Here is a 72,089-nt window from a genome sequence, read left to right on the forward strand (position 1 = left end):
AATGTCGATTCAAGTACAAGAAATTTGACTCTTCTTACTGTCTATGTTTTGAACCGTTCCTGTGACACTAGTTACAGATTCCGATGCTTCACTTCAGGTTTACTGTATCCCTCTGACCTTCTTATTGACGATGAAACACAGAAATTGCAACAGAATTAAATAGAAAAGGCACAATGCCGACTTAAGTACAAGAAAACTGACTCTTCTTACTGTCTACGTTTTGAACCATTTCTGTGACACTAGTTATAGATTCCGATGCTTCATTTCATGTTTACTGTATCCCTCTGACCTTCTTATTGACGATGAAACACAGAAATTGCATCGGAATTAAATAGAAAACGCACAATGCCGACTTAAGTACAAGAAAACTGACTCTTCTTACTGTCTATGTTTTGAACCATTTCTGTGACACTAGTTATAGATTCCGATGCTTCACTTCATGTTTACTGTATCCCTCTGACCTCCTTATTGACGATGAAACACAGAAATCGCATCGGAATTATATACAAAAGGCACAATGCCGACTCATGTACAAGAGGACTGGCTCTTCTTACTGTCTATGGTTTGAACCTCTCCTGTGACACCGGTTTCAGATTGCGATGTTTCACTTCAGGTTTACTGTATCCCTTGGACCTTCTTATTGACGACGTAACACAGAAATTGCATCGGAATTAAATACAAAAGGCACAATGCCGACTCAAGTACAAGTAGACTAGCTCTTCTTTCTGTCTATGATTTGAACCATTCCTGTGACACTAGTTATAGATTCCGATGCTTCACTTCAGGTTCACTGTATCCCTTTGATCTCCTTATTGACGATGAAACACAGAAATTGCATCGGTATTAATTACAAAAGGCACAATGCCGACTCGAGTAGAAGAGGACTGGCTCTTCTTACTGTCTATGTATTGAACCTTTTTCTGTGAGACCGGTTCTAGATTGCGATGCTTCGCTTCAGGTTTACTGTATCCCTTGTACCTTCTTATTGACGACGAAACACAGATATTGCATCGGAATTAAATACAAAGGGCACAATGCCGACTTAAAAACAAGAAGACTGACTCTTCTTACTGTCTATGCTTTGTACCATTCCTTTGACACTACTTACAGATTCCGATGCTTCACTTCGGGTTTACTGTATCCCTCTGACCTTCTTATTGACGAAGAAACACAGAAATTGCATCGGAATTAAATAGAAAAGGCACAATGCCGACTCAAGTACATGACAACTGACTCTTCTTACTATCTATGTTTTGAACCACTCCTGTGACACTAGTTGAAGATTCCGTTGCTTCACTTCAGGTTTACTGTATCCCTCTGACCTTCGTAGTGACGATGAAACACAGAAATTGCATCGGAATTAAATAGAAAAGGCACAATGCCGACTTAAGTACAAGACAACTGATTCTTCTTACTGTCTATGTTTTGAACCATTCCTGTGACACTAGTTATAGATTCCGATGCTTCACTTCATGTTTACTGTTACCCTCTGACCTTCTTATTGACGATGAAACACAGAAATTGCATGGGAATTATACACAAAAGGCACAATGCCGACTCCAGTTAAAGAGGACTGGCTCTTCTTACTGTCTGTGTTTTGAACCTTTCCTGTGAGACCGGTTTTAGATTCCGATGCTTCACTTCAGGTTTACTGTATCCCTTGGACCTTCTTATTGACGACGAAACACAGTAATTGCATCGGAATTAAATAGAAAAGGCACAATGCCGACTTAAGTACAAGACAACTGACTCTTCTTACTGTCTGTGTTTTGAACCATTCCTGTGACACTAGTTACAGATTCTGATGCTTCACTTCAGGTTTACTGTATCTCTCTGACCTTCTTATTGACGATGAAACACAGAAATTGCATCGGAATTAAATACAAAAGGCACAATGCCGACTTAAGTACTAGAAAACTGACTCTTCTTACTGTCTATGTTTTGAACCATTCCTGTGACACTAGTTATAAATTCCGATGCTTCACTTCAGGTTTGCTGTATCCCTCTGACCTTCTTATTGACGATGAAACACATAAATTGCATCGGAACGATATACAAAAGGCACAATGCCGACTCAAGTACAAGAGGACTGGCTCTTCTTACTGTCTATGTTTTCAACCTTTCCTGTGAGACCGGTTTTTGATTCCGACGCTTCACTTCAGGTTTACTGTATCCCTCTGACCTTCTTATTGACGATGAAACACAGAAATTGCATCAGAATTAAATAGAAAAGGCACAATGCCGACTGAAGTACAAGAAAACTGACTCTTCTTACTGTCTACGTTTTGAACCATTTCTGTGACACTACTTGTAGATTCCGATGCTTCACTTCAGGTTTACTGTATCCCTCTGACCTTCTTATCGACGATGAAACACAGAAATTGCATCGGAATTATTTAGAAAAGGCACAATGCCGATTTAAGTACAAGAAAACTGGCTCTTCTTACTGTCTATGTTTTGAACTATTAATGTGACACTAGTTATAGATTCCGATGCTTCACTTCAGGTTCACTGTATCCCTCTGATTTCCTTATTGACGATGAAACACAGAAATTGCATCGGAATTATATACAAAAGGCACAATGCCATCTCAAGTACAAGAGCACCGGCTCTTCTTACTGTCTATGTTTTGAACCCTTCCTGTGACACCGGTTTTAGATTCCGATGCTTCACTTCAGGTTTACTGTATCTCTTGCACCTTCTTATTGACGACGAAACACAGAAATTGCATTGGAATTAAATAGAAAAGGCACAATGCAGACTTAAGTACAAGAAGACTGACTCTTCTTACTGTCTACGTTTCGAACCATTCCTGTGACACTAGTTATAGATTCCGATGCATCACTTCAGGTTTACCGTATTCCCCTGACCTCCTTATTGACGATGAAACACAGAATTTGCATCGGAATTAAATAGAAAAGGCACAATGCCGACTGAAGTACAAGACAACTGACTCTTCTTACTATCTATGTTTTGAACCACTCCTGTGACACTAGTTATAGATACCGTTGCTTCACTTCAGGTTTACTGTATCCCTCTGACCTTCGTAGTGACGATGAAACACAGAAATTGCATCGGAATTAAATAGAAAAGGCACAATGCCGACTTACGTACAAGAAGACTGACTCTTCTTACTGTCTTCGTTTTGAACCATTCCTGTGACACTAATTATGGATTCCGATGCTTCACTTCAGGTTTACTGTATCCTTCTGACCTCCTTATTGAAGATGAAACACAGAAATAGCATCGGAATTAAATAGAAAAGGCACAATGCCGACTTAAGTACAAGACAACTGACCCTTCTTACTGTCTATGTTTTGAACCATTCCTGAGACACTAGTTACAGATTCCGATGCTTCACGTCAGGTTTACTGTATCCCTCTGACCTTCTTATTGACGATGAAACACAGAAATTGCATCGGAATGATATACAAAAAGCACAATGCCGACTCAAGTACAAGAGGACTGGCTCTTCTTACTGTCTATGTTTCGAACTTTTCCTGTGAGACCGGTTTTTGATTCCGACGCTTCACTTTAGGTTTACTGTATCCCTTGGACCTCATTATTGACGATGAAACACAGAAATTGCATTGGAATTAAATACAAAAGGCACAATGCTGACTTAAGTACAAGAGAACTGACCCTTCTTACTGTCTATGTTTTGAACCATTCCTGTGACACTAGTTATAGATTCCGATGGTTCACTTCAGGTGTTCTGTATCCCTCTGTCATTCTTATTGACGATGAAACACAGACATTGCATCGGAATTAAATAGAAAAGACACAATGCCGATTCAAGTACAAGAAAACTGACTCTTCTTACTGTCTATGTTTTGAACCATTCCTATGACACTAGTTACAGATTCCGATGCTTCACTTCAGGTTTACTGTATCCCTCTGACCTTCTTATTGACGAGGAAACACAGTAATTGCAACAGAATTAAATAGAAAAGGCACAATGCCGACTTAAGTACAAGAAAACTGACTCTTCTTACTGTCTACGTTTTGAACCATTTCTGTGACACTAGTTATAGATTCCGATGCTTCATTTCATGTTTACTGTATCCCTCTGACCTTCTTATTGACGATGAAACACAGAAATTGCATCGGAATTAAATAGAAAACGCACAATGCCGACTTAAGTACAAGAAAACTGACTCTTCTTACTGTCTATGTTTTGAACCATTTCTGTGACACTAGTTATAGATTCCGATGCTTCACTTCATGTTTACTGTATCCCTCTGACCTCCTTATTGACGATGAAACACAGAAATCGCATCGGAATTATATACAAAAGGCACAATGCCGACTCATGTACAAGAGGACTGGCTCTTCTTACTGTCTATGGTTTGAACCTCTCCTGTGACACCGGTTTCAGATTGCGATGATTCACTTCAGGTTTACTGTATCCCTTGGACCTTCTTATTGACGACGTAACACAGAAATTGCATCGGAATTAAATACAAAAGGCACAATGCCGACTCAAGTACAAGAAGACTAGCTCTTCTTTCTGTCTATGATTTGAACCATTCCTGTGACACTAGTTATAGATTCTGATGCTTCACTTCAGGTTCACTGTATCCCTTTGATCTCCTTATTGACGATGAAACACAGAAATTGCATCGGTATTAATTACAAAAGGCACAATGCCGACTCGAGTAAAAGAGGACTGGCTCTTCTTACTGTCTATGTATTGAACCTTTTTCTGTGAGACCGGTTCTAAATTGCGATGCTTCGCTTCAGGTTTACTGTATCCCTTGTACCTTCTTATTGACGACGAAACACAGATATTGCATCGGAATTAAATAGAAAAATCACAATGCCGACTCAAGTACATGACAACTGACTCTTCTTACTATCTATGTTTTGAACCACTCCTGTGACACTAGTTATAGATTCCGTTGCTTCACTTCAGGTTTACTGTATCCCTCTGACCTTCGTAGTGACAATGAAACACAGAAATTGCATCGGAATTAAATAGAAAAGGCACAATGCCGACTTAAGTACAAGACAACTGATTCTTCTTACTGTCTATGTTTTGAACCATTCCTGTGACACTAGTTATAGATTCCGATGCTTCACTTCATGTTTACTGTTACCCTCTGACCTTCTTATTGACGATGAAACACAGAAATTGCGTGGGAATTATATACAAAATGCACAATGCCGACTCAAGTTAAAGAGGACTGGCTCTTCTTACTGTCTGTGTTTTGAACCTTTCCTGTGAGACCGGTTTTAGATTCCGATGCTTCACTTCAGGTTTACTGTATCCCTTGGACCTTCTTATTGACGACGAAACACAGTAATTGCATCGGAATTAAATAGAAAAGGCACAATGCCGACTTAAGTACAAGACAACTGACTCTTCTTACTGTCTGTGCTTTGAACCATTCCTGTGACACTAGTTACAGATTCTGATGCTTCACTTCAGGTTTACTGTATCTCTCTGACCTTCTTATTGACGATGAAACACAGAAATTGCATCGGAATTAAATACAAAAGGCACAATGCCGACTTAAGTACAAGAAAACTGACTCTTCTTACTGTCTATGTTTTGAACCATTCCTGTGACACTAGTTATATATTCCGATGCTTCACTTCAGGTTTACTGTATCCCTCTGACCTTCTTATTGACGATGAAACACATAAATTGCATCGGAATGATATACAAAAGGCACAATGCCGACTCAAGTACAAGAGGACTGGCTCTTCTTACTGTCTATGTTTTGAACCTTTCCTGTGAGACCGGGTTTTTGATTCCGACGCTTCACTTCAGGTTTACTGTATCCCTTGAACCTCATTATTGACAATGAAACACAGAAATTGCATTGGAATTAAATAGAAAAGGCACAATGCTGACTTAAGTACAAGAAAACTGACTCTTCTTACTGTCTATGTTTTGAACCATTCATGTGACACTAGTTATAGATTCCGATGGTTCACTTCAGGTTTACTGTATCCCTCTGACATTCTTATTGACGATGAAACACAGACAATGCATCGGAATTAAATAGAAAAGGCACAATGCCGATTCAAGTACAAGAATACTGACTCTTCTTACTGTCTATGTTTTGAGCCATTCCTGTGACACTAGTTACAGATTCCGATGCTTCACTTCAGGTTTACTGTATCCCTCTGACCTTCTTATTGACGATGAAACACAGAAATTGCATCAGAATTAAATAGAAAAGGCACAATGCCGATTGAAGTACAAGAAAACTGACTCTTCTTACTGTCTACGTTTTGAACCATTTCTGTGACACTACTTGTAGATTCCGATGCTTCACTTCAGGTTTACTGTATCCCTCTGACCTTCTTATCGACGATGAAACACAGATATTGCATCGGAATTATTTAGAAAAGGCACAATGCCGATTTAAGTACAAGAAAACTGGCTCTTCTTACTGTCTATGTTTTGAACTATTCCTGTGACACTAGTTATAGATTCCGATGCTTCACTTCAGGTTTACTGTATCTCTTGCACCTTCTTATTGACGACGAAACACAGAAATTGCATTGGAATTAAATAGAAAAGGCACAATGCAGACTTAAGTACAAGAAGACTGACTCTTCTTACTGTCTACGTTTCGAACCATTCCTGTGACACTAGTTATAGATTCCGATGCCTCACTTCAGGTTTACCGTATTCCCCTGACCTCCTTATTGACGATGAAACACAGAATTTGCATCGGAATTAAATAGAAAAGGCACAATGCCGACTGAAGTACAAGACAACTGACTCTTCTTACTATCTATGTTTTGAACCACTCCTGTGACACTAGTTATAGATACCGTTGCTTCACTTCAGGTTTACTGTATCCCTCTGACCTTCGTAGTGACGATGAAACACAGAAATTGCATCGGAATTAAATAGAAAAGGCACAATGCCGACTTACGTACAAGAAGACTGACTCTTCTTACTGTCTTCGTTTTGAACCATTCCTGTGACACTAATTATGGATTCCGATGCTTCACTTCAGGTTTACTGCATCCTTCTGACCTCCTTATTGAAGATGAAACACAGAAATAGCATCGGAATTAAATAGAAAAGCCACAATGCCGACTTAAGTACAAGACAACTGACTCTTCTTACTGTCTATGTTTTGAACCATTCCTGTGACACTAGTTATAGATTCCGATGCATCACTTCAGGTTTACTGTATCCCTCTGACCTAATTATTGACGATGAAACACAGAAATTGCATCGGAATTAAATAGAAAAGGCACAATGCCGACTTAAGTACAAGACAACTGACTCTTCTTATTGTCTATGTTTTGAACCATTCCTGTGACACTAGTTATAAATTCCGATGCTTCACTTCAGGTTTACTGTATCCCTCTGACCTTCTTATTGACGATGAAACACAGAAATTGCATCGGAATGATATACAAAAGGCACAATGCCGACTCAAGTACAAGAGGACTATCTCTTCTTACTGTCTATGTTTTGAACCTTTCCTGTGAGACCGGTTTTTGATTCCGACGCTTCACTTCAGGTTTACTGTATCCCTTGGACCTCATTATTGACGATGAAACACAGAAATTGCATTGGAATTAAATAGAAAAGGCACAATGCTGACTTAAGTACAAGAAAACTGACTCTTCTTACTGTCTATGTTTTGAACCATTCCTGTGACACTAGTTATAGATTCCGATGGTTCACTTCAGGTTTACTGTATCCCTCTAACATTCCTATTGACGATGAAACACAGACATTGCATCGGAATTAATTAGAAAAGGCACAATGCCGATTCAAAAACAAGAATACTGACTCTTCTTACTGTCTATGTTTTGAACCATTCCTGTGACACTAGTTACAGAGTCCGATGCTTCACTTCAGGCTTACTGTATCCCTCTGACCTTCCTATTGACGATGAAACACAGAAATTGCATCAGAATTAAATAGAAGCGGCACAATGCCGACTTAATTACATGAAAACTGACTCTTCTTACTGTCTATGTTTTGAACCATTTCTGTGACACTAGTTGTAGATTCCGATGCTTCACTTCAGGTTTACTGTATCCCTCTGACCTTCTTATTGACGATGAAACACAGAAATTGCATCGGAATTAATTAGAAAAGGCACAATGCCGACTTAAGTACAACAAAACTGACTCTTCTTACTGTCTATGTCTTTAACCATTTCTGTGACACTAGTTTTAGATTCCGATGCTTCACTTCAGGTTTACTGTATCCCTCTGACCTCCTTATTGACGATGAAACACAGATATTGCATCGGAATTAAATACAAAAGGCACAATGCCGACTCAAGTACAAGAAGACTGGCTTTTCTTTCTGTCTATGATTTGAACCACTCCTGTGACACTGGTTATAGATTCCGATGCTTCACTTCAGGTTCACTGTATCCCTCTGATTTCCTTATTGACGATGAATCACAGAGATTGCTTTGGAGTTTAATACAAAAGGCACAATGCCGACTCAAGTACAAGAGGACTGGCCCTTCTTACCGTCTATGTTTTGAACCTTTCCTGTGAGACCGGTTTCAGATTGCGATGCTTCACTTCAGGTTTACTGTATCCCTTGGACCTTCTTATTGATGACGAAACACAGAAATTGCATCGCAATTAAATACAAAAGGCACAATGCCGACTCAAGTACAAGAGGACTGGCTCTTCTTGCTGACTATGCTTTGAACCTTTCCTGTGAGACCGGTTTTACATTGCGATGCTTCACTTCAGGTTTACTGTATCCCTTGGACCTTCTTTTTGACGACGAAACACAGAAATTGCATCAGAATTAAATACAAAAGGCACAATGCCGACTCAAGTACAAGAAAACTGACATTTCTTACTGTCTATGTTTTGAACCATTCCTGTGACACTAGTTATGGATTCCGATGCTTCACTTCAGGGTTACTGTATCCCTCTGACATTCTTATTGACGATGAAACACAGAAATTGCATCGGGATTGAATATAAATGGCAGAGTGCATACTTAAGTACAATAAGAGTGATACTTCTAAGAGTTTGTGATTTGAGCGGCTCCTTGGAGACCAGTATTAGATTCCGATGCGCCAGTGCAGGTTTACTGTAAGCCTAGGACCTTCACATTGACCATAAAACACAGATATTGCATCGGGATTGAATGCAAAAGACACAATGCCAACTCAAGTACAAGTAGAGTGAGTCATCTAAGAGTTTGTGCACTGAGCAACAAGTGGCAAACCAGTATTAGATTCCGATGCATCAGTGCAGGTTTACTGTATCCCTTGGACCTTCACATTTATAATGAAACACAGAAATTGCATCGGGATTCAATACAAAATTCAGGATGAATACTTATGTACGAGAAGAGTGACTCTTCTAAGAGTTAGTGCTTTGAGCGGCTCCTGGGAGACATGTATTAGATTCCGATGCACCAGTGCAGGTTTACTGTAACCCTCGGACCTTCACATTGACCATAAAACACAGAAATTGCATCGCGATTGAATTCAAAAACACAATGACGACATAAGTACCAGATGACTGAATCCTCTAAGACTGTGTGCTATGAGCGGCTCCTGGGGGTTCGGTATTAGATTCGGATGCATCAGTGCAGGTTAACTGCATCACTTGGACCTTCACATTGACCACGAATCACAGAAATTGCATCGGGATTGAATACAAAAGGCACAATGCCGACTTAAGTACGGGAAGAGTGAATCCTTTAAGCGTTCGTGATTTGAACGGTATCTGGGAGACCAGTATTAGATTCCGATGCATCAGTGCAGGTTTACTGTATCCCATGGCCCTTCACATTGACCATGAAACACAGAAATTTCATCGGCATTGAATACAAAGAGCACAATGCCGACCTAAGGAAAAGACGAGTGATCCTCTAAGAGTTTTTGCTTTGAACGGCTCCTGGGAGACCAGAATTAGATTCCGATGCAACAGTGCAGGTTTACTGTGTCCCTTGGACCTTCACATTGTCCATGAAACACAGTAATTGCACCGGGATTGAACACAAAATGCACAATGATGACTTAAGTAAAAGAAGACTGAATCTTCTAAGAGTTTGTGCTTTGAGCGGCTCCTGGGAGACCAGTATTAGATTCCGATGCACCAGTGCAGGTTTACTATAAACCTTGGACCTCCACATTGACCATGAAACACAGAAATTGCATCGGGATTGAATACAAACGGAACAATGCCGACTTAAGTACAAGAAGAGTGAATCCTCTAAGCGTTCGTGATTTGAACGGTCTCTGGGAGACCAGTATTAGATTCCGATGCATCAGTGCAGGTTTACTGTATCCCTTAGACCTTCACATTGACCATGAAACAGAGGAATTGCATAGGGATTGAATACAAAGCACAATGCCGACTTAAATACAAGAAGAGTGAATCTTCTAAGAGTGTGTGCTTTGAACGGCTCCTGGTAGACCGGTATCAGATTCCGATGCACCAGTGCTGGTTTACTGCTTCCCATGGTCCTTCACATTGACCATGAAAGACAGAAATTGTATCGGGATTGAATACAGAAGGTAAAATGCCGACATAAGTACAAGAAGAGTGAAACTTCTAAGAGTTTGTGTTTGAGCATCTCCTTGGAGGCCAGTATTAGATTGCGATGCATCAGTGCAGGTTTACTGTATCCCTTGGACCTTCACATTGCCCATGAATCATAGGAATTGCATCGGGATTGAATGCATAAGGCTCATTGCCGTTTTAAGTACAAGAAGAGTGGATCTTGTAAGAGTGTGTGATTTGAGCGGCTCCTGGGAGACCAGTAATAGAATCCGATGCACCAGTGCACGTTTGCAGCATCCCATGGACCTTCACATTGACCATGAAACACAGAAATTGTATCGGGATTGAATACTAAAGGCACAATGACAGCTTAAGTACGAGTAGAGTGAATCTTCCAAGCCTTTGGGTTTTTGTGCGGCTCCTGGGATTCCAGTATTAGATTCCGATGCACCAGTGCTGGCTTACTGTATTCCTTGGACCGTCACATTGACCATGAATCACAGGAATCGCATCGGGATTGAATACAAAAGGCAAAATGCCGTCTTAAGTACAAGAAGAGTGAATCTACCAAGAGTTTGTGATTTCAGCGGCTCCTGGGAGACCAGTACTAGATTCCGATGCAGCAGTGCAGGTTTACCGTATCCCTTGGGCATTCTAATTGACCATAAAATACAGAAATTGCATCGGGATTGAATACAAAAGGCTCAATGCCGGCTTAAATACAAGAAGAGGAATCTTGTAAGAGTTTGTGCTTTGAGTGGATGCTCGGGACCAGAATTAGATTCCGATGCAACAGTGCAGGTTTACTGCAATCCTTGGCCCTTCACATTAACCATGAAACACAGAAATTGCATCGCGATTGAATACAAAATTCACAATGCCGACATAAGTAAAGAAAAGTGAATCTTCTAAGAGTGTGTGCTTTGAGCGACTCCTGGGAGACCGGTATTAGATTCCGATGCACCAGTGCAGGTATACCGCATCCCTTGGACCGTCACATTGTCTATGAATCACAGGAATTGCGTCGGGATTGTATACAAAAGGCTAAATGCTGTCTTAAGTACTAGGAGAGTGAATCTTCTAAGAGTTTGTGCTTTGAGCGGCTCCTATGAGACCAGAATTAGAAACCGATGCACCAGTCCACGTTTACTGCATCCCATGGTCCATCGCATTGACCATGAAACACAGAAATTGTATCGGGATTGAATACAAAAGGCACAATGCCGACTTAAGTACATGTAGAGTGAATCTTCTAAGAATTTGAGCTTTGAGCGGCTCCTGGGAGGCCTGTGTTAGTTTGCGACACATCTGTGCAGGTTTACTGTATCCTTTGGACCGTCACATTGACCATGAAACACAGTAATTGCATCGGCATTGAATACTGAAAGCACAATACCGACTTAAGTACAAGAAGAGTGAATCTTCTATGAATTTTTTCTTTGAGCGGCTCCTGGAAGACCAGTATTAGATTCCGATGCACCAGTGCAGGTTTACTGTACCCCCTCAGACCTTCCCAATGACCATGAAACACAGAAATTGCATCGGGATTGAATACAAATTTCACAATGTCGACTTAAGTACAAGAAGAGTTAATCATCTAAGAAAGTGTGTTCGAGCGGCTCCTGGGAGATCATAATTAGATACCGATGCACCAGTCCACGTTTACTGCATCCCATGGACTTTCACATTGACCATGAAACACAGAAACTGCATCGGGATGGAATACAAAAGGCACAATGCCGACTTAAGTACAAGAAGATTGAATCATCTAAGAGTGTGTGCTTTGAGCGGCTCCTGGGAGACCAGTATTAGATTGCGATGCATCAGTGCAGGTTTACTGTATCCCTTGGACCTTCACATTGACCGTGAAACGCAGAAATTGCATCGGGATTGAATACGAAGGGCACAATGCCGACTTAAGTACAAGCAGAGTGAATCTTCTAAGAGTTTGTGATTTCAGTGGCTCCTGGGACACTAGATTTAGATTCCGATGCACCAGTGCTGGTTTACTGAAACCCTTGGACGTTCACATTGATCATGAAACACAGAAACTGCATCGGGACTGAATACATAAGGAACAATGCCGACTTAAGTACAAGAAGAGTGAATCTTCTAAGAGTGTGTGCTTTGAGCGGCTCCTGGGAGACCAGTATTAGATTCCGATGCACCAGTGTAGGTATATTGTATCCCTTGGGCCTTCACATTGACCATGAATCATAGGAGTTGCATCGGGATTGAATGTATAAGGCTAATTGCCGTTTTTAAGTACAAGAAGATTGGATCTTGTAAGAGTGTGTTATTTGAGCGGCTCCTGGTAGACCAGTATTAGATTCCGATGCACCATTGCAGGATTACAGCATCCCATGGACCTTCACATTGACCATGAAACTCAGAAATTGCATCGGAATTGAATACAAAACACACAATGCCGACTTAAGTACAGGAAGAGTGAACCATCCAAGAAAGTGTGCTTTGAGCGGCTCCTGGGAGACCAGAATTAGATACCGATACACCAGTCCTCGTTTACTGCATCCCATGGACCTTCACATTCGCCGAGAAACTCAGATATCGCATCGGGAATGAATACAATGTTCACAATGCCGACTTAAGTACTAGAAGATTGAATCTTCTAAGAGTTTGTGCTTTGAGCGGATCCTGGGAGACCAGTATTATATTCCGATGCACCAGTGTAGGTATACTGTATCCCTTGGACCTTCACATTGACCATAAAAACCCAGAAATTCCATCGGGATTGAATACAAATCACAATAACGACTTAAGTACAAGAAGAGTGAATCTTGTTAGAGTGTGTGCTTTGAGCGGCTCCTGGGAGACCAGTATTAGATTCCGATGCACCAGTGCTGGTTTACTGCATCCCATGGACCTTCACATTGACCATGAAACACAGAATTTGTTTCGGGATTGAATACTAAAGGCACAATGCCGACTTAAGTACAAGTAGAATGAATCATCCAAGAATTTGCGCTTTGAGCGGCTCCTGGGAGGCCAGTATTAGATTCCGATGCACGAGTGCTGGTTTACTGTATCCCTTGGACCGTCACATTGACCATAAAAACATAGAAATTGCATCAGGATTGAATACAAAGCACAATAACGACTTAAGTACTAGAAGAGTGAATCTTGTTAGGGTGTGTGAGTTGACCGGCTCCTGGGAGACCAGTATTAGATTCCGATGTACCAGTGCTGGTTTACTGCATCCCATGGACCCTTACATTGACCATGAAAAACAGATATTGTTTCGGGATTGAATACTAAAGGCACAATGCCGACTTATGTACAGGTAGAGTGAACCATCCAAGAATTTGTGCTTTGAGCGGCGCCTGGGAGGCCAGTATTAGATTCCGATGCACCAGTGCTGGTTTACTGTATCCCTTGGACCGTCACATTGACCATGAATCGCAGGAATTGCATTGGGAATGAATATATAATGCTAATTGCTCTCTGAAGTACAACAAGAGTGAATCTTCTAAGAGTTTGTGCTTTGAGCGTCTCCTGGGAGACCAGTAATAGATTCCGATGCATCAGTGCAGGTTTACTGTATCCCTTCGAACTTCACATTGACCATGAAACACATAAATTGCATTGGGATTGAATACAAAACGCACAAAGCTGTCTTCAGTACAAGAATAGTGAATCTTCTAAGAATTTGTGCTTTGAGCGGCTCCTGGGAGACCAAAATTAGATTCCGATGCACCAGTGCTGGTTTACTGAAACACTTGGACCTTCACATTGACCATGAAACACAGAAATTGCATCGGGATTGAATACAAAAGGCACAATGCCGACTTAAGTACGGGAAGAGTGAATCCTTTAAGCGTTCGTGATTTGAACGGTATCTGGGAGACCAGTATTAGATTCCGATGCATCAGTGCAGGTTTACTGTATCCCATGGCCCTTCACATTGACCATGAAACACAGAAATTTCATCGGCATTGAATACAAAGAGCACAATGCCGACTTAAGGAAAAGACGAGTGAATCTTCTAAGAGTTTTTGCTTTGAACGGCTCCTGGGAGACCAGAATTAGATTCCGATGCAACAGTGCAGGTTTACTGTGTCCCTTGGACCTTCACATTGTCCATGAAACACAGTAATTGCACCGGGATTGAACACAAAATGCACAATGATGACTTAAGTAAAAGAAGACTGAATCTTCTAAGAGTTTGTGCTTTGAGCGGCTCCTGGGAGACCAGTATTAGATTCCGATGCACCAGTGCAGGTTTACTATAAACCTTGGACCTCCACATTGACCATGAAACACAGAAATTGCATCGGGATTGAATACAAACGGAACAATGCCGACTTAAGTACAAGAAGAGTGAATCCTCTAAGCGTTCGTGATTTGAACGGTCTCTGGGAGACCAGTATTAGATTCCGATGCATCAGTGCAGGTTTACTGTATCCCTTAGACCTTCACATTGACCATGAAACAGAGGAATTGCATAGGGATTGAATACAAAGCACAATGCCGACTTAAATACAAGAAGAGTGAATCTTCTAAGAGTGTGTGCTTTGAACGGCTCCTGGTAGACCGGTATCAGATTCCGATGCACCAGTGCTGGTTTACTGCTTCCCATGGTCCTTCACATTGACCATGAAAGACAGAAATTGTATCGGGATTGAATACAAAAGGCACAATGCCGACTTAAGTACATGTAGAGTGAATCTTCTAATAATTTGAGCTTTGAGCGGCTCCTGGGAGGCCTGTGTTAGTTTGCGACTCATCTGTGCAGGTTTACTGTATCCTTTGGACCGTCACATTGACCATGAAACACAGTAATTGCATCGGCATTGAATACTGAAAGCACAATACCGACTTAAGTACAAGAAGAGTGAATCTTCTATGAATTTTTTCTTTGAGCGGCTCCTGGAAGACCAGTATTAGATTCCGATGCACCAGTGCAGGTTTACTGTACCCCCTCAGACCTTCCCAACGACCATGAAACACAGAAATTGCATCGGGATTGAATACAAATTTCACAATGTCGACTTAAGTACAAGAAGAATTAATCATCTAAGAAAGTGTGTTCGAGCGGCTCCTGGGAGATCATAATTAGATACCGATGCACCAGTCCACGTTTACTGCATCCCATGGACCTTCACATTGACCATGAAACACAGAAACTGCATCGGGATGGAATGCAAAAGGCACAATGCCGACTTAAGTACAAGAGGATTGAATCATCTAAGAGTGTGTGCTTTGAGCGGCTCCTGGGAGACCAGTATTAGATTGCGATGCATCAGTGCAGGTTTACTGTATCCCTTGGACCTTCACATTGACCGTGAAACGCAGAAATTGCATCGGGATTGAATACGAAGGGCACAATGCCGACTTAAGTACAAGCAGAGTGAATCTTCTAAGAGTTTGTGATTTGAGTGGCTCCTGGGACACTAGATTTAGATTCCGATGCACCAGTGCTGGTTTACTGAAACCCTTGGACGTTCACATTGATCATGAAACACAGAAACTGCATCGGGACTGAATACATAAGGCACAATGCCGACTTAAGTACAAGAAGAGTGAATCTTCTAAGAGTGTGTGCTTTGAGCGGCTCCTGGGAGACCAGTATTAGATTCCGATGCACCAGTGTAGGTATATTCTATCCCTTGGGCCTTCACATTGACCATGAATCATAGGAGTTGCATCGGGATTGAATGTATAAGGCTAATTGCCGTTTTTAAGTACAAGAAGATTGGATCTTGTAAGAGTGTGTTATTTGAGCGGCTCCTGGTAGACCGGTATTAGATTCCGATGCACCATTGCAGGATTACAGCATCCCATGGACCTTCACATTGACCATGAAACTCAGAAATTGCATCGGAATTGAATACAAAACACACAATGCCGACTTAAGTACAGGAAGAGTGAACCATCCAAGAAAGTGTGCTTTGAGCGGCTCCTGGGAGACCAGAATTAGATACCGATACACCAGTCCTCGTTTACTGCATCCCATGGACCTTCACATTCGCCGAGAAACTCAGATATCGCATCGGGAATGAATACAATATTCACAATGCCGACTTAAGTACTAGAAGATTGAATCTTCTAAGAGTTTGTGCTTTGAGCGGATCCTGGGAGACCAGTATTAGATTCCGATGCACCAGTGTAGGTATACTGTATCCCTTGGACCTTCACATTGACCATAAAAACCCAGAAATTGCATCGGGATTGAATACAAATCACAATAACGACTTAAGTACAAGAAGAGTGAATCTTGTTAGAGTGTGTGCTTTGAGCGGCTCCTGGGAGACCAGTATTAGATTCCGATGCACCAGTGCTGGTTTACTGCATCCCATGGACCTTCACATTGACCATGAAACACAGAATTTGTTTCGGGATTGAATACTAAAGGCACAATGCCGACTTAAGTACAAGTAGAATGAATCATCCAAGAATTTGCGCTTTGAGCGGCTCCTGGGAGGCCACTATTAGATTCCGATGCACGAGTGCTGGTTTACTGTATCCCTTGGACCGTCACATTGACCATAAAAACATAGAAATTGCATCAGGATTGAATACAAAGCACAATAACGACTTAAGTACTAGAAGAGTGAATCTTGTTAGGGTGTGTGAGTTGACCGGCTCCTGGGAGACCAGTATTAGATTCCGATGTACCAGTGCTGGTTTACTGCATCCCATGGACCCTTACATTGACCATGAAAAACAGATATTGTTTCGGGATTGAATACTAAAGGCACAATGCCGACTTATGTGCAGGTAGAGTGAACCATCCAAGAATTTGTGCTTTGAGCGGCGCCTGGGAGGCCAGTATTAGATTCCGATGCACCAGTGCTGGTTTACTGTATCCCTTGGACCGTCACATTGACCATGAATCGCAGGAATTGCATCGGGAATGAATATATAATGCTAATTGCTCTCTGAAGTACAACAAGAGTGAATCTTCTAAGAGTTTGTGCTTTGAGCGTCTCCTGGGAGACCAGTAATAGATTCCGATGCATCAGTGCAGGTTTACTGTATCCCTTCGAACTTCACATTGACCATGAAACACATAAATTGCATTGGGATTAAATACAAAACGCACAAAGCTGTCTTCAGTACAAGAATAGTGAATCTTCTAAGAATTTGTGCTTTGAGCGGCTCCTGGGAGACCAAAATTAGATTCCGATGCACCAGTGCTGGTTTACTGAAACACTTGGACCTTCACATTGACCATGAAACACAGAAATTGCATCGGGATTGAATACAAAAGGCACAATGATGAGTTAAGTACAAGAAGAGTGAATCTTCTATTAGTGTGTGCTCTGAGCGGCTACTGGGAGACCAGTATCAGATTCCGATGCACCAGTGCTGGTTTACTGTATCCCTTGGTCCGGCACATTGACCATAAAAACACAGAAATTGCATCGTGATTGAATACAAAGCACAATGTCGACTTAAGTACAAGAAGAATGAATCTTGTAAGAGTGTGTGCTTTGAGCGGCTAATGGGAGACCAGTATTAGATTCCGATGCACCAGTGCTGGTTTACTGAAACACTTGGACCTTCACATTGACCATGAAACACAGTAATTGTATCGGGATTGAATACTAAAGGCACAATGCCGACTTAAGTACAAGTAGAGTGAATCTTCGGAGAGTTTGTGATTTCAGCGGCTGCTGGGAGACAAGTATTAGATTCCGATGCAGCAGTGCTGGTTTACCGTATCCCTTGGGCCTTCACATTGACCATGTAATACAGAAATTGAATCGGGATTGAATATAAAACGCACAATGCCGGCTTAAGTACAAGAAGAGGAATCTTGTAAGAGTTTGTGCTTTGAGCGGATGCTGGGATACCAGAATTCGATTCCGATGCATCAGTGCTGGTTTACTGCATCGAATGGATCTTCACATTGACCATGAAACACAGGAATTGTATCGGGATTGAATACTAAAGGCACAATGTTGACTTAAGGACAAGTAGAGTGAATCTTCCAAGAATTTGTGATTTCAGCGGCTCCTGGGAGACCAGTATCAGATTCTGATGCACCAGTGCAATTCTACTGTACCCTTGGACCTTCACATTGACCATGAAACACGGTAATTGCGTCGGTATTGAATACAAAAGGGACAATGCCAACTTAAGTTCAAGAAGAGTCAATCTTCTAAGAGTCTTTGCTTTGAGCGGCTCCTGGCTGACCAGTTCTAGAATCCGATGCACCAGTGCAGGTTTACTGTATCCCTTGGACCTTCACATTGATCGTGAAACACATAAATTGCATCGGAATTGAATACAAACGGCACAATGCCAACGTAAGTACAAAAAGAGTGAATCTTCTAAGAGTTCGTGCTTTGAGCGTGACTTGGGAGACCAGTATTAGATTTCGATGCACAAGTGCAGGTTTACTGTATCCCCTGGACCTTCACATTGACCATGAAACACAGAAATTGCATAAAGATTGAATACAAAAGTGACAATGCCGACTGAAGTACAAGAAGAAAGAATCTTCTAAGAGTTTATGATTTGAGCGGCTGCCGGGAGATCATTACTGGATTACGATGCACCAGTGCAGCTTAACTGTATCCCTTGGACCATCACATTGACCATGAAACACAGAAAATGCATCGGGATTGAATACAAAATGGACAATGCCGACTTAAGTGCAAGAAGAGTGAATCTTCTAAGAGTTTGTGTTTGGAGCAACTTCTGGGAGACCAGTATTAGATTCCGATGCACCAGTGCAAGTTTACCGTGTCCCTTGGACCTTCACATTGACCATGAAACACAGAAACTGCATCGTGATTCAATATTAAAATCACAATACCGACTTAAGTACAAAAAGAGTGAAACTTCCTAGAGTTTGTGTTTAGAGCGGCTCCTGGGAAACCAGTATTAGACTCCGATGCGCCAGTGCAGGTTTACTGTATCCCTTAGACCTTCACATTGACCATGAGTCACAGACATTGCGTCGGCATTGAATACAAATGGGACAATGCCGACTTATGTACAAGAAGTGTGTATCTTCTTAGAGTTTGTGGTTTGGGCGGCTCCTGGGAGACTAGTATTAGATTCCGATGCCCCAGTGCAGGATTACTGTTTCCCTTGGACCTTCACAATGACCATGAAACACAGATATCGCATTTGGATTGAATACATAAGGACCATGACGTTTTAAGTACAAGGGGAGAGAATCTTTTAAGAGTTTGTGGTTTGAGCGGCTGCCGGGAGACCAGTACTAGATTCCAATGCACCAGTGCAGGTTTACTTTATCCCTTGGACATTCACATTGACCATGGAACACAGAAATCGCAACGGGATTAAATACAAAAGGCACAGTGCCGACTTGAGTATAAGAAGAGTGAATCTACCAAGAGTTTGTGCTTTGAGCGGATCCTGGGAGACCAGTAATACAATCCGATGCACCAGTACAGGTTTACTGCATCCCTTGGACCTTCACATTGACCATGACACACAAAAATCGTGTCGGGATTGAATACAAAACGCAACGATGCTGACTTAAGTACAAGAAGAGTGAATCTTCTAAGAGTTTGTGCTTTGAGCGGCTCCTGGGAGACCAGTATTAGATTCCAATACACGAGCGCAGTTTTACTGTAATCCTTGGCCCTTCACGTTGACCATGAAACACAGAAGTTGCATCGTGTTTGAATACAAAATGCACAACGCCGACTTAAGTACAAGAAGAGGGAATCTTCTAAGAATTAGTACTTTGAGCGGCACCTGCGAGACCAGTATTAGACTCCGATGCACCAGTGCAGGTTTACCGTATCCCCTGGACCCTCACATTGACCATGAAACACAGAAATTGCATCGGGATTGAATTCAAAATGGACAATGCCGACATAAGTGCATGAACAGTGAATCTTCTAAGAGTTTGTGTTTTGAGCGGCTACTGCGAGAGAACAGTATTAGGTTCCGATGCACCAGTGCAAGATTACCGTGTCCCTTGGATCTTCACATTGACCATGAAACACAGAAATTGCATCGTGATTCAATATTAAAGGCACAATGCCGACTCAAGTACAAGAAGAGTGAAACTTCTTAGAGTCTGTGCTTTGAGCGGCTTCTGGGAGACCAGTATTAGATTCCGATGCACCAGTGCAATTTTACTGTATCCCTTGGACCTTCACATTGACCATGAAACACAGTAATTGCATCGGTATTGAATACAAAAAGGACAATGCCAACTTAAGTTCAAGAAGAGTCAATCTTCTAAGAGTCTTTGCTTTGAGCGGCTCCTGGCTGACCAGTTCTAGAATCCGATGCACCAGTGCAGGTTTACTGTATCCCTTGGACCTTCACATTGATCATGAAACACAGAAATTGCATCGGGATTGAATACAAACGGCACAATGCCAACGTAAGTCCAAAAAGAGTGAATCTTCTAAGAGTTTGTGTTTTGAGCAGCTACTGGAAGACCATTATTAGATTCCGATGCCCCAGTGCAGGATTACTGTAACCCATGGACATTCACAATGACCATGTAACACACAAATTGCATAAAGATTGAATACAAAAGTGACAATGCCGACTTAAGTACAAGAAGAGTGAATCTTCTAAGAGTTTATGATTTGAGCGGCTGCCGGGAGACCAGTATTCGATTCCGATGCACCAGTGCAGGTTAATTGTATCCCTTGGACCATCACATTGACCATGAAACACAGAAAATGCATCGGGACTGAATACAAAATGGACAATGCCGACTTAAGTGCAAGAAGAGTGAATCTTCTAAGAGTTTGTGTTTTGAGCGGCTTCTGGGATACCACCATTATATTCCGATGCACCACAGCAAGTTTACCGTGTCCCTTGGACCTTCACATTGAAGATGAAACACAGAAATTGCATCGTGATTGAATATTAAAGTCACAATACCGACTTAAGTACAAGAAGAGTGAAACTTCTTAGAGTTTGTTTTTAGAGCGGCTCCTGGGAGACCAGTATTAGATTCCGATGCGCCAGTGCAGGTTTACTGTATCCCTTGGACCTTCACATTGACCATGAGTCACAGAAATTGCATCGGCATTGATTACAAAAGGGACAATGCCGACTTAAGTACAAGAGGAGAGAATCTTATAAGAGTTTGTGGTTTGAGCAGCTGCCGGGAGACCAGTAGTAGATTCCGATGCACCAGTGCAGGTTTACTGTATCCCTTGGACCTTCACATTGCCCATGAAACACAGAAATTGCATCGAGATTGAATACAAAAAAGACAATGCCGACTTAAGTACAAGAGGAGAGAATCTTATAAGAATTTGTGGTTTGAGCGGCTGCCGGGAGACCAGTACTAAATTCCGATGCACCTGTGCAAGTTTACCGTGTCGCGTGGACCTTCACATTGACTATGAAACACAGATATTGCATCGTGATTCAATATTAAAGTCACAATACCGACTTAAGTACAAAAAGAGTGTATCTTCTTAGAGTTTGTGATTTGAGCGGCTCCTGGGAGACTAGTATTAGATTCCCATGCCCCAGTGCAGGATTTCTGTTTCCCTTGGACCTTCACAATGACCATGAAACACAGATACTGCATTTGGATTGAATACAAAAGGACCATGACGTTTTAAGTACAAGAGTAGAGAATCTTATAAGAGTTTGTGGTTTGAGCGGCTGTCGGGAGACCAGTAGTAGATTCCGATGCACCAGTGCAGGTTTACTGTATCCCTTGGAGCTTCACATTGACCATGAAACACAGAAATTGCATCGGGATTGAATACAAAAAGCACAATGCCGACTTAAGTACAAGAAGAGTGATTCTTCTAAGCGTTTATGATCTGAGCGGCTCCTGGGAGACCATTACTAGATTCCGATGCACCAGTGCAGGTTTACTTTATCCCCTGGACATTCACATTGACCATGGAACACAGAAATCGCATCGTGATTGAATACAAAAGGCACAGTGCTGACTTAAGTATAAGAACAGTGAATCTACCAAGCGTATGTGCTTTGAGCGGATCCTGGGAGCCCAGTATTAGATTCCGATGCACCAGTACAGGTTTACTGCATCTCTTGGACCTTCACATTGACCATGACACACAAAAATCGTGTCGGGATTGAATACAAAATGCACGATGCTGACTTAAGTACAAGAAGAGTGAACCTTCTAAGAGTTTGTGCTTTGAGCGGCTCCTGGGAGACCAGTATTAGATTCCAATACACCAGCAGAGTTTTACTGTAATCGTTGGTCCTTCACATTGACCATGAAACACAGAATTTGCATCGTGTTTGAATACAAAATACACAACGCCGACTTAAGTAAAAGAAGAGGGAATCTTCTAAGAATTTGTGCTTTGAGCAGCACCTGGGAGACCAGTATTAGATTCCGATGCGCCAGTGCAGGTTTACTGTATCTCTTGGACCTTCACATTGACCATGAAACACCGAAATTGCATCGGGATTGTATACAAAAGGGACAATGCCGACTTAAGTACAAGAAGAGTGAATCTTCCAAGAGTTTGTGGTTTGTGTGGCTGCCGGGAGACCAGCATTAGATTCCGATGCACCAGTGCAATCTTATTGTATCCGTTGGACCTTCACATTGACCATGAAACACAGAAATTGAATAGGGATTAGGTACAAATAGTACAATGCCGATTTAAGTACAAGAAGAGTGTATCTTCTAAGAATTTGTGCTATGAGCGTCTGCTGCGAGACCAGTATTAGACTCCGATGCTCCAGTGCAGGTTTACTGTATCCCTTGGACCATCACATTGACCATGAAACACAGAAATTGCATCGGGATTGGATACAATGTTGACAATGCCGACATAAGTGCAAGAAGAGTGAATCTTCTAAGAGTTTGTGTTTTGAGCGGCTACTGGGAGACCAGTATTAGATTCCGATGCACCAGTGCAAGATTACCGTGTCCCATGGACCTTCACATTGACCATGAAACACAGAAATTGCATCGTGATTGAGTATTAAAGGCACAATGCCGACTTAAGTACAAGAAGAGTGAAACTTCTTAGAGTTTGTGCTTTGAGCGGCTTCTGGGAGACCAGTATTTGATTCCGATGCACCAGTGCAATTTTACTGTATCCCTTGGACCTTCACATTGACCATGAAACACAGTAATTGCAACGGTATTGCATACAAAAGGGAAAATGCCAACTTAAGTTCAAGAAGAGTCAATCTTCTAAGAGTCTTTGCTTTGAGCGGCTCCTGGCTGACCAATTTTAGAATCCGATGCACCAGTGCAGGTTTACTGTATCCCTTGGACCTTCACATTTTCATGAAACACAGAAATTGCATCGGGATTGAATACAAACGGCACAATGCCAACGTAAGTACAAAAAGAGTGAATCTTCTAAGAGTTCGTGCTTTGAGCGTGACCTGGGAGACCAGTATTACATTCCGATGCACAAGTGCAGGTTTACTCTATCCCTTGGACCTTCACATTGACCATGAAACACAGAAATTGCATAAAGATTGAATACAAAAGTGACAATGCCGACTTAAGTACAAGAAGAGTGAATCTTCTAAAGGTTTATGATTTGAGCGGCTGCCGGGAGACCAGTAAACGATTCCGATGCACCAGTGCAGGTTAACTGTATCCCTTGGACCATCACATTGACCATGAAACACAGAAAATGCATCAGGACTGAATACAAAATGGACAATGCCGACTTAAGTGCAAGAAGAGTGATTCTTCTAAGAGTTTGTGTTTTGAGCGGCTTCTGGGAGACCAGTATTACATTCCGATGCACCACTGCAAGTTTACCGTGTCCCTTGGACCTTCACATTGACCATGAAACACACAAATTGCATCGTGATTCAATATTAAAGTCACAATACCGACTTAAGTACAAGAAGAGTTAAACTTCTTAGAGTTTGTTTTTAGAGCCGCACCTGGGAGACCAGTATTAGATTCCGATGCGCCAGTGCAGGTTTACTGTATCCCTTGGACCTTCACATTGACCATGAGTCACAGAAATTGCATCGGCATTGAATACAAAAGGGACAATGCCGACTTAAGTACAAGAGGAGAGAATCTTATAAGAGTTTGTGGTTTGAGCTGCTGCCGGGAGACCAGTAGTAGATTCCGATGCTCCAGTGCAGGTTTACTGTATCCCTTGGACCTTCACATTGACCATGAAACACAGAAATTGCACCGGGATTGAATACAAAAGGGACAATGCCGACTTAAGTACAAGAGGAGAGAATCTTATAAGAGTTTGTGGTTTGAGCGGCTGACGGAAGACCAGTATTAGATTCCGATGCACCAGTGCAAGTTTACCGTGTCACTTGGACCTTCACATTGACCATTAGACACAGAAATTGCATCGTGATTCAATATTAAAGTCACAATACCGACTTAAGTACAAGAAGAGTGTATCTTCTTAGAGTTTGTGGTTTGAGCGGCTCCTGGGAGACTAGTATTAGATTCCCATGCCCCATGCAGGATTTCTGTTTCCCTTGGACCATCACAATGACCATGAAACACAGATATTGCATTTGGATTGAATACAAAAGGACCATGACGTTTAAAGTACAAGAGGAGAGAATCTTATAAGAGTTTGTGGTTTGAGCGGCTGCCGGGAGACCAGTAGTAGATTCCGATGCTCCAGTGCAGGTTTACTGTATCCCTTGGACCTTCACATTGACCATGAAACACAGAAATTGCATCGGGATTGAATACAAAAGGGACAATGCCGACTTAAGTACAAGAGGAGAGAATCTTATAAGAGTTTGTGGTTTGAGCGGCTGCCGGAAGACCAGTATTAGATTCCGATGCACCAGTGCAAGTTTACCGTGTCACTTGGACCTTCACATTGACCATGAAACACAGAAATTGCATCGTGATTCAATATTAAAGTCACAATACCGACTTAAGTACAAGAAGAGTGTATCTTCTTAGAGTTTGTGGTTTGAGCGGCTCCTGGGAGACTAGTATTAGATTCCCATGCCCCAGTGCAGGATTTCTGTTTCCCTTGGACCTTCACAATGACCATGAAACACAGATATTGCATTTGGATTGAATACAAAAGGACCATGACGTTTAAAGTACAAGAGGAGAGAATCTTATAAGAGTTTGTGGTTTGAGCGGCTGCCGGGAGACCAGTAGTAGATTCCGATGCACCAGTGCAGGTTTACTGTATCCCTTGGACCTTCACATTGACCATGAAACACAGAAATTGCATCGGGATTGAATACAAAAAACACAATGCGGACTTAAGTACAAGAAGAGTGAATCTTCTAAGCGTACATGATCTGAGCGGCTCCTGGGAGACCAGTACTAGATTCCGATGCACCAGTGCAGGTTTACTTTATCCCTTGGACATTCACATTGACCATGGAACACAGAAATCGCATCGGGATTGAATACAAAAGGCACAGTGCCGACTTAAGTATAAGAAGAGTGAATCTTCTAAGAGTTTGTGCTTTGAGCGGCTCCTGGGAGACCAGTATTAGATTCCAATACACCAGGGCAGTTTTACTGTAATCGTTGGCCCTTCACATTGACCATGAAACACAGAAATTGCATCGTGTTTGAATACAAAATGCACAACGCCGACTTAAGTACAAGAAAAGGGAATCTTCTATGAATTTGTGCTTTGGCCGGCACCTGGGAGACCGGTATTACATTCCGATGCGCCAGTGCAGGTTTACTGTATCTCTTGGACCTTCACATTGACCATGATACACAGAAATTGCATAGTGATTGACTACAAAAGAGCAATGCCGGCTTCAGTACAACAAGAGTGAATCTTGTAAGAGTTTGTGGATTGAGCGCCTCCTGGGAGACCAGTATCAGATTCCGATGCCCCAGTGCAGGTTTACTGTATCCCTTGGACCTTCACATTGACCATGAAACACCGAAATTGCATCGGGATTGAATACAAAAGGGACAATGCCGACTTAAGTACAAGAAGAGTAAATCTTCTAAGAGTTTGTGGTTTGTGTGGCTGCCGGGAGACCAGCATTAGATTCCGATGCACCAGTGCCATTTTATTGTATCCCTTGGACCTTCACATTGGCAATGAATCACAGTAATTGCATCGGGATTGAATACAAAAGGGACAATGAGAACTTAAGTTCCAGAAGAGTCAATCTTCTAAGAGTCATTGCATTGAGCGGCTCCTGGCTGACCAGTTCTAGAATCCGATGCACCAGCGCAGGTTTACTGTATCCCTTGGACCTTCACATTGACCATGAAACACAGAAATTGCATAAAGATTGAATACAAAAGCGACAATGCTGACTTAAGTATAAGAAAAGTGAATCTCCTAAGAGTTTATGATTTGAGCGGCTGCCGGGAGACCAGTATTCGATTCTGATGCACCAGTGCAAGTTAACTGTATCCCTTGGCCCTTCACATTGACCATGAAACACAGAAATTGCATCTGGATTGAATACATAATGGACAATGCCGACATAAGTGCAGGAAGAGTGAATCTACTAAGAGTTTGTGTTTTGAGCGGCTACTGGAAGACCATTATTAGATTCTGATGCCCCAGTGGAGGATTACTGTAACCCATGGACCTTCACAATGACCATGTAACACAGAAATTGCATTTGGATTGAATACAAAAGGACCATGACGTTTTAAGTGCAAGAGGAGAGAATCTTATAAGAGTTTGTGGTTTGAACGGCTGCCGGGAGACCAGCAGTAGATTCCGATGCACCAGTGCAGGTTTACTGTATCCCTTGGACCTTCACATTGACCATCACACACAGAAATCGTGCCGGGATTGAATACAAAATTCATGATGCTGACTTAAGTACAAGAAGAGTGAAGCTTCTATGAGTTTGTGCTTTGAGCATCTCCTGGGAGACCAGTATTAGATTCCAATACACCAGCGCAGTTTTACTGTATTCTCTGGACCTTCACATTGACCATGAAACAGAGAATTTGCATCGGGATTGAATACAAAAGGCACAATGCCAAATTAAGTTCAAGACGAGTGTATCTTCAAAGAGTTGGTGCTTTGAGTGGGTCCTTGGAGACCAGTATTAGATTCTGATGCACCAGTGCAGGTTTACTGTATCCCTTAGACCATCACATTACCATGTAACACTGAAATTGCATCGGGATTGAATACAAAAGGCCAAATACCAACCTAAGTACAAGACAAGTGAATCTTCTAAGAGTTTGTGCTTTGAGCGGCTCCTGGAAAGCCAGTATGAGATTCCCATGCACCAGTTTAGGTCTAATGTATCCCTTGGACCTTCGCATTGACCATGAAACACAGAAATTGCATCGGGATTGAATACAAAACAGACAATGCCGACTTAAGTACAAGAGGAGAGTATCTTATAAGAGTTTGTGGTTTGAGCGGCTGCCGGGAGACCAGTATTAGATTCCGATGCACCAGTGCAAGTTTACCGCGCCACGTGAACCTACACATTGACCATGAAACACAGAAATTGCATCGTGATTCAATATTAAAGTCACAATACCGACTTAAGTACAAAAAGAGTGTATCTTCTTAGAGTTTGTGGTTTGAGCGGCTCCTGGGAGACTAGTATTAGATTCCCATGCCCCAGTGCAGGATTTCTGTTTCCCTTGGACCTTCACAATGACCATGAAACACAGATATTGCATTTGGATTGAATACAAAAGGACCATGACGTTTTAAGTACAAGAGGAGAGAATCTTATAAGAGTTTGTGGTTTGAGCGGCTGCCGGGAGACCAGTAGTAGATTCCGATGCACCAGTGCAGGTTTACTATATCCCTTGGAGCTTCACATTGACCATGGAACACAGAAATTGAATCGGGATTGAATACAAAAAGCACAATGTCGACTTAAGTACAAGAAGAGTGAATCTTCTAAGCGTTTATGATCTGAGCGGATCCTGGGAGACCAGTACAAGATTCCGATGCACCAGTGCAGGTTTACTTTATCCCTTGGACATTCACATTGACCATGGAACACAGAAATCGCATCGGGATTGAATACAAACGGCACAGTGCCGACTTAAGTATAATAAGAGTGAATCTACCAAGCGTTTGTGCTTTGAGCGGATCCTGGGAGACCAGTATTAGATTCCGATGCACCAGTACAGGTTTACTGCATCCCTTGGACCTTCACATTGACCATGACACACAAAAATCGTGTCGGGATTGAATACAAAATGCACGATGCTGACTTAAGTACAAGAAGAGTGAATCTTCTAAGGGTTTGTGCTTTGAGCGGCTCCTGGAAAGCCAGTATGAGATTCCCATGCACCAGTTTAGGTCTAATGTATCCCTTGGACCTTCGCATTGACCATGACACACAGAATTTGCACCGGGATTAATGAGAAAAGGCAAAATGCCGACTTAAGTAGAAGAAGAGTGAATCTACTAAGAGTTTATGATTTGAGCGGCTGCCGGGAGACCAGTATTCGATTCCGATGCACCAGTGCAGGTTAACTGTGTCCCTTGGACCATCACATTGACCATGAAACACAGAAAATGCATCGGGACTGAATACAAAATGGACAATGCCGACTTAAGTGCAAGAAGAGTGAATCTTCTAAGAGCTTGTGTTTTGAGCGGCTTCTGGGAGACCAGCATTAGATTCCGATGCACCACTGCAAGTTTACCGTGTCCCTTGGACCTTCACATTGACGATGAAACACAGAAATTGCATCGTGATTCAATATTAAAGACCCAATACCGACTTAAATACAAGAAGAGTGAAATTTCTTAGAGTTTGTTTTTAGAGCGGCTCCTGGGAGACCAGTATTAGATTCCGATGCGCCAGTGCAGCTTTACTGTATCCCTTGGACCTTCACATTCACCATGAGTCACAGAAATTGCATCGGCATTGATTACAAAAGGGACAATGCCGACTAAAGTACAAGAGGAGAGAAACTTATAAGAGTTTGTGGTTTGAGCGGCTGCCGGGAGACCAGTAGTAGATTCCGATGGCACCAGTTCAGGTTTACTGTATCCCTTGGACCTTCACATTGACCATGAAACACAGAAATTGCATCGGGATTGAATACAAAAGAGACAATGCCGACTTAAGTACAAGAGGAGAGAATCTCATAAGAGTTTGTGGTTTGAGCAGCTTTCGGGAGACCAGTATTAGATTCCGATGCACCAGTGCAAGTTTACCGCGTCACGTGGACCTTCACATTGACCATGAAACACAGAAATTGCATCGTGATTCAATATTAAAGTCACAATACCGACTTAAGTACAAAAAGAGTGTATCTTCTTAGAGTTTGTGGTTTGAGCGGCTCCTGGGAGACTAGTATTAGATTCCCATGCCCCAGTGCAGGATTTCTGTTTCCCTTGGACCTTCACAATGACCATGAAACACAGATATTGCATTTGGATTGAATACAAAAGGACCATGACGTTTTAAGTACAAGAGGAGAGAATCTTATAAGAGTTTGTTGTTTGAGCGGCTTCCGGGAGACCAGTAGTAGATTCCGATGCACCAGTGCAGGTTTACTGTATCCCTTGGAGCTTCACATTGTCCATGGAGCACAGAAATTGCATCGGGATTGAATACAAAAAGCACAATGTCGACTTAAGTACAAGAAGAGTGAATCTTCTAGGCGTTTATGATCTGAGCGGATCCTGGGAGACCAGTACTAGATTCCGATGCACCAGTGCAGGTTTACTTTATCCCTTGGACATTCACATTGACCATGGAACACAGAAATCGCATCGGGATTGAATAAAAACGGCACAGTGCCGACTTAAGTATAAGAAGAGTGAATCTACCAAGCGTTTGTGCTTTGAGCGGATCCTGGGAGACCAGTATTAGATTCCGATGCACCAGTACAGGTTTACTGCATCCCTTGGACCTTCACATTGACCATGACACACAAAAATCGTGTCGGGATTGAATACAAAATGCACGATGCTGACTTAAGTACAAGAAGAGTGAATCTTCTAAGAGTTTGTGCTTTGAGCGGCTCCTGGGAGACCAGTATTAGATTCCAATACACCAGCGCAGTTTTACTGTAATCGTTGGTCCTTCACATTGACCATGAAACACAGAAATTGCATCGTGTTTGAATACAAAATGCACAACGCCGACTTAAGTACAAGAAGAGTGAAACTTCTAAGAATTTGTGCTTTGAGCGGCTTCTGGGAGACCAGTATTAGATTCCGATGCACCAGTGCAATATTACTGTATCCCTTGGACCTTCACATTCACCATGAAACACAGTAATAGCATCGGTATTGAATACAAAAGGGACAATGCCAACTTAAGTTCAAGAAGAGTCAATCTTCTAAGAGTCTTTACTTTGAGCGGCTCCTGGCTGACCAGTTCTAGAATCCGATGCACCAGTGCAGGTTTACTGTATCCCTTGGACCTTCACATTGATCATGAAACACAGATATTGCATCGGGATTGAATACAAACGGCACAATGCCAACGTAAGTACATAAAGAGTGAATCTTCTAAGAGTTCGTGCTTTCAGCGTGACCTGGGAGACCAGTTTTACATTCCGATGCACAAGTGCAGGTTTACTGTATCCCTTGGACTTTCACATTGACCATGAAACACAGAAATTGCGTAAAGATTGAATACAAAAGTGACAATGCCGACTTAAGTACAAGAAGAGTGAATCTTCTAAGAGTTTATGATTTGAGCGGCTGCCGGGAGACCAGTATTCGATTCCGATGCACCAGTGCAGGTTAACTGTATCCCTTGGACCATCACATTGACAATGAAACACAGAAAATGCATCGAGACTAAATACAAAATGGACAATGCCGACTTAAGTGCAAGAAGAGTGATTCTTCTAAGAGTCTGTGTTTTGAGCGGCTTCTGGGAGACCAGTATTAGATTCCAATGCACCACTGCAAGTTTACCGTGTCCCTTGGACCTTCACATTGACCATGAAACACAGAAATTGCATCGTGATTCAATATTAAAGTCACAATACCGACTTAAGTAGAAGAAGAGTGAAACTACTTAGAGTTTGTTTTTAGAGCCGCTCCTGGGAGACCAGTATTAGATTTCGATGCGCCAGTGCAGGTTTACTGTATCCCTTGGAGCTTCACATTGACCATGGAACACAGAAATTGCATCGGGATTGAATACAAAAAGCACAATGTCGACTTAAGTACAAGAAGAGTGAATCTTCTAAGCGTTTATGATCTGAGCGGATCCTGGGAGACCAGTACTAGATTCCGATGCACCAGTGCAGGTTTACTTTATCCCTTGGACATTCACATTGACCATGGAACACAGAAATCGCATCGGGATTGAATACAAACGGCACAGTGCCGACTTAAGTATAAGAAGAGTGAATCTACCAAGCGTTTGTGCTTTGAGCGGATCCTGGGAGACCAGTATTAGATTCCGATGCACCAGTACAGGTTTACTGCATCCCTTGGACCTTCACATTGACCATGACACACAAAAATCGTGTCGGGATTGAGTACAAAATGCACGATGCTGACTTAAGTACAAGAAGAGTGAATCTTCTAAGGGTTTGTGCTTTGAGCGGCTCCTGGAAAGCCAGTATGAGATTCCCATGCACCAGTTTACGTCTAATGTATCCCTTGGACCTTCGCATTGACCATGACACACAGAATTTGCACCGTGATTAATGAGAAAAGGCAAAATGCCGACTTAAGGAAAAGAAGAGTGAATCTACTAAGAGTTTATGATTTGAGCGGCTGCCGGGAGACCAGTATTCGATTCCGATGCACCAGTGCAGGTTAACTGTATCCCTTGGACCATCACATTGACCATGAAACACATAAAAAGCATCGGGACTGAATACAAAATGGACAATGCCGACTTAAGTGCAAGAAGAGTGAATCTTCTGAGAGCTTGTGTTTTGAGCGGCTTCTGGGAGACCAGCATTAGATTCCGATGCACCACTGCAAGTTTACCGTGTCCCTTGGACGTTCACATTGACGATGAAACACAGAAATTGCATCGTGATTCAATATTAAAGACCCAATACCGACTTAAATACAAGAAGAGTGAAACTTCTTAGAGTTTGTTTTTAGAGCGGCTCCTGGGGGACCAGTATTGGATTCCGATGCGCCAGTGCAGCTTTACTTTATCCCTTGGACCTTCACATTCAACATGAGTCACAGAAATTGCATCGGCATTGATTACAAAAGGGACAATGCCGACTAAAGTACAAGAGGAGAGAAACTTATAAGAGTTTGTGGTTTGAGCAGCTGCCGGGAGACCAGTATTAGATTCCGATGCACCAGTGCAAGTTTACCGCGTCACGTGGACCTTCACATTGACCATGAAACGCAGAAATTGCATCGTGATTCAATATTAAAGTCACAATACCGACTTAAGTACAAAAAGAGTGTATCTTCTTAGAGTTTGTGGTTTGAGCGGCTCCTGGGAGACTAGTATTAGATTCCCATGCCCCAGTGCAGGATTTTTGTTTCCCTTGGACATTCACAATGACCATGAAACACAGATATTGCATTTGGATTGAATACAAAAGGACCATGACGTTTTAAGTACAAGAGGAGAGAATCTTATAAGAGTTTGTGGTTTGAGCGGCTGCCGGGAGACTAGTAGTAGATTCCGATGCACCAGTGCAGGTTTACTGTATCCCTTGGAGCTTCACATTGACCATGGAACACAGAAATTGCATCGGGATTGAATACAAAAAGCACAATGTCGACTTAAGTACAAGAAGAGTGAATCTTCTAGGCGTTTATGATCTGAGCGGATCCTGGGAGACCAGTACTAGATTCCGATGCACCAGTGCAGGTTTACTTTATCCCTTGGACATTCACATTGACCATGGAACACAGAAATCGCATCGGGATTGAATACAAACGGCACAGTGCCGACTTAAGTATAAGAAGAGTGAATCTATCAAGCGTTTGTGCTTTGAGCGGATCCTGGGAGACCAGTATTAGATTCCGATGCACCAGTACAGGTTTACTGCATCCCTTGGACCTTCACATTGACCATGAAACACAAAAATCGTGTCAGGATTGAATACAAAATGCACGATGCTGACTTAAGTACAAGAAGAGTGAATCTTCTAAGAGTTTGTGCTTTGAGCGGCTCCTGGGAGACCAGTATTAGATTCCAATACACCAGCTCAGTTTTACTGTAATCGTTGGTCCTTCACATTGACCATGAAACACAGAAATTGCATCGTGTTTGAATACAAAATGCACAACGCCGACTTAAGTAAAAGAAGAGGGAATCTTCTAAGAATTTGTGTTTTGAGCGGCTTCTGGGAGACCAGTATTAGATTCCGATGCACCACTGCAAGTTTACCGTGTCCCTTGGACCTTCACATTGACCATGAAACACAGAAATTGCATCGTGATTCAATATTAAAGTCACAATACCGACTTATGTACAAGAAGAGTGAAACTACTTAGAGTTTGTTTTTAGAGCCGCTCCTGGGAGACCAGTATTACATTTCGATGCGCCAGTGCAGGTTTACTGTATCCCTTGGACCTTCACATTGACCATGAGTCACAGAAATTGCATCGGCATTGAATACAAAAGGGACAATGCCGACTTAAGTACAAGAGGAGAGAATCTTATAAGAGTTTGTGGTTTAAGCGGTTGCCGGGAGACCAGTAGTAGATTCCGATGCACCAGTGCAGGTTTGCTGTATCCCTTGGACCTTCACATTGACCATGAAACACAGAAATTGGATCGGGATTGAATACAAAAGGGACAATGCCGTCTTAAGTACAAGAGGAGAGAATCTTATAAGAGTTTGTGGTTTGAGCGGCTGCCGGGAGACCAGTATTAGATTCCGATGCACCAGTGCAAGTTTACCGTGTCACTTGGACCTTCACATTGACCATGAAACACAGAAATTGCATCGTGATTCAATATTAAAGTCACAATACCGACTTAAGTACAAGAAGAGTGTATCTTCTTAGAGTTTGTGGTTTGAGCGGCTCCTGGGAGACTAGTATTAGATTCCCATGCCCCAGTGCAGGATTTCTGTTTCCCTTGGACCTTCACAATGACCATGAAACACAGATATTGCATTTGGATTGAATACAAAAGGACCATGACGTTTAAAGTACAAGAGGACAGAATCTTATAAGAGTTTGTGTTTTGAGCGGCTGCCGAGAGACCAGTAGTAGATTCCGATGCACCAGTGCAGGTTTACAGTATCCCTTGGACCTTCACATTGACCATGACGCACAGAAATTGCATCGGGATTGAATACAAAAAGCACAATGCCGACTTAAGTACAAGAAGAGTGAATCTTCTAAGCGTTTTTGATCTGAGCGGCTCCTGGGAGACCAGTACTAGATTCCGATGCACCAGTGCAGGTTTACTTTATCCCTTGGACATTCACATTGACCATGGAACACAGAAATCGCATCGGGATTGAATACAAAAGGCACAGTGCCGACTTAAGTATAAGAAGAGTGAATCTACCAAGCGTTTGTGCTTTGAGCGGATCCTGGGAGAACAGTATTAGATTCCGATGCACCAGTACAGGTTTACTGCATACCTTGCACCTTCACATTGACCATGACACACAAAAATCGGGTGGGGATTGAATACAAAATGCACGATGCTGACTTAAGTACAAGAAGAGTGAATCTTCTAAGAGTTTGTGCTTTGAGCGGCTCCTGGGAGACCAGTATTAGATTCCAATACACCAGCGCAGTTTTACTGTAATCGTTTGCCCTTCACATTGACCATGAAACACAGAAATTGCATCGTGTTTGAATACAAAATGCACAACGCCGACTTAAGTACAAGAAGAGGGAATCTTCTATGAATTTGTGCTTTGAGCGGTACCTGGGAGACCAGTATTAGATTCCGATGCGCCAGTGCAGGTTTACTGTATATCTTGGACCTTCACATTCACCATGATACACAGAAATTGCATCGTGATTGACTACAAAAGAGCAATGCCGGCTTCAGTACAAGAAGAGTGAATCTTGTAAGAGTTTGTGGTTTGAGCGCCTCCTGGGAGACCAGTGTCAGATTCCGATGCCCCAGTGCAGGTTTACTGTATCCCTTGGACCTTCACATTGACCATGAAACACCGAAATTGCATTGGGATTGAATACAAAAGGGACAATGCCGACTTAAGTACAAGAAGAGTGAATCTTCTAAGAGTTTGTGGTTTGTGTGGCTGCCGGGAGACCAGCATTAGATTCCGATGCACCAGTGCAATTTTATTGTATCCGTTGGACCTTCACATTGACCATGAAACGCAGAAATTGCAGCGGGATTCAATACAAAAGGCACAATGCCGACTTAAGTACAAGAAGAAAGAATCTTCTAAGAGTTTGAGCTTAGAGCTGCTCCTGGGAGACCAGTATTATATTCCGTCGCACAGCTGAAGGTTTACTGCTTCCCTTGGACATTCACATTGCCCATGAAACACAGATATTGAATAGGGATTTGGTACAAATAGTACAATGCCGATTTAAGTACAAGAAGAGTGTATCTTCTAAGAATTTGTGATATGAGCGTCTGCTGCGAGACCAGTATTAGACTCCGATGCACCAGTGCTGGTTTACTGTATCCCTTGGATTTTCACATTGGCAATGAAACACAGTAATTGCATCGGGATTGAATACAAAAGGGACAATGCCAACTTAAGTTCAAGAAGAGTCAATCTTCTAAGAGTCATTGCTTTGAGCGGCTCCTGGCTGACCAGTTCTAGAATCCGATGCACCAGCGCAGGTTTACTGTATCCCTTGGACCTTCACATTGACCATGAAACACAGAAATTGCATAAAGATTGAATACAAAAGTGACAATGCTGACTTAAGTACAAGAAGAGTGAATCTCCTAAGAGTTTATGATTTGAGCGGCTGCCGGGAGACCAGTATTCGATTCCGATGCACCAGTGCAAGTTAACTGTATCCCTTGGACCTTCACATTGACCATGAAACACAGAAATTGCATCTGGATTGAATACAAAAAGCACAATGCCGACTCAGGCACAAGAAGAGTGAATCTTCTAAGCGTTTATGATCTGAGCGGCTCCTGGGAGCCCAGTATTAGATTCCGATGCACCAGTGCAGGTTTACTTTATCCCTTAGACATTCACATTGACCATGGAACACTGAATTCCCATCGGGATCGAATACTAAAGGCACAGTGCCGACTTAAGTATAAGAAGAGTGAATCTTCGAAGGGTTTGTGCTTTGAGCGGAACCTGAGAGACCAGTATTAGATTCCGATGCTCCAGTACAGGTTTACTGCATCCCTTGGACCTTCACATTGACCATGCAACACAGAAATCGTGCCGGGATTGAATACAAAATGCACGATGCTGACTTAAGTACAAGAAGAGTGAAGCTTCTATGAGTTTGTGCTTTGAGCATCTCCTGGGAGACCAGTATTAGATTCCAATACACCAGCGCAGTTTTACTGTATTCTCTGGACCTTCACATTGACCATGAAACAGAGAATTTGCATTGGGATTGAATACAAAAGGCGCAATGCCAAATTAAGTTCAAGACGAGTGTATCTTCAAAGAGTTTGTGCTTTGAGTGGGTCCTTGGAGACCAGTATTAGATTCTGATGCACCAGTGCAGGTTTACTGTATCCCTTAGAAAATCACATTACCATGTAACACTGAAATTGCAACGGGATTGAATACAAAAGGCCAAATGCCAACTTAAGTACAAGACGAGTGAATCTTCTAAGGGTTTGTGCTTTGAGCGGCTCCTGGAAAGCCAGTATGAGATTCCCATGCACCAGTTTAGGTCTAATGTATCCCTTGGACCTTCGCATTGACCATGACACACAGAATTTGCTCCGGGATTAATGAGAAAAGGCACAATGCCGACTTAAGCACAAGAACAGTGAAACACCTAAGAGTTTGTGCATTGAGCGGCTCCTGGGAGAGCAGTATTAGATTCCGATGCACCAGTGCAGGAATACTGTATCCCTTGGACCTTCACATTGACCCTGAATCATAGGAATTGCATCGGAATTGAATGCATAAGGCTCATTGCCGTTTTAAGTACAAGAAGAGTGGATCTTGTAAGAGTGTGTGATTTGAGTGGCTCCTGGGAGACCAGTATTAGATTCCGATGAACCAGTGCAGGTTTACAGCATCCCATGGATCTTCACATTGACCATGAAACACAGAAATTGTATCGGGATTGAATACTAAAGGCACAATGCCGGCTTAAATACAAGTAGAGTGAATCTTCCAAGAATTTGGGTTTTGAGCGGCTCCTGGGATTCCAGTATTAGATTCCGATGCACCAGTGCTGGTTTACTGTATTCCTTGGACCGTCACAATTACCATGAATCACAGGAATTGGGTCGGTATTAAATACAAAAGGCAAAATGCCGTCTTAAATACAAGAAGAGTGAATCTCCCAAGAGTTTGTGATTTCAGCGGCTCCTGGGAGATAAGTATTAGATTCCGATGCAGCAGTGCAGCTTTACCGTATCCCTTGGGCCTTCACATTCACCATGATACACAGAAATTGCATCGTGATTGACTACAAAAGAGCAATGCCGGCATCAGTACAAGAAGAGTGAATCTTGTAAGAGTATGTGGTTTGAGCGCCTCCTGGGAGAGCAGTATCAGATTCCGATGCCCCAGTGCAGGTTTACTGTATCCCTTGGACCTTCACATTGACCATAAAACACCGAAATTGCATTAAGATTGAATACAAAAGGGACAATGCCGACTTAAGTGCAAGAAGAGTGAATCTTCTAAGAGTTTGTGGTTTGTGTGGCTGCCGGGAGACCAGCATTAGATTCTGATGCACCAGTGCAATTTTATTGTATCCGTTGGACCTTCACATTGACCATGAAACACAGAAATTGCATCGGGATTCAATACAAAAGGCACAATGCCGACATAAGTACAAGAAGAAAGAATCTTCTAAGAGTTTGAGCTTAGAGCTGCTCCTGGGAGACCAGTATTATATTCCGATGCACAGCTGAAGGTTTACTGTTTCCCTTGGACATTTACATTGACCATGAAACACAGAAATTGAATAGGAATTTGGTACAAATAGTACAATGCCGATTTAAGTACAAGAAGAGTGTATCTTCTAAGAATTTGTGCTATGAGCGTCTGCTGCGAGACCAGTATTAGACTCCGATGCACCAGTGCAGGCTTACTGTATCCCTTGGATTTTCACATTGGCAATGAAACACAGTAATTGCATCGGGATTGAATACAAAAGGGACAATGCCAACTTAAGTTCAAGAAGAGTCAATCTTCTAAGAGTCATTGCTTTGAGCGGCTCCTGGCTGACCAGTTCTAGAATCCGATGCACCAGCGCAGGTTTACTGTATCCCTTGGACCTTCACATTGACCATGAAACACAGAAATTGCATAAAGATTGAATACAAAAGTGACAATGCTGACTTTAGTACAAGAAGAGTGAATCTCCTACGAGTTTATGATTTGAGCGGCTGCCGGGAGACCAGTATTCGATTCCGATGCACCAGTGCAAGTTAACTGTATCCCTTGGACCTTCACATTGACCATGAAACACAGAGATTGCATCTGGATTGAATACATAATGGACAATGCCGACATAAGTGCAAGAAGAGTGAATCTTCTAAGAGTTTGTGCTTTGAGCGACTACTGGAAGACCATTATTAGATTCCGATGCCCCAGTGCAGGATTACTGTAACCCATGGACCTTCACAATGACCATGTAACACAGAAATTGCATTTGGATGTAATACAAAAGGACCATGACGTTTTAAGTGCAAGAGGAGAGAATCTTATAAGAGTTTGTGGTTTGAACGGCTGCCGGGAGACCAGTAGTAGATTCCGATGCACCAGTGCAGGTTTACTGTATCCCTTAGACCATCACATTACCATGTAACACTGAAATTGCATCGGGATTGAATACAAAAGGCCAAATGCCAACTTAAGTACAAGACGAGTGAATCTTCTAAGGGTTTGTGCTTTGAGCGGCTCCTGGAAAGCCAGTATGAGATTCCCATGCACCAGTTTAGGTCTAATGTATCCCTTGGACCTTCGCATTGACCATGACACACAGAATTTGCACCGGGATTAATGAGAAAAGGCACAATGCCGACTTAAGTACAAGAACAGTGAAACACCTAAGAGTCTGTGCATTGAGCGGCTCCTGGGAGAGCAGTATTAGATTCCGATGTACCAGTGCAGGATTACTGTATCCCTTGGACCTTCACATTGACCATTAATCATAGGAATTGCATCGGAATTGAATGCATAAGGCTCATTGCCGTTTTAAGTACAAGAAGAGTGGATCTTGTAAGAGTGTGTGATTTGAGCGGCTCCTGGGAGACCAGTATTAGATTCCGATGAACCAGTGCAGGTTTACAGCATCCCATGGATCTTCACATTGACCATGAAACACAGAAATTGTATCGGGATTGAATACTAAAGGCACAATGCCGGCTTAAATACAAGTAGAGTGAATCTTATAAGAATTTGGGTTTTGAGCGGCTCCTGGGATTCCAGTATTAGATTCCGATGCACCAGTGCTCGTTTACTGTATTCCTTGGACCGTCACAATGACCATGAATCACAGGAATTGCATCGGGATTAAATACAAAAGGCAAAATGCGGTCTTAAATACAAGAATAGTGAATCTCCCAAGAGTTTGTGCTTTCAGCGGCTCCTGGGAGATAAGTATTAGATTCCGATGCAGCAGTGCAGGTTTACCGTATCCCTTGGGCCTTCACATTGACCATAAAATACAGAAATTGCATCGGGATTGAATACAAAAGGCACAATGCCGGCCTAAGTACAAGAAGAGGATTCTTGTAAGAGTTTGTACTTTGAGTGGATACTCGGGACCAGAATTAGATTCATATGCACCAGTGCAGGTTTACTGGTATCCTTGGCCCTTCACATTAACCATGAAACACAGAAATTACATCGCGATTGAATACAAAACCACAATGCCGACATAAGTACAAGAAGAGAGAATCTTACAAGAGTGTGTGTTTTGAGCGGCTCCTGGGAGACCAGTATTAGATTCCGATGCACCAGTGCAGGTTTACTGAATCCCTTGGACCGTCACATTGTCTATGAATCACAGGAATTGCGTCGGGATTGAATACAAAAGGCTAAATGCCGTCTTAATTACAAGGAGAGTGAATCTTCTAAGAGTTTGTGCTTTGAGCGGCTCCTGGGAGACCAAAATTAGATTCCGATGCACGAGTGCTCGTTTACTGAAACCCTTGGACCTTCACATTGACCACGATACACAGAAAATGCATCGGAATTGAATACAAATTGCACAATGCCGACTTAAGTACAAGAAGAGTGAATCATCTAAGAAAGTGTGTTTTGAGAGTCTTCTGGGAGACCAGAATTAGATACCGATGACCCAGTCCAAGTTTACTCCATCCCACGGACCATCACATTGACCATGAAACACAGAAATTGTATCGGGATTGAATACAAAAGGCACAATGCCGACTTAAGTACAAGAAAAGTGAATCTTCTAAGGGTTTGTGCTTTGAGCGGTTCCTGATAGACCAGTATTAGATTCCGTTGCACCAGTGTATGTATACTGTATCCCTTGGACCTTCACATTGACCATAAGAACCCAGAAATTGCATCGGGATTGAATACAAAGCACAATACCGACTTAAGTACAAGAAGAGTGAATCTCGTTAGAGTGTGTCCTTTGAGCGGCTCCTGGGAGACCAGTATTAGAATCCGATGCACCAGTGCTGGTTTACTGCATCCCATGGACCTTCACATTGCCCATGAAACACTGAAATTGTTTCGGGATTGAATACTAATGGCACAATGCCGACTTAAGTACAAATAGAGTGAATCTTCCAAGAATTTGTGCTTTGAGCGGCTCCTGGGAGGCCAGTATTAGATTCCGATGCACGAGTGCAGGTTCACTGTATCCCTTGGACCGTCACATTGACCACGAATCACAGGAATTGCAACGGGAATGAATACATAATGCTAATTGCTCTCTGAAGTACAACAAGAGTGAATCTTCTAAGAGTTTGTGCTTTGAGCGACTCCTCGGAGATCAGTAATAGATTCCGATGCATCAGTGTAGGTTTACTGTATCCCCTCGAACTTCATATAGACCATGAAACACATACGTTGCATTGGGATTGAATACACAAGGCACAATAATGAGTTAAGTACAAGAAGAGTGAATCTACTAATAGTGTGTGCTCTGAGCGGCTCCTGGGAGACCAGTATCAGATTCCGATGCACCAGTGCTGGTTTACTGTATCCCTTGGACCGTCACATTGACCATAAAAACCCAGAAATTGCATTGGGATTGAATACAAAGCACAATGCCGACTTAAGTACAAGAAGAGTGAATCTTGTAAGAGTGTGTGCTTTGAGCGGCTCCTGGGAGACCAGTATTAGAATCCGATGCACCAGTGCTGGTTTACTGCATCCCATGGACCTTCACATTGACCATGAAACACAGAAATTGTATCAGTATTGAATACCAAAGGCACAATGCCGACTTAAGTACAAGTAGAGTGAATCTTCCAAGAGTTTGTGATTTCAGCGGCTCCTGGGAGACCAGTATTAGATTTCGATCTAGCAGTGCAGGTTTACCGTATCCCTTAGGCCTTCACATTCACCATGGAATACAGAAATTGCATCGGGATTGAATATAAAGGCACAATGCCGGCTTAAGTACAAGAAGAGGAATCTTGTAAGAGTTTGGCTTTGAGCGGATGCTGGGATACCAGAATTAGATTCCGATGCATCAGAGCAGGTTTACTGTAATCCTTGGCCCTTCACATTGACCATGAATCACAGGAATTGTAGCGGTATTGAATACATATAGCTAAATGATGTTTTAAGTACAACAAGAGTGAATCTTCTGAGAGTTTGTGCTTTGTGCGTCTCCTGGGAGACCAGTATTAGATTCCGACGCACCAGTGAATGTTTACTGTATCCCATTGAACATCACATTGACCATGAAACACAGAAATTGCGTCGGGATTGAATATAATAGGCACAATGCCGCCTTATGTACATGAGGAATCTTCTAAGGTTTTGTGCTTTCAGCGGATGCTGGGAGACCAGTATTAGATTACGATGCGCCAGTGCCGGTTTACTGTATCTCTTGGACCTTCACATTCTCCATGATACACAGAAATTGCATCGTGATTGACTACAATAGGGACAATGCCGACTTCAGTACAAGAAGAGTGAATCTTGTAAGAGTTTGTGGTTTGAGCGCCTCCTGGGAGACCAGTATTTGATTCCGATGCACAAGTGCAAGTTTACAGTATCCCTTGGACCTTCACATTGACCATGAAACACAGAAATTGCATAAATATTGAATACAAAAGTGACAATGCCGACTTAAGTACAAGAAGAGTGAATCTTCTAAGAGTTTGTGATTTGAGCGACTGCCGGAAAACCAGTATTCGATACCGATGCACCAGTGCAAGTTTACAGTATCCCTTGGACCTTCACATTGACCATGAAACACAGAAATTGCATAAATATTGAATACAAAAGTGACAATGCCGACTTAAGTACAAGAAGAGTGAATCTTCTAAGAGTTTGTGATTTGAGCGACTGCCGGAAAACCAGTATTCGATACCGATGCACCAGTGCACGTTAACTGTATCCCTCGGACCATCACATTGACCATGAAACACAGAAATTGCATCGGGATTGAATACAAAATGGACAATGCCGACTTAAGTGCAAGAAGAGTGAATCTTCAAAGAGTTTGTGTTTTGAGCGGCTTCTGGGAGACCAGTATTAGATTCCGATGCACCAGTGCAAGTTTACCGTGTCCCTTGAACCTTCACATTGACCATGAAACACAGAAATTGCATCGTGATTGAATATTAACTCACAATACCGACTTAAGTACAAGAAAAGTGAAACTTCCTAGAGTTTGTGCTTTGAGCGGCTCCTGGGACACCAGTATTAGATTCCGATGCGCCAGCACAGGTTTACTGTATGCCTTGGACCTTCACATTGACCATGAGTCACAGAAATTGCATCGGCATTGAATACAAAAAGGACAATGCCGACTTAAGTACAAGAAGTGTATATCTTCTTAGAGTTTGTGGTTTGAGCGGCTCCTGGGAGACTAGTATTAGATTCCGATGCCCCAGTGCAGGATTACTGTATCCCTTGGACCTTCACAATGACCATGAAACACAGAAATTGCATTTGGATTGTATTCAAATGGACCTTGACGTTTTAAGTACAAGAGGAGAGAATCTTATAAGAGTTTGTGGTTTCAGCGGCTGCCGGGAGACCAGTAGTAGATTCCGATGCACCAGTGCAGGTTTACTGTATCCCTTGGTCCATCACATTGACCATGAAACACAGAAATTGCATCGGGATTGAATACAAAAAGCACATTGCCGACTTAAGTACAAGAAGAGTGAATCTTCTAAGCATTTATGACCTGAGCGGCTCCTGCGAGACCAGTATTAGATTCCGATGCACCAGTGCAGGTTTACTTTACCCTTGGACATTTACATGGACCATGGAACACAGAAATCGCATCGGGATTGAATACAAAAGGCACAGTGCCGACTTAAGTATAAGAAGAGTGAATCATCCAAGAGTTTGTGCTTTGAGCGGATCCTGGGACCAGTATTAGAATCCGATGCACCAGTACAGGTTTACTGCATCCCTTGGACATTCACATTGACCATGACACACAAAAATCTTGTAAGGATTGGATACAAAATGCACGATGCTGACTTAAGTACAAGAAGAGTGAATCTTCTTAGAGTTATTGCCTTGTGCGGCTCCTGGGAGACCAGTATTAAATTCCAATACACCAGCGCAGTATTACTGTAATCCTTGGCCCTTCACATTGACCATGAAACACAGAAATTACATCGTGTTTGAATACAAAATGCACAATGCCGACTTAAGTACAAGAAGAGGGAATCTTCTAAGAATTTGTGCTTTGAGCGGCACCTGGGAGACCAGTATTAGATTCCGATGCGCCAGTGCAGGTTTACTGTATCTCTTGGACCTTCACATTCACCATGATACACAGAAATTGCATTGTGATTGAATATTAAAGACACAATGCCGACTTAAGTACAAGAAGAGGGAAACTTCTTAGAGTTAGTGCTTTGAGCGGCTCTTGGGAGACCAGTATTAGATTCCGATGCGCCAGTGCAGGTTTACTGTATCCCTTGGACCTTCTCATTCACCATGAAACACAGAAAATGCATAAAGATTGAATACAAAAGTGCCAATGCCGACTTAAGTACAAGAAGAGTGAATCTTCTAAGAGTTTATGATTTGAGCGGCTGCCGGGAGACCAGAATTCGATTCCGATGCACCAGTGCAGGTTAACTGTATCCCTTGGACCTTCACATTGACCGTGAAACACAGAAATTGCATCGGGATTGAATACAAAATGGACAATGCCGACTTAACTGCAAGAAGAGTGAATCTTCTAAGAGTTTGTGTTTTGAGCGGCTTCTGGGAGACCAGTATTAGATTCCGATGCACCAGTGCAAGATTACCGTGTCCCTTGGACCTCCACATTTACCATGAAACACAGAAATTGCATCGTGATTGAATATTAAAGACACAATGCCGACTTAAGTACAAGAAGAGTGAAACTTCTTAGAGTTTGTGCTTTGAGCGGCTCCTGGAAGACCAGTATTAGATTCCGATGCGCCAGTGCAGGTTTACTGTATCCCTTGGACCTTCACATTGACCGTGAGTCACAGAAATTGCATCGGCATTGAATACAAAAGGGACAATGCCGACTTAAGTAGAAGAAGTGTGTATCTTCTTAGAGTTTGTGGTTTGAGCAGCTCCTGGGAGACTAGTATTAGATTCCGATGCCCCAGTACAGGATTACTGTATCCCTTGGACTTTCACAATGACCATGTAACACAGAAATTGCATTTGGATTGAATACAAAAGGACCATGACGTTTTAAGTGCAAGAGGAGAGAATCTTATAAGAGTTTGTGGTTTGAGCGGCTGCCGGGAGACCAGTAGTAGATTCCGATGCACCAGTGGAGGTTTACTGTATCCCTTGGACCTTCACATTGACTAAGAAACACAGAAATTGCATCGGGATTGAATACAAAAAGCACAATGCAGACTTAAGTACAAGAAGAGTGAATCTTCTAAGCGTTTATGATCTGAGCGGCTCCTGGGAGACCAGTATTAGATTCCGATGCACCAGTGCGGGTTTACTTTATCCCTTAGACATTCACATTGACCATGGAAAACAGAAATCGCATCGGGATTGAATACAAAAGGCACAGTGCCGACTTAAGTATAAGAAGAGTGAATCTTCGAAGAGTTTGTGCTTTGAGCGGATCCTGGGAGACTAGTATTAGATTCCGATGCAGCAGTGAAGGTTTACAGTATCCCTTGGACCATCACATTGACCATGAACCACAGAAATTGCATTCGGATTGAATCCAAAATGCACAATGTCGACTGAAGTACAAGACGAGTGTTCTTCTTAGAGTTTGTGCTTCGAGCGGCTCCTGGGAGACCAGTATTTGATTCCAATACACCAGCGCAGTTTTACTGTATCCTCTGGACCTTCACATTGACCATGAAACAGAGATTTTGCATCGGGATTGAATACAAAAGGCACAATGCCAAATTAAGTTCAAGACGAGTGTATCTTCTAAGAGATTGTGCTTTGAGTGGCTCCTTGGAGCCCAGTATTAGATTCTGATGCATCAGTGCAGGTTTACTGTATCCCTTAGACCATCACATTACCATGAAACACAGAAATTGCATCGGGATTGAGTACAAAAGGCCAAATGCCAACTTAAGTACAAGACGAGTGAATCTTCTAAGGGTTTGTGTTTTGAGCGGCTCCTGGAAAGCCAGTATGAGATTTCCATGCACCAGTTTAGGTCTAATGCATCCCTTGGACCTTCACATTGACCATGACACACATAAATAGCACCGGGATTGAAGAGAAAAGGCACAATGCCGACTTATGTAAAAGAAGAGGAATCTTCTAAGAGTTTGTGCTTTGAGCGGTCCATGGGAGACCAGTATTAGATTCCGATGCACCAGTGTAGGATTACTGTATCTCTTAGACGTTCACATTGACCGTGAAACACAGAAATTACACCGGGAATGAATACAAAAGGCACAATGGCCGACATAAGTACAAGAAGAGTGAATCTTCTAAGAGTTTGTGCACTGTGGGACTCCTGGGAGACCAGTATTAGATTCCGATGCACGCGTGCAGATTTACTGTATCCCATGGACTTTCACATTGACCATGAAACACAGAAATCGCAACGGGATCGAATACAAAATGCACAATGCCGTCTTAAGTACAAGAAAAGAGAATAATCCAAGAGTTTTTGGTTTTAGTGCCTCCTGGGAGACCAGTATAAGATCCCGATGCAGCAGTGCAGGTTTGCGGTATCCCTTGGACCTTCACATTGACCATGAAACACAGAAATTGCATCGGGATTTATTACAAAAGGCACAATGCCGACTTAAATACAAGAACAGTGAAACACCTAAGAGTTTGTGTTTTGAGCGGCCCCTGGGCGACCAGTGTTAGATTCCGATGCACCAGTGAAGGTTTACTGTATCCGTTGGACGTTCACATTGACCATGAAACATAGAAATTGCATCGGTATTGAAAACAAGAGGGACAAGTGTAAGAAGAGTGAATCTACTAAGTGTTGGTGCCTTGAGCGGCTCCTGGGAGACTAGTATTAGATTCCGATGCATGTTTACTGTATCACTTCAACCATCACATCCACCATGAAACATTGAAATTGCATCGGGATTGAATACAAAAAGCACAATGGCGACTTAAATACAAGAAGAGTGAATCTTCTAAGAGTTTGGGTTTTGAGCGGCCCCTGAGAGACCAGTATTAGATTCCGATGCAGCAGTGAAGGTTTACAGTATCCCTTGGACCATCACATTGACCATGAACCACAGAAATTGCATTCGGATTGAATATTAAAGGCACAATGCCGACTTAAGTACAAGAAGAGTGAAACTTCTTAGAGTTTGTGCTTTGAGCGGCTCCTGGGAGACCAGTATTAGATTCCGATGCAGCAGTGAAGGTTTACAGTATCCCTTGGACCATCACATTGACCATGAACCACAGAAATTGCATTCGGATTGAATCCAAAATGCACAATGTCGACTGAAGTACAAGACGAGTGTTCTTCTTAGAGTTTGTGCTTCGAGCGGCTCCTGGGAGACCAGTATTTGATTATGATGGACCAGTGCAGGTTTACTGTATCCCTTGGACCATCACATTGACCATGAAACACAGAAATTGCATCGGGATTGAAATCAAAACGGACAATGGCAACTTAAGTACAAGAAGAGTGAATCTTCTGAGAGTTTGTGCTTTGAGCGGCCCCTGGGATACCAGTATTAGATTCCGATGCACCAGTGCAGGTTTAACTTATCCCCTGGACCTTCACATCGACCATGATACATAGAAATTGCATCGGGATTGATTACAAAAGGCACAGTGCCGACCTAAGTACAAGAAAAGTTAATCTTCTAAGAGTTTGTGCTTTGAGCGGCTCCAGGGAGACCAGTATTAGATTCCAATGCACCAGTGCTGGTTTACTGTAACCCTTTGACCGTCACATTGACCATGAAACACAGAAATTGCATTCGGATTGAATACAAAATGCACAATGCCGACTGAAGTACAAGAAGAGTGAATCTTCTAAGAGTTTGTGCTTTGAGCGGCTGCTGGGAGACCAATATTTGATTCCGATGCAGCAGTGCAAGTTTACAGTATCCCTTGGACTTTCACATTGACTATGAAAGACAGATTTTGCATCGGGATTGAAATCAAAACGGACAATGCCAACTTAAGTACAAGAAGAGTGAATCTTCTGAGAGTTTGTGCTTTGAGCGGCCACTGGGATACCAGTATTAGATTCCGATGCACCAGTGCAGGTTTAACTTATCCCCTGGACCTTCACATCGACCATGATACATAGAAATTGCATCGGGATTGATTACAAAAGGCACAATGGCGACTTAAGTACAAGAAGAGTGAATCTTCTAAGAGTTTTTGCTTTGAGCGGCTCCTTGGGAGACCAGTATTAGATTCCGATATACCAGTGCAGGTTTACTGTCTCCCTTGGACTTTCAAATTGACCATGAAGCACAGATATCGCATCGGGGTTGAATACAAAAAGCACAAAGCAGAATTAATTACAAGAGGAGTGAATTTTCGAAGAGTTTCTGGTTTGAGCGGCTCCTGGGAGACCAGTATTTGATTCAGATGCACCAGAGCAGGTTTGCTGTATCCCTTGGAACTTCACATTGACCATGAAACACAGATATCGCATCGGGATTGAATACGAAAGGCACAATGCCGACTTAAGTACAAGAAGAGTGAACCTTCTTAGAATTTGTGCTTTGAGCGGCTCATGGGAGACCAGTATTAGATTCCGATGCACCAGTGCAGGTTTTCTGTATCCGTTTGACCTTCACTTTGACCAAGAAACACAGAAATTGCATTGGGATTGAATACAAAACTGACACTGTCGACTTAAGTACAAGAAGAGTGAATCTTCTAAGAATTTGTGCTTTGAGCGGCTCATGGGAGACCAGTATTGGATTCCGATGCACCAGCGCAGGTTTTCTATATCCGTTTGACCTTCACATTGACCATGAAACACAGATATTCCATCGGGATTGAATATGGAAGGCCCAATGCCGACTTAAGTACAAGAAGAGTGAGTCCTCCATGAGTTTGTGATTCCAGCGGCTCCTGGGATACCAGTTATAGATTCCGATGCACCAGTGCAGGTTTACCGCATCCCTTAAACCTTCACATTGACCATGAAACACTGAATTTATATCGGGATTGAATACGCAAGGGACAATGCCGACTTAAGTACAAGAAGAGTGAATCTTCTAAGAGTTTGTGCTTTGAGCGGCTCCTCGGAGACCAGTATTAGATTCCGATGCACCAGTGCAGGTTTACTGTATCCCTTGGACCTTCACATTGACCATGAAAAACAGAAATTGCATGGGGATTGAATACAAGAGGCACAGTGCCGACCTAAGTACAAGAAAAGTTAATCTTCTAAGAGTTTGTGCTTTGAGCGGCTCCAGGGAGACCAGTATTAGATTCCAATGCACCAGTGCAGGTTTACTGTAACCCTTCGACCGTCACATTGACCATGAAACACAGAAATTGCATTCGGATTGAATACAAAATGCACAATGCCGACTGAAGTACAAGAAGAGTGAATCTTCTAAGAGTTTGTGCTTTGAGCGGGTGCTGGGAGACCAATATTTGATTCCGATGCAGCAGTGCAAGTTTACAGTATCCCTTGGACTTTCACATTGACTATGAAAGACAGATTTTGCATCGGGATATGAAATCAAAACGGACGATGCCAACTTAAGTACAAGAAGAGTGAATCTTCTGAGAGTTTGTGCTTTGAGCGGCCACTGGGAAACCAGTATTAGATTACGATGCACCAGTGCATATTGAACTTATCCCTTGGACCTTCGCATCAACCATGAAACATAGAAATTGCATCGGGATTGAATACAAAAGGCATAAGGGCGACATAAGTACAAGAAGACTGAATCTTCTAAGAGTTTGTGTTTTGAGCAGCTCCTTGGAAGTCCAATATTAGATTCCGATGCACCAGTGCAGGTTTACTGTATCCCTTGGACTTTCACATTGACCATGAAGCACAGAAATTGCATTGGGTTTGAATACAAAAGGCACAAATCCGGCTTAATTATAAGAAGAGTGAACTTTCTAAGAGTTTGTGGTTTGAGCGGCACCTGGGAGACCAGTACTAAATTCCGATGCACCAGTGCAAGTTAACTGTATCCCTTGGACTTTCACATCGACTATGAAGCATAGAAATTGCATTGGGGTTGAATACAAGAGCCACAAATCCAGCTTAATTATAAGAAGAGTGAATTTTCTAAGAGCTTGTTTTTTGAGCGGCTCCTGGGAGACCAGTATTAGATTCCAATGCACCAGTGGATGTTTACTGTATCCCTTGGACCTTCACATTGACCATGAAACAAAGAAATTGCCTCGGGATTGAATACAAAAGGCACAATGACGACTTAAGTACAAGATGTGAGAATCTCCCAAGGTTTTGTGCTTTCAGCGGCGCCTTGGATACCAGTATTAGATTTCGATGCACCAGTGCAGGATTACCGTATCCCTTGGACCTTCACATTGACAATGAAACACAGAAATTGCATCGAGATTGAAATCAAAAGGCTCAATGCCGACTTGAGTACAAGAAGAGTGAATCTTCTAAGAGTTTAAGCATTGAGCGGCTCCTGGAAGACCAGTATTTGATTCCGATGCAGCAGTGCAGGTTTACAGTATCCCTTGGACCCTCACATTGACCATGAAGCACAGAAATTGCATCGGGATTGAAATCAAAAAGACAATGCCGACTTAAGTACAAGAAGAGTGAATTTTCTGAGAGTATGTGTTTGAGCGGCTCCTGGGATTCCTGTATGAGATTCCGATGCACCAGTGCAAGTTAACTGTATCCCTTGGACTTTCACATCGACTATGAAGCACAGAAATTGCATTGGGGTTGAATACAAGAGCCACAAATCCAGCTTAATTATAAGAAGAGTGAATTTTCTAAGAGCTTGTTTTTTGAGCGGCTCCTGGGAGACCAGTATTAGATTCCAATGCACCAGTGGATGTTTACTGTATCCCTTGGACCTTCACATTGACCATGAAACAAAGAAATTGCCTCGGGATTGAATACAAAAGGCACAATGACGACTTAAGTACAAGATGTGAGAATCTCCCAAGGTTTTGTGCTTTCAGCGGCGCCTTGGATACCAGTATTAGATTTCGATGCACCAGTGCAGGTTTACTGTATCCCTTGGACTATCACATTGACCATGAAGCACAGAAATCGCATCAGGGTTGAATACAAAAAGCACAATGCAGACTTAATCACAAGAAGAGTGATTTTCTAAGAGTTTGTGGTTTGAGCGGCTCCTGAGAGACCAGTATTAGATCCCGATGCACCAGTGCAGGTTTACTGTATCCCTAGGACCTTCACATTGACCATGAAACACAGATATCGCATCGGGATTGAATACGAAAGGAACAATGCCGACTTAAATACAAGAAGAGTGAGCCTTCTATGAATTTGTGCTAGGAGACCTGTATTAGATTCCAATGCACCAGTGCAAGTTTACTGTATCCCTCGGACCTTCACATTGACCGTGAAACATAGAAATCTCATCGGGATTAAATAGTAAAGCCACAATGCCGTCTTAAGTACAAGAAGAGTGAATCTTCTAAGAGTTTGTGCTTTGAGCGGCTCATGGGAGACCAGTATCAGATTCTGATGCACCAGTGCAGGTTTACTGTATCCCTTGCACCATCACATTGACCATGAAACACAGATATTGCATCGGGATTGAATACAAAAAGCACAATGTCGACTTAAGTACAAGAAGAGTGAGTCTTCTACGAGTTTGTGCTTTGAGCGGCTCCTGGGAGACGAGTATTAGATTCCGATGCACCAGTGCAGGTTTGCTGTATCCCTTGGACCTTCACATTGAGCATAAAAGAAAGAAATTGCTTCGGAATTTGAATACAAAAAGCACATTGCCCACTTATTTAAGAGAAGAGTGATTCTTCTAAGAGTTTGTGCTTTGAGCGGCTCCTGGGAGATCAGTATTAGATTCCGATGCACCATTGCATGTTTACTGTATCCCATGGACCTTCACATTGACAATGAAACACAGTAATTACATCAGGATTGAATACAAATGGCACAATGACGACCTAAGTACAAGATGAGTGAATCTCCCGGCCGGCCGCGTTGGTCTAGCGGTTCTGGCGCTGCAGTCCGGAACCGCGGGACTGCTACGGTCGCAGGTTCGAGTCCTGCCTCGGGAATGGGTGTGTGTGATGTCCTTAGGTTAGTTAGGTTTAAGTAGTTCTAAGTTCCAGGGGACTTATGACCTAAGATGTTGAGTCCCATAGTGCTCAGAGCCGTTTGAGTGAATCTCCCAAGATTTTGTTTTTTGAGCGGGTCCAGGGAGACCAGTATTAGATCCCGATGCACCAGTGCAGGTTTACTGTAACCCTTGGACCATCACATTGACCATGAAACACAGAAACTGCATTCGGATTGAATACAAAATGCACAATGCCGACTGATCTGCAAGAAGAGTGAATCTTCTAAGAGATTTTGCTTTGAACGGCTCCTGGGAGACCAGTATTTGATTCCGATGCAGCAGTGCAGGTTTACTGTATCCCTAGGACCTTCACATTGACCATGAAACACAGATATCGCATCGGGATTGAATACAAAAAGCACTATGCCGACTTAATTACAAGAAGAGTGAATTTTCTAAGAGTTTGTGGTTTGAGCGGCTCCTGGGAAACCAGTATTAGATTCCGATGTACCAGTGCAGGTTTACTGTATCCCTTGGACCATCTCATTGACCATGAAACACAGATATCGCATCGGGATTGAATACAAAATGCACAATGCCGACTTAGGTACAAGAAGAGTGAATCTTCTAAAAATTTGTGCTTTGAGCGTCTCATGGGAGACCTGTATTATATTCCGACGCACCAGTGCAGGTTCTCTGTATCCGTTTGACCTTCACTTTGACCATGAAACACGGAAATTGCATCGGGATTGAATACAGAAGAGAAAATGCCGACTTAAGTACAAGAAGAGTGAATTTTCTAAGAGTTTGTGGTTTGAGCGGCTCCTAGGAGACCTGTATTAGATTCCAATGCACCAGTGCAGGTTTACTGTATCCCTTGGACCTTCACATTGACCGTGAAACATAGAAATCGCATCGGGATTAAATAGAAAAGCCACAATGCCGACTTAAGTACAAGAAGAGTGAATCTTCTAAGAGTTTGTGCTTTGAGCGGCTCATGGGAGACCAGTATCAGATTCTGATGCACCAGTGCAGGTTTACTGTATCCCTTGCACCATCACATTGACCATGACACACAGATATTGCATCGGGATTGAATACAAAAAGCACAATGTCGACTTAAGTACAAGAAGAGTGAGTCTTCTACGAGTTTGTGCTTTGAGCGGCTCCTGGGAGACGAGTATTAGATTCCGATGCACCAGTGCAGGTTTGCTGTATCCCTTGGACCTTCACATTGAGCATAAAAGAAAGAAATTGCTTCGGAATTTGAATACAAAAAGCACATTGCCCACTTATTTAAGAGAAGAGTGATTCTTCTAAGAGTTTGTGCTTTGAGCGGCTCCTGGGAGATCAGTATTAGATTCCGATGCACCATTGCATGTTTACTGTATCCCATGGACCTTCACATTGACAATGAAACACATAAATGACATCAGGATTGAATACAAATGGCACAATGACGACCTAAGTACATGATGAGTGAATCTCCCGGCCGGCCGCGTTGGTCTAGCGGTTCTGGAACCGCGGGACTGCTACGGTCGCAGGTTCGAGTCCTGCCTCGGGCATGGGTGTGTGTGATGTCCTTAGGTTAGTTAGGTTTAAGTAGTTCTAAGTTCCAGGGGACTTATGACCTAAGATGTTGAGTCCCATAGTGCTCAGAGCCGTTTGAGTGAATCTCCCAAGATTTTGTTTTTTGAGCGGGTCCAGGGAGACCAGTATTAGATCCCGATGCACCAGTGCAGGTTTACTGTAACCCTTGGACCATCACATTGACCATGAAACACAGAAACTGCATTCGGATTGAATACAAAATGCACAATGCCGACTGATGTACAAGAAGAGTGAATCTTCTAAGAGTTTGTGGTTTGAGCGGCTCCTAGGAGACCTGTATTAGATTCCGATGCAGCAGTGCAGGTTTACTGTATCCCTAGGACCTTCACATTGACCATGAAACACAGAAATCGCATCGGGATTAAATAGAAAAGGCACAATGCCGACTTAAGTACAAGAAGAGTGAATCGTGTAAGAGTTTGTGCTTTGAGCGGCTCCTGGGAGACCAGTATTTGATTCCGACGCAGCAGTGCAGGTTTACAGTATCCCTTGGTCTTTTACATTGACCATGAAAGACAGATATTGCATCGGGATTGAAATCAAAATGGACAATGCCGGCTTAAGTACAAGAAGAGTGAATCTTCTGAGAATTTGTGCTTTGAGCGGCTTTTGGGATACCAGTAATTGATTTCGATGCACCAGGGATATTTAACGTATCCCTTGGACCTTCACATCGACTATGAAACATAGAAATTGCATCGGGATTGAATACAAAATGTACAATGGCGACATAAGTACAAGAAGAGTGAATCTTCTAAGATTTTGTGTTTTGAGCGGCTCCTTGGGAGCCCAGTATTAGATTCAGATGCACCAGTGCAGGTTTACTGTATCCCTTGGACTTTCACATACACCATGAAACACAGAAATTGCATTGGGGTTGAATACAAAAGGCACAAATCCGGCTTAATTGCAAGAAGAGTGTATCTTCTAAGGGTTTGTGCTTTGAGCGGCTCCTGGGGCACCAGTATTTGATTACAATGCAGCAGTGCAGGTTTTCAGTATCCCTTGGACCCTCACATTGATCATGAAACACAGAAATTGCATCGGGATTGAATACAAAAGGCACAATGCCGACTGAAGTACTAGAAGAGAGAGTCTTCTACGACTTTGTGCTTAGAGCGGCTCCTGGGAGACGAGTATTTGATTCTGATGCACCAGTGCAGGTTTACTGTATCCCTTGATCCTTCACATTGACCATGAAACACAGATATTGCATCGGGATTGAATACAAAAGGCACAATGCCGACTTAAGTACTAGAAGAGAGAGTCTTCTACGACTTTGTGCTTAGAGCGGCTCCTGGGAGACCAGTATTTGATTCTGATGCACCAGTGCCGGTTTACTGTATCCCTTGATCCTTCACATTGACCATGAAACACAGATATTGCATCGGGATCGAATACAAAAGGCACAATGCCGACTTAAGTACTAGAAGAGAGAGTCTTCTACGACTTTGTGCTTTGAGAGGTACCTGGGAGACCAGTATTAAATTCCGATGCACGAGTGCAGTTTTACTGTATCCTTTGGACCTTCACATTGACCATGAAACACAGAAATTGCATCGGGATGGAATACAAAATGGACAATGCCGACTTAAGTACAAGAAAAGTGAATCTTCTAAGAGTTTGTGGTTTGAGCAGCTACAGGGAGACCAGTATTATTTCGATGCACCAATGGCAGTTTTCTGTATCCCTTGAACCGTCACATTGACGATGAAATACAGATATTGCATCGGGATTGGATACAAAATGCACAATGCCGACTGAAGTACAAGAAGAGTGAATCTATTTATAATTTGTGCTTTGAGCGGGTCATGGGAGACCAGTACTAGATTCAGACACACCAGTGCAGGTTTTCTGCATACGTTTGACCTACACTTTGACCATGAAGTACAAAAATTGCATCGGGATTGAATACAAAATGCACAATGCCGACTTAGGTACAAGAAGAGTGAATCTACTAAGAATTTGTGCTTTGGGCGGATCATGAGAGACCAGTATTAGAATCCGGCGCACCAGTGCAGGTTTACTGTATCCCTTGGACCTTCACATTGACCATGAAACACAGAAATCGCATCGGGAATAAATATAAAAGGCACAATGCCGACTTACGTACAAGAAGAGTGAATCTTCTAAGAGTTTGTGCTTTGAGCGGCTCATGGGAGACCAGTATTAGATTCCGATGCACCAGTGCAGGTTTACTGTATCCCTTGCACCTTCACATTGACCATGAAACACAGATATTGCATCGGGATTGAATACAAAACGCACAATGCCGACTTAAGTATAAGAAGAGTGAGTCTTCTACGAGTTTGTGCTTTGAGCGGCTCCTGAGAGATCAGTATTAGATTCCGAAGCACCAGTGCACGTTTACTGTATCCCATGGACCTTCACATTGACAATGAAACACAGAAATTGCATCAGGATTGAACACAAAAGGCACAATGACGACCTAAGTACAAGATGAGTGAATCTCCCAAGATTTTGTGTTTTGAGCGGGTCCAGGGAGACCAGTATTAGATCCCGATGCACCAGTGCAGGTTTACTGTAACCCTTGGAGAATCACATTGACCATGAAACACAGAAATTGCATTCGGATTGAATACAAAATCCACAATGCCGACTGAAGTACAAGAAGAGTGAATCTTCTAAGAGATTGTGCTTTGAGCGGCTCCTGGGAGACTAGTATTTCGTTCCGATGCAGCAGTGCAGGTTTACAGTATCCCTTGGACTTTCACATTGACCATGAAAGACAGATATTGCATCGGGATTGAAATAAAAAGGGACAATGCCGGCTTAAGTACAAGAAGAGTGAATCTTCTGAGAATTTGTGCTTTGAGCGGCTTTTGGGATACCAGTAATAGATTTCTATGCACCAGTGCATATTTAACGTATCCCTTGGACCTTCACATCGACCATGAAACATAGAAATTACATCGTAATTGAATACAAAAGGCACAATGGCGACATAAGTTCAAGAAGAGTGAATCTTCTAAGATTTTGTGTTTTGAACGGCTCCTTGGGAGACCAGTATTAGATTCCGATGCACCAGTGCAGGTTTATTGTATCCCTTGGCTTTGCACATTGACCATGAAGCACAGAAATTGCATTGGCGTTGAATACAAAAGGCACAAATCCGGCTTAATTACAAGAAGAGTGAATCTTCTAAGGGTTTGTGCTTTGAGCGGCTCCTGGGACACCAGTATTTGATTACGATGCAGCAGTGCAGGTTTTCAGTATCCCTTGGACCCTCACATTGACCATGAAACACAGAAATTGCATCGGGATTGAATAATAAAGGCACAATGCCGACTTAAGTACAAGAAGACTAAACCTTCCAAGAGGTTATGCTTTCAGCGGCTCATGGGAGACCAGTATTAGATTCCGATGGAGCAGTGCATTGTTTCTGTATCCCTATCACCTTCACATTGACCATGAAACACAGATATTGCATCGGGATTGAATACAAAAGGCACAATGCCGACTTAAGTACTAGAAGAGAGAGTCTTCTACGTCTTTGAGCTTAGAGCGGCTCCAGGGGAGACGAGTATTTCATTCTGATGCACCAGTGCATGTTTACTGTATCCCTTGGACCTTCACATTGAGCATGAAAGAAAGATATTGCATCGGGATTGAATATTAAAGGCAAAATGTCGACTTAAGTACAAGAAGTGTGAATCTTCTTAGAGTTTGTGCTTTGAGCGGCTCCTGGGAGACCAGTATTAAATTCAGATGCACGAGTGCAGGTTTACTGTATCTCTCACACCTTCACATTGACCATAAAACACAGATATTGCATCGGGATTAAATACAAGAGGGACAATTCCAACTTAAATACAAGATGAGTGAATCTTCTAAGATTTTGTGATTTGAGCGACTCCTGGGAGACCAGTATTAGATTCCGATGCTCCAGTGCAATTTTACTGTATCCCCTGGACCTTCACATTGACCATGAAACACAGAAATTGCATCGGGATGGAATACAATATGGACAATGCCGACTTAAGTACAGGAAAAGTGAATCTTCTAAGAGTTTGTGGTTTGAGCGGCTACAGGAAGACCAGTATTAGATTCCGATGCACCATTGCAGGTTTTCTGTATCCCTTGAACCGTCACATTGACGATGAAATACAGAAATTGCATGGGGATTGAATACAAAATGCACAATGCCGACTGAAGTACAAGAAGAGTGAATCTGTTTATAATTTGTGCTTTGAGCGGGTCATGGGAGACCAGTATTAGATTCAGACACACCTGTGCAGGTTTTCTGCATCCCTTTGACCTTCTCCTTGACCATGTAGTATAGAAATTGCATCGGGATTGAATACAAAATGGACAATGCCGCCTTAAGTACAAGAAGAGTGAATTTTCTAACAGTTTGTGGTTTGAGCGGCTCCTGGGAGACCTGTAATAAATTCCGATGCACCAGTGCATTTTTACTGTATCCCTTGGACCTGCGCCTTGACAATGAACCTAAGAAATTGCATCGGTTTTGAATACTAAAGGCACAATAACGACTTAACTACAAGAAGAGTAAATCTTCTAAGAGTTTTTACTTTGAGCGCTTCATGGGAGACCAGTATTAGATTCAGATGCACCAGTGCAGTTTTTCTGTATGTGTTTGTCCTTCCCATTGACCAAGAAACACAGAAATTGCATCGGGATTGATTACGAAAAGGACAACGCCGACTTAAGTACAAGAAGAGTGAATCTTCCAAGAGTTTGTTTATTGAGCGGCTCCTGGGAGTTCAGTATAAGATTCCGATGCACCAGTGCAGGTTTACTGTATCCCTTGGACCTTCACATTGACCATGAAACACAGAAATTGGATCGGGATGGAATAAGAAAGGAACAATGCCGCCTTATGCACTAGAAAAATGAATCTTCTAAGAGTTTGTGCTTTGAGTGGGTCCAGGGAGACCAGTATTAGATTCCGATGCACCAGTCCAGGTTTACTGTATCCCTTGGACCTTAACATTGACCATGAAAGACGGAAATTGCATCGGGATTGAAACCAAAAGGCACAATGACGACTTAAGTACAAGAAGAATGAATCTTCTGTTAGTTTGTGTTTGAGCGGCTCCTGGGATACCAGTATTAGATTCCGATGCACCAGTGCAGGTTTCACTTATCCCCTGGACCTTCACATCGACCATGATACATAGAAATTGCATCGGGATTGAATACAAAAGGCACAATGGCGACTTAAGTACAAAAAGAGTGAATATTCTAAGAGTTCTTGCTTTGAGCGGCTAATTGTGGGACCAGTATTATATTCCGATGCACCAGTGCAGGTTTACTGTATCCCTTCGACTTTCACACTGACCATGAAGCACAGAAAATGCATCGGGTTTGAATACAAAAAGCACAAAGCCGACTTATTTACAAGAAGAGTGAGTTTTCTAAGAGTTTGTGGTTTGAGCGGCTCCTGGGAGACCAGTATTAGATTCTGACGAACCAGTGCAGGCTTACTGTATCCCTTGGATCTTCACATTGACCATGAAACACAGATATCGCATCGGGATTGAATACAAAATGCACAATGCCGACTTAGGTACAATAAGAGTGAATCTTCGAAGAATTTGTGCTTTGAGCGGCTCATGAGAGACCAGTATTAGAATCCGACGCACCAGTGCAGGTTTTCTGTATACGTTTGACCTTCACTTTGACCATGAAACACGGAAATTGCATCGGGATTGAATACAGAAGGGACAATGCCGACTTAAGTACAAGAAGAGAGAATTTTCTAAGAGTTTGTGGTATGAGCGGCTCCTAGGAGACCAGTATTAGATTCCGATGCACCAGTGCAGGTTTACTGTATCCCTTGCACCTTCACATTGACCATGAAACACAGATATTGCATCGGGATTGAATACAAAACGCACAATGCGGACTTAAGTATAAGAAGAGTGAGTCTTCTACGAGTTTGTGCTTTGAGCGGCTCCTGAGAGATCAGTATTAGATTCTGATGCACCAGTGCACGTTTACTGTATCCCATGTACCTTCACATTGACATTGAAACACAGAAATTGCATCAGGATTGAACACATAAGGCACAATGACGACCTATGTTCAAGATGAGTGAATCTCCCAAGATTTTGTGTTTTGAGCGGGTCCAGGGAGACCAGTATTAGATTCCGATGCACCAGTGCAGGTTTACTGTAACCCTTGGACCATCACATTGACCATGAAACACAGAAATTGCATTCGGATTGAATACAAAATGCACAATGCCGACTGAACTACAAGAAGAGTGAATCTTCTAAGAGATTGTGCATTGAGCGGCTCCTGGGAGACCAGTATTTGATTCCGATGCAGCAGTGCAGGTTTACAGTATCCCTTGGACTTTCACATTGACCATGAAAGACAGATATTGCATCGGGATTGAAATCAAAAGGGACAATGCCGGCTTAAGTACAAGAAGAGTGAATCTTCTGAGAATTTGTGCTTTGAGCAGCTTTTGGGATACCAGTAATAGATTTCCATGCAACAGTGCATACTTAACGTATCCCTTGGACCTTCACATCGACCATGAAACATAGAAATTGCATCGTGATTGAATACAAAAACCACAATGGCGACATAAGTACAAGAAGAGTGATTCTTCTAAGATTTTGTGTTTTGAGCGGCTCCTTGGGAGACCAGTATTAGATTCCGATGCACCAGTGCAGGTTTACTGTAACCCTTGGACTTTCACATTGACCATGAAGCACAGAAATTGCATTGGGGTTGAATACAAAAGGCACAAATCCGGCTTAATTACAAGAAGAGTGAATCTTCTATGGGTTTGTGCTTTGAGCGGCTCCTGGGACACCAGTATTTGATTACGATGCAGCAGTGCAGGTTTTCAGTATCCCTTGGACCCACACATTGACCATGAAACACAGAAATTGCATCGGGATTGAATAATAAAGGCACAATGGGGCCTTAAGTACAAGCAGACTTAGTCTTCTAAGAGGTTGTGCTTTCAGCGGCTAATGGGAGACCTGTATTAGATTCCAATGCAGCAGTGCATTATATCTGTATCCCTATCACCTTCACATTGACCATGAAACACAGATATTGCATCGGGATTAAATACAAAAGGCACAATGCCGACTTAAGTACTAGAAGAGAGAGTCTCCTACGACTTTGTGCTTAGAGCGGCTCCGGGGAGACGAGTATTTGATTCTGATGCACCAGTGCAGGTTTACTCTATCCCTTGGACCTTCACATTGAGCATGAAACAAAGATATTGCATCGGGATTGAATATTAAAGGCAAAATGTCGACTTAAGTACAAGAAGTGTGAATCTTCTTAGAGTTTGTGCTTTGAACGGCTCCTGGGAGACCAATATTAAATTCCGATGCACGAGTGCAGGTTTACTGTATCCCTTAGACCTTCACATTGACCAAAAAACACACATATTGCATCGGGATTGAATACAAGAGGGACAATTCCAACTTAAAGACAAGATGAGTGAATCTTCTAAAATTTTGTGCTTTGAGCGACTCCTGGGAGACCAGTATTAGATTCCGATGCACCAGTGCACATTTACTGTATCCCCTGGACCTTCACATTGACCATGAAACACAGAAATTGCATCGGGATGGAATAGGAAAGGGACAATGAAGCCTTATGTACTATAAAAATGAATCTTCTGAGAGTTAGTGCTTTGAGCAGGTCCAGGGAGACCAGTATTAGATTCCGATGCACCAGTGCAGGCTTTCTGTATCCCTTGAACCGTTACATTGACGATGAAATACAGAAATTGTATCGGGATTGAATACAAAATGAACAATGCCGACTGAAGTACAAGAAGAGTGAATCTATTTATAATTTGTGCTTCGAGCGGGTCATGGGAGACCAGTATTAGATTCAGATGCACCAGTGCAGGTTTTCTGTATATGTTTGTCCTTCACATTGACCATGAAACACAGAAATTGCATAGGGATTGATTACGAAAAGGACAACGCCGACTTAAGTACAAGAAGAGTGAATCTTCCAAGAGTTTGTGCATTGAGCGGCTCCTGGGAGTTCAGTATTAGATTCCGATGCAACAGTGCAGGTTTACTGTATCCCTTGGACCTTCACATTGACCATGAAACACAGAAATTGCATCAGGATGGAATAGGAAAGGGACAATGAAGCCTTATGTACTAGAAAAATGAATCTTCTGAGAGTTAGTGCTTTGAGCAGGTCCAGGGAGACCAGTATTAGATTCCGATGCACCAGTGCAGGTTTTATGTATCCCTTGAACCGTCGCATTGACGATGAAACACAGAAATTGCATCGGGATGCAATACAAATGCACAATGCCGACAAAAGTACAAGAAGAATGAATCTTCTAAGAGTTTGTGCTTCGAGCGGCTCCTGGGAGACCAGTATTAGATTCCGATGCACCAGTGCCGGTTTAATGTATCCCTTGGACCTTCACATTGACCATGAAAAATAGAAATTGCATCGGGATGGAATACAAAAGGCACAACGGCGACTTAAGTACAAGAAGAGTGAATCTTCCAAGAGTTCGATCTTTGAGCGGCTGCTTGGGAGACCAGAATTAGATTCCGATGCCTCAGTGCAGGTTTACCGTATCTCTTGGACCTTCACATTAACCATGAAACACAGAAATTGCATCGGGATTGAATACGTAAGGGACAATGCCGACGTAAGTACAAGAAGAGTGAATCTTCTATGCGTTTGTGCCTTGAGCGGCTCCTGGGAGACCAGTATTAGATTCCGATGCACCAGTGCATGTTTACTGTATCCCTTGGACCTTCACATTGACCATGTTACAAAGAAATTGCATCGGGATTGAATACAAAAGTCACAATGGCGACTTAAGTACAAGAAGAGTGAATCTTCTAAGAGTTTGTGCTTCGAGTGGCTCCTGGGAGACCAGTATTAGATTCCGATGCACCAGCGCAGGCTTTCTGTATCCCTTGAACCGTTACATTGACGATGAAATACAGAAATTGTATCGGGATTGAATACAAAATGAACAATGCCGACTGAAGTACAAGAAGAGTGAATCTATTTATAATTTGTGCTTCGAGCGGGTCATGGGAGACCAGTATTAGATTCAGATGCACCAGTGCAGGTTTTCTGTATATGTTTGTCCTTCACATTGACCATGAAACACAGAAATTGCATAGGGATTGATTACGAAAAGGACAACGCCGACTTAAGTACAAGAAGAGTGAATCTTCCAAGAGTTTGTGCATTGAGCGGCTCCTGGGAGTTCAGTATTAGATTCCGATGCAACAGTGCAGGTTTACTGTATCCCTTGGACCTTCACATTGACCATGAAACACAGAAATTGCATCAGGATGGAATAGGAAAGGGACAATGAAGCCTTATGTACTAGAAAAATGAATCTTCTGAGAGTTAGTGCTTTGAGCAGGTCCAGGGAGACCAGTATTAGATTCCGATGCACCAGTGCAGGTTTTCTGTATCCCTTGAACCGTCGCATTGACGATGAAACACAGAAATTGCATCGGGATGCAATACAAATGCACAATGCCGACAAAAGTACAAGAAGAATGAATCTTCTAAGATTTTGTGCTTCGAGCGGCTCCTGGGAGACCAGTATTAGATTCCGATGCACCAGTGCCGGTTTAACGTATCCCTTGGACCTTCACATTGACCATGAAAAATAGAAATTGCATCGGGATGGAATACAAAAGGCACAACGGCGACTTAAGTACAAGAAGAGTGAATCTTCCAAGAGTTCGATCTTTGAGCGGCTGCTTGGGAGACCAGAATTAGATTCCGATGCCTCAGTGCAGGTTTACCGTATCTCTTGGACCTTCACATTAACCATGAAACACAGAAATTGCATCGGGATTGAATACGTAAGGGACAATGCCGACGTAAGTACAAGAAGAGTGAATCTTCTATGCGTTTGTGCCTTGAGCGGCTCCTGGGAGACCAGTATTAGATTCCGATGCACCAGTGCATGTTTACTGTATCCCTTGGACCTTCACATTGACCATGTTACAAAGAAATTGCATCGGGATTGAATACAAAAGTCACAATGGCGACTTAAGTACAAGAAGAGTGAATCTTCTAAGAGTTTGTGCTTCGAGTGGCTCCTGGGAGACCAGTATTTGATTCCGATGCAGCTGTGCAGGTTTACTGCATCCCTTGGTGACCATGAAAGAAAGAACGTGCATCGGGATATAAATTAAAAGGGACAATGCCGACTTAAGTACAAGAAGAATGAATCTTCTAAATATTTGTGCTTTGAGCGGCTCCTAGGATTCCAGTAATAGATTCCGATGCACCAGTGCAGGTTTACTGTATCCCCTGGACCTTCACATTGACCATGATACAAAGAAATTGCATCGGGAGGGAATACAAAAGGATCAATGCCGACTTAAGTAAAAGAAGAGTGAATCTTCTAAGAGTTTGTGCTTCGAGCGGCTACTTGGGAGACCAGTATTAGTTTCCGATGCACCAATGCAGGTTTATTGTATCCCTTGGACATTCACATTGACCATGAAGCACAGATGTTGCATCGCGGTTGAATACAAAAGGCACAAAGCCGACTTAATTACAAGAAGAGTGAATCTTCTAAGGGTTTGTGCATTGAGAGGCTCCTGGGAGACCAGTATTAGAAACCGATGCACCATTGCAGGTTTACTGTATCCCTTGGACCTTCACATTTACCATGAAACACGGAAACTGCATCAGGATGGAATTCAAAAGGGACAATGCCGCCTTAAGTACAAGAAGAGTGAATCTTGTGAGAGGTTGTGATCTGAGCGGCTCCAGGGAGACCAGTATTAGATTCCGATGTACCAGTGCAGGTTTACAGTATCCCTTGGACCTTCACATTGACCATGATACAAAGAAATTGCATCGGGTTTGAATACCAAAGGCACAATGCCTTCCGATGCACCATTGCAGGTTTACTGTATCCCTTGGACCTTCACATTGACCATAAAACACAGATATTGCATCGGGATCGTATAGAAAAGCACAATGCCGACTTAAGTACAAGAAGAGTGAGTCTTCTATGAGTTTGTGCTTTGAGTGGCTCCTGGGAGACCAGTATTAGATTCCGAGGAACCAGTGCAGGTTTACTGTATCCCTTGGACCTTCACATTGACCATGCTACAAAGATATTGCATCGGGATTGAATACAAAAGGCACAATTCCGACTTAAGTGCAGGAAAAGTTAATCCTCTAAGAGTTTGTCCTTCGAGCGGCTCCTGGGAGACCAGTATTTGACAAGAAGAAAGAATCTTCTGAGAGTTTGTGGTTTGAGCGGCTACTCGGATACCAGTATTAGATTCCGATGCAAGAGTGCAGGTTTACTGTATCCCTTGGACCGTCACATTGACGATGAAACACAGAGTTTGCATCGAGAATGAATACAAAATGCACAATGCCGACTGAAGCACAAGAAGAGAAAATCTTCTAAGAGCTTGTGCTTTGAGCGGCTCCTGGGAGACCAGTATTAGATTCCGATGCACCAGTGCAGGTTTACAGTATCCCTTGGACCTTCACATTGACCATGATACAAAGAAACTGCATCGGGATTGAATACAAAAGGCACAATGCCGACTTAAGTACAGGAAGAGTGAATCTTCTAAGAGTTTGTGTTGCGAGCGGCTCCTGGGAGACCAGTATTTGATTCCTAAGCAGCTGTGCAGGTTTACTGCATCCCCTAGACCTTCACATTGACCATGAAAGACAGAACTTCCATCGGGATATCAATCAAAAGGGGCAATGCCGACTTGAGTACAAGAAGAGTGAATCTTCTGAGCGTTTGTGCTTTGAGCGCATCCTGGGATACCAGTATTAGATTCCGATGCACCTGTGTAGGTTTCACTTATCCCCTGGACCTTCACATCGACCATGAAACATAGAGATTGAATCGGGATTGAATACAAAAAGCACTATGCAGACTTAATTACAAGAAGAGTGAATTTTCTAAGAGTTTGTGGTTTGAGCGGCTCCTGGGAGACCAGTATTACATTCCGATGTACCAGTGCAGGTTTACTATATCCCTTGGACCATCTCATTGACCATGAAACACAGATATCGCATCGGGATTGAATACAAAATGCGCAATGCCGACTTAGGTACATGAAGAGTGAATCTTCTAAGAATTTGTGCTTTGAGCGTCTCATGGGAGACCAGTATTATATTCCGACGCACCAGTGCAGGTTCTCTGTATCCGTTTGACCTTCACTTTGACCATGAAACACGGAAATTGCATCGGGATTGAATACAGAAGGGACAATGCCGACTTAGGTAAAAGAGGAGTGAATTTTCTAAGAGTTTGTGTTTTGAGCGGCTCCTAGGAGACCTGTATTAGATTCCAATGCACCAGTGCTGGTTTACTGTATCCCTTGGACCTTTACATTGGCCGTGAAACACAGAAATCACATCGGGATTAAATAGAAAAGGCACAATGCCGACTTAAGTACAAGAAGAGTGAATCTTCTAAGAGTTTGTGCTTTGAGCGGCTCCTTCTGAGACCAGTATTAGATTCCGATGCACCAGTGCAGGTTTACTGTAACCCTTGGACTTTCACATTGACCATGAAGCACAGAGATTGCATTGGGGTTGAATACAAAAGGCACAATTCTGGCTTACTTACAAGAAGAGTGAATCTTCTAAGAGTTTGTGCTTCGAGCGGCTCCTGGGAGACCCGAATTTGATTCCTATGCAGCTGTGCAGGTTTACTGCATCCCTTGGACCTTCACATTGACCATGAAACACAGAAATCGCATCGGGATTAAATAGAAAAGGCACAATGCCTACTTAAGTACAAGAAGAGTGAATATTCTAAGAGTTTGTGCTTTGAGCGGCTCATGGGAGATGAATATTAGATTCCGATGCACCAGTGCTGGTTTACTGTATCCCTTGCACCTTCACATTGACCATGCAACACAGATATTGCATCGGGACTGAATACAAAACGCACAATGCCGACTTGAGTATAAGAAGAGTGAGTCTTCTTTGAATTTGTGTTTTGAGCGGCTCCTGAGAGACCAGTATTAGATTCCGATGCACCAGTGCAGGTTTACTATAACCCTTGGACAATCACATTGACCATGAAACACAGAAATTGCATTCGGATTGAATACAAAATGCACAATGCCGACTGAAGTACAAGAAGAGTGAATCTTCTAAGAGATCGTGCTTTGAGCGGCTCCTGGGAGACCAGTATTTGATTCCGACGCAGCAGTGCAGGTTTACAGTATCCCTTGGACTTTTACATTGACCATGAAAGGCAGATATTGCATCGGGATTGAAATCAAAATGGACAATGCCGGCTTAAGTACAAGAAGAGTGAATCTTCTGAGAATTTGTGCTTTGAGCGGCTTTTGGGATACCAGTAATAGATTTCGATGCGCCAGGGTTATTTAACGTATCCCTTGGACCTTCACATCAACTATGAAACATAGAAATTGCATCGGGATTGAATACAAAAGGCACAATGGCGACATAAGTACAAGAAGAGTGAATCTTCTAAGATTTTGTGCTTTGAGCGGCTCCTTGGGAGACCAGTATTAGATTCCGATGCACCAGTGCAGGTTTACAGTATCCCTTGGACTTTCACATTGACCATGAAACACAGAAATTGCATTGGGGTTGAATACAAAAGGCACAAATCCGGCTTAATTACAAGAAGAGTGTATCTTCTAAGAGTTTGTGCTTTGAGCGGCTCCTGGGACACCAGTATTTGATTACGATGCAGCAGTGCAGGTTTTCAGTATCCCTTGGACCCTCACATTGACCATGAAACACAGAAATTGCATCGGGATTGAATAACAAAGGCACAATGCCGACTTAAGTACAAGAAAACTGAATCTTCTAAGGAGTTGTGCTTTCAGCGGCTCATGGGAGACCAGTATTAGATTCCGATGCAGCAGTGCATTGTTTCTGTATCCCTATCACCTTCACATTGACCATGAAACACAGATATTGCATCGGGGTTGAATACAAAAGGCACAATGCCGACTTAAGTACTAGAAGAGAGAGTCTCCTACGACCTTGTGCTTAGAGCGGCTCCTAGGAGACGAGTATTTGATTCTGATGCACCAGTGCAGGTTTACTGTATCCCTTGATCCTTCACATTGACCATGAAACAAAGATATTGCATCGGGATTGAATACAAAAGGCACAATGCCGACTTAAGTACTAGAAGAGAGAGTCTTCTACGACTTTGTGCTTTGAGCGGTACCTGGGAGACCAGTATTAAATTCCGATGCACGAGTGCAGGTTTACTGTATTCCTTGGCCCTTCACATTGGCCATAAAACACAGATATTTCATCGGGATTGAATACAAGAGGGACAATTCCGACTTAAAGACAAGATGAGTGAATCTTCTAAGATTTTGTGCTTTGAGCGACTCCTGGGAGGCCAGTATTAGATTCCGATGCACCAGTGCAAATTTACTGTATCCCTTGGACATTCACATTGACCATGAAACACAGAAATTGCATCGGGATGGAATACAAAATGGACAATGCCGACTTAAGTACAAGAAAAGTGAATCTTCTAAGAGTTTGTGGTTTGAGCGGCTACAGGGAGACCAGTATTATTTCGATGCACCAATGGCAGTTTTCTGTATCCCTTGAACCGTCAAATTGACGATGAAATACAGATATTGCATCGGGATTGAATACAAAATGCACAATGCCGACTGAAGTACAAGAAGAGTGAATCTATTTATAATTTGTGCTTTGAGCGTGTCATGGGAGACCAGTACTAGATTCAGACACACCAGTGCAGGTTTTCTGTATACGTTTGACGTTCACTTTGACCATGAAACACGGAAATTGCATCGGGATTGAATACAGAAGGGACAATGCCGACTTAAGTACAAGATGAGTGAATTTTCTAAGAGTTTGTGGTTTGAGCGGCTCCTAGGAGACCTGTATTAGATTCCAATGCACCAGTGCAGGTTTACTGTATCACTTGGACCTTCACATTGACCATGAAACACAGAAATCGCATCGGGATTAAATATAAAAGGCACAATGCCGACTTACATACAAGAAGAGTGAATTTTCTAAGAGTTTGTGCTTTGAGATTCCGATGCACCAGTGCAGGTTTACTGTAACCCTTGGACCATCACATTGACCATGAAACACAGAAATTGCATTCGGATTGAATACAAAATGCACAATGCCGACTGAAGTACAAGAAGAGTGAATCTTCTAAGAGATTGTGCTTTGAGCGGCTCCTGGGAGACTAGTATTTCACTCCGATGCAGCAGCGCAGGTTTACAGTATCCCTTGGACTTTCACATTGACCATGAAAGACAGATATTGCATCGGGATTGAAATCAAAAGGGACAATGCCGGCTTAAGTACAAGAAGAGTGAATCTTCTGAGAATTTGTGCTTTGAGCGGCTCTTGGGTTACCAGTAATAGATTTCGATGCACCAGTGCATATTTAACGTATCCCTTGGAACTTCACATCGACCATGAAACATAGAAATTGCATCGTAATTGGATACAAAAGGCACAATGGCGACATAAGTTCAAGAAGATTGAATCCTTTAAGATTTTGTGTATTGAGCGGCTCCTTGGGAGACCAGTATTAGATTCCGATGCACCAGTGCAGGTTTATTGTATCCCTTGGACTTGCACATTGACCATGAAGCACAGAAATTGCATCGGGATTGAATAATAAAGGCACAATGCCGACTTAAGTACAAGAAGACTGAACCTTCTAAGAGGTTATGCTTTCAGCGGCTCATGGGAGACCAGTATTAGATTCCGATGGAGCAGTGTATTGTTTCTGTATCCCTATCACCTTCACATTGACCATGAAACACAGATATTGCATCGGGATTGAATACAAAAGGCACAATGCCGACTTAAGTACTAGAAGAGAGAGTCTTCTACGACTTTGAGCTTAGAGCGGCTCCTGGGAGACGAGTATTTGATTCTGATGCACGAGTGCAGGTTTACTGTATCCCTTGGACCTTCACATTGAGCATGAAAAAAAGATATTGCATCGGGATTGAATATTAAAGGCAAAATGTCGACTTAAGTACAAGAAGTGTGAATCTTCTTAGAGTTTGTGCTTTGCGCGGCTCCTGGGAGACCAGTATTAAATTCAGATGCACGAGTGCAGGTTTACTGTATCTCTTAGACCTTCACATTGACCATAAAACACAGATATTGCATCGGGATTAAATACAAGAGGGACAATTCCAACTTAATTACAAGATGAGTGAATCTTCTAAGATTTTGTGATTTGAGCGACTCCTGGAAGACCAGTATTAGATTCCGATGCACCAGTGCAGGTTTACTGTATCCCCTGGACCTTCACATTGACCATGAAACACAGAAATTGCATAGGGATGGAATACAAAATGGACAATGCCGACTTAGGTACAGGAAAAGTTAATCTTCTAAGAGTTTGTGGTTTGAGCGACTACAGGGAGACCAGTATTAGATTCCGATGCACCATTGCAGGTTTTCTGTATCCCTTGAACCGTCACATTGACGATGAAATACTGATATTGCATCGGAATTGAATACAAAATGCACAATGCCGACTGAGGTACAAGAAGAGTGAATCTGTTTATAATTTGTGCTTTGAGCGGGTCATGGGAGACCAGTATTAGATTCCGATGCACAAGTGCAGGTTTACTGTATCCCTTCGACTTTCACATTGACCATGAAGCACAGAAATAGCATCGGGTTTGAATACAAAAAGCACAAAGCCGACTTAATTACAAGAAGAGTGAGTTTTCTAAGAGTTTGTGGTTTGAGCGGCTCCTAGGAGACCAGTATTAGATTACGATGCACCAGTGCAGGTTTACTGTATCCCTTGCACCGTCACATTGACCATGAAACACAGATATTGCATCGGGATTGAATACAAAACGCACAATGCCGACTTAAGTATAAGAAGAGTGAGTCTTCTACGAGTTTGCGCTTTGAGCGGCTCCTGAGAGATCAGTATTAGATTCTGATGCACCAGTGCACGTTTACTGTATCCCATGGACCTTCACATCGAAATTGAAACACAGAAATTGCATCAGGATTGAACACATAAGGCACAATGACGACCTATGTTCAAGATGAGTGAATCTCTCAAGATTTTGTGTTTTGAGCGGGTCCAGGGAGACCAGTATTAGATTCCGATGCACCAGTGCAGGTTTACTGTAACCCTTGGACCATCACATTGACCATGAAACACAGAAATTGCATTCGGATTGAATACAAAATGCACAATGCCGACTGAAGTACAGGAAGAGTGAATCTTTTAAGAGATTGTGCTTTGAGCGGCTCCTGGGAGACCAGTATTTGATTCCAATGCAGCAGTGCAGGTTTACAGTATCCCTTGGACTTTCACATTGACCATGAAAGACAGATATTGCATCGGGATTGAAATCAAAAGGGACAATGCCAGCTTAAGTACAAGAAGAGTGAATCTTCTGAGAATTGGTGCTTTGAGCGGCTTTTGGGATACCAGTAATAGATTTCCCTGCATCAGTGCATATTTAACGTATCCCTTGGACCTTCACATCGACCATGAAACATAGAAATTGCATCGTGATTGAATACAAAAGGCACAATGGCGACATAAGTACAAGAAGAGTGAATCTTCTAAGATTCTGTGTTTTGAGCGGCTCCTTGGGAGACCAGTATTAGATTCCGATGCACCAGTGCAGATTTACTGTATCCCTTGGACTTTCACATTGACCATGAAGCACAGAAATTGCATTGGGGTTGAATATAAAAGGCACAAATCCGGGTTAATTACAAGAAGAGTGAATCTTCTAAGGGTTTGTGCTTTGAGCGGCTCCTGGGACACCAGTATTTGATTACGATGCAGCAGTGCAGGTTTTCAGTATCCCTTGGACCCTCACATTGACCATGAAACATAGAAATTGCATCGGGATTGAATAATAAAGGCACAATGGGGCCTTAAGTACAAGCAGACTTAATCTTCTAAGAGGTTGTCCTTTCAGCGGCTCATGGGAGACCTGTATTAGATTCCGATGCAGCAGTGCATTGTTTCTGTATCCCTATCACCTTCACATTGACCATGAAACACAGATATTGCATCGGGATTGAATACAAAAGGCACAATGCCGACTTAAGTACTAGAAGAGAGAGTCTTGTACGACTTTGTGCTTAGAGCGGCTCCGGGGAGACGAGTATTTGATTCTGATGCACCAGTGCAGGTTTACTGTATCCCTTAGACCTTCACATTGACCATAAAACACACATATTGCATCGGGATTGAATACAAGAGGGACAATTCCAACATAAAGACAAAATGAGTGAATCTTCTAAAATTTTGTGCTTTGGGCGACTCCTGGGAGCCCAGTATTAGATTCCGATGCACC

This window comes from Schistocerca americana, chromosome 3 (assembly GCF_021461395.2).
Source record: "Schistocerca americana isolate TAMUIC-IGC-003095 chromosome 3, iqSchAmer2.1, whole genome shotgun sequence".
NCBI lineage: Eukaryota > Metazoa > Arthropoda > Insecta > Orthoptera > Acrididae > Schistocerca > Schistocerca americana.